This window comes from Vombatus ursinus, unplaced genomic scaffold (genome assembly GCF_900497805.2).
Source record: "Vombatus ursinus unplaced genomic scaffold, bare-nosed wombat genome assembly UNPS02009205.1, whole genome shotgun sequence".
Classification (NCBI taxonomy): domain Eukaryota; kingdom Metazoa; phylum Chordata; class Mammalia; order Diprotodontia; family Vombatidae; genus Vombatus; species Vombatus ursinus.
In genome coordinates this window covers 20,940,829-21,008,591 of record NW_020948983.1, presented here as the reverse complement: position 1 = coordinate 21,008,591, position 67,763 = coordinate 20,940,829, and the positions used below count along the sequence as shown (strand labels likewise).

General features: G+C 41.6%; 1 protein-coding gene across 3 annotated transcripts; it reads right to left on the bottom strand.

Moving 5' to 3' along the window:
* Positions 1-8,974: 8,974 nt before the first annotated feature.
* SLC28A1 (solute carrier family 28 member 1) lies at positions 8,975-50,826 on the bottom strand. 3 transcript variants are annotated; one of them, XM_027851521.1, is made up of 18 exons: positions 50,749-50,826; positions 47,119-47,221; positions 42,665-42,753; positions 41,470-41,564; positions 39,914-40,097; positions 38,350-38,491; positions 36,867-36,980; positions 35,158-35,235; positions 28,072-28,152; positions 23,406-23,486; positions 19,828-19,953; positions 17,565-17,695; positions 16,183-16,351; positions 14,923-15,120; positions 11,458-11,539; positions 10,152-10,250; positions 9,799-9,910; positions 8,975-9,362 (listed from the first exon to the last, which is right to left on the bottom strand). In XM_027851521.1, exons 2-18 carry the CDS (start codon positions 47,203-47,205, stop codon positions 9,251-9,253), a joined length of 1,980 nt encoding a protein of 659 aa, XP_027707322.1. In that variant the 5' UTR covers positions 47,206-47,221; positions 50,749-50,826; the 3' UTR covers positions 8,975-9,250. The 3 variants fall into 3 exon arrangements, with proteins under 3 accessions (XP_027707322.1, XP_027707321.1, XP_027707323.1); XM_027851520.1 differs by lacking the exon at positions 50,749-50,826 and adding an exon at positions 50,158-50,286; XM_027851522.1 differs by lacking the exon at positions 50,749-50,826 and adding an exon at positions 50,013-50,100.
* Positions 50,827-67,763: the final 16,937 nt, after the last annotated feature.

Genomic DNA, 67,763 nt, shown 5'->3' with positions numbered 1-67,763 from the left:
TGTGTGTGTGTGTGTGTGTGTGTGTGTGTGTGTGTGTGTATGTTAACATTGGGTGGATAGAGATAGCTATAAGGTATGACAAATTGTGCTCCCTGTGGGCCCTATGCTCTTGCAGGAAATTAGTGACTGGAACATCATGGTAACTCAAGGTGGCAGCAGTGGGTGGAGGAGAAGGAGGTGCCTTACTTCCTGGATGGTGATAATAAAAAGCTGAGAGCCCACCACTCCTGCTTATAAACAATTAGCATTACCTCCTTCCTCTGTCACCAAGGCAACAGAGTAAGGCTGGAGCAGGCTGCCTGGCAATAACACCCCCTCCCCTGCCTCACAATCTCCCACCTCCATCTCTCTCCTCCTCCAGTGGCACTACATGTCTCTGCTCATCCAGTTCCCACAAATCTCTTGCCTCCATTATAATGCTCCTGGTTGCTTCAGGTGGAGGCGGGGAGGAGGGGGGTGCTTTCCACCCACCAGATTGTACTGTCACTGCTGAATACCACTTACCCACTGGGAACAGGGAACCAACAGCAACCCAATGACGTGGCAGAGAGCACTTTATAATACAACCCACATGATGAAGCTGTTCTTTTCAGTACAGTGTTTTTCTATATCGATCCTACTTAAATACTTGTATAATCCCAAGCAGGCTCAAGAAAATTTGAAATGTGCTGCAAAATGTTATGTTGGTGAGTTGGGAGGGCTATATATTAATTATTGGTGGTTTTTTTTTTTTTATAAAGATGCTTCTTGGAGAAGCTGGAGGACTGTGGACTACAATGGAGTTTCTAGCATGGTACAATGAAGAGTGCTAGATTTGGAGTTAGAAGGTGCAGGGTTCAAATCCTAACCCTGTCACTTATGAAGTAGCTGCCTCAATGGATAGAACACTGGCTGTAGAGCCAAGAAGACCTGAATTCAAATCTCATCTCAAACTCTTACTAGCCGTGTAACCCTAGGTGAGTCACTTAACCACACCGGGCAACAGTTTATTTGTCTGTAAAGTGAAGAGTTTAGACAAGACAACCTCTAAAAGTTTGTTCTAACTCTAAATCTGTTTCCTTCAGACCATGACCCCAGGCCTCCATATTAATGGAATGGCAACTTCATACTGTTGGTATTAGATATTAGACATTTGGAGGGTATTTGAAAGGTGGAGCAGGACAATTCTAAATAAACTGCCTCTAACTCTGTGAATCCTGGAAAATCTGGACCGCTATGGGTGACCAATAGGAGAAAAGGAAATAGCCACACTTGCCTAACCTTTTGCTAATGAGTTGGGCATTTTTGATCCTATAACATGCTCCTTTTTCAGCCCCCAGTGAAAGCTCATGTTTGACAAAGGTAGAAAAGGCCTGGTGATGGGGAGGGAAAAACTCTTGGAGAAGATATCAAGGTAGCTGGATTCTATCCTGACTCTGCCACTTGCTACCTGCAAGATTTGGGGCAAGTTGGTTAACCTTTCTGTGTCTCAGTTTCCTCATCTATACAATAGAGATGAAAATACCTGCTTTGTCTACCCCTGGATGTTGGGTGGATCGAACAATATGATACATGTAAAAGTCTGTGGAAAACTATACAGTTCTATACGTGTGAAAGATATCATTGTGATTAGGAAAGTAGAGATGGGGTATGAGAACCAGAATTCCATCCTCCCTTCTGCATGAAACTGAGTGTAAAGGAGGTAAGAAAAAAGAAAACAAGACCCATACTCTTACCGCCATCACATGAACAAACCCATAGCACCAAAGTCGTTTCTGAATCCTGATGGAAAGACACAAACAGAAAAAAGAGGTGAAATATAGAAAAACAAGAAGTACAACAAAGAAAAAGATAAATTGTTTTATTTAAACTGTGTGTGGTTTTATTTAGCTCTTTAAGGCATGGCAGTTTCAATGACATGACTAAAAGCAGAACTTTGGGAAGATTGATATGGCCCTTGTGTACAAGACGGAGGTAAATGGCAGGAAAACCATTAGAAGGCTATTGTTATATAACCTCTGGGCCAAGGTTTCCCCCCCCAAAACTCTGGACTTACACAGGCCTGAAGGTGGAAGGGGTCTCCTCCACAAAAGTACTTTTCTCTCTGGTTCATTGCCCCACCCAGGGTGGAAAATCTCCAAATACAGCTCATAGCTAGGGTTTCCACATATGTGGATAACAGGTTAACCAGCTGCCATGTAATCACTCAAGGTAACAAATGCATAATGGCCAGCTTTTTATTTAACCCAGAGAAGATGCAGAAGATAAAAAATACTCACAGGAGTCCATAAATACAGAAAATACAGAAGGTACTTCTAGGAACACTTGGGCTCCCCATCATAAGGAACTAAACTTGGGGTTGCCATTAGGGTTTGACATTCCAGGGAAATTCCTTAGAGTTCTACATGGTCCCTCCTAGTTTACTGGGTCACTCTGTGTACATTAGACTCCCTGGTAAGGCTAATATACTTTGAGGATACTGAACAAGCCAGATCTTTTTCCAAGCTGATTTGTACTGTCCGACTAATTCACTGTAAGAGCTGAGAATGGCTAAATCTCTTGTGTCTTGTCCTCCCAAGCTGCAGCTCTAAGAACAGGAGTCACATGAGTGATCCTCTTCTTTCTCCAAGAGGTAATGCTGCTCCAAAATCTCCCTTCTGTCTCTAGAACAGGCATTCTTAACTCTGTGTGTGTGTGTGTGTGTGTGTGTGTGTGTGTGTGAGAGAGAGAGAGAGAGAGAGAGAGAGAGAGAGAGAGAGAGAGAGATACCCCTTTGGCAATCTGGTGAAGCCTATAGACTTCTTTTCAAAAAAAAAAAGTTTTTAAATGCATAAAACACATAGGATTGCAAAGGGAAGGGTGAATAGGGAAAAAGTATTTATTAAGTGCCTACTGTATGCCTGGCACTGTGGTAGGTGCTTTACAATTATCTCATTTGATCTTCACAACAATCCTGAAAGGGAGGTCCTGCTATTATCCCCATTTTACAGCAGAGGAAACTGAGGCAAACAGAGATTAAGTGACTTGCCCAGGGTTACACAGCTAGTAAGTGTCTGAGGCCAGATTTGAACTCAGGTCTTCCTAATTCTGGGCCCAGTGTTCTATCCACTATGCTACCTAGATGCTAATTATGTTGAAATGCAGTTATCAAAATACATTTTTAAAAGTTTAAGATCTCTGCTCTAAAAGGCATTGTCAATGAACCACCCTTCTCTGATTGGGTGAGCTAACACACGTCTACTTTGGTCATGTGACTCTATAGGAACTCTTATCATTGCCCCGGCTGGTGCCATCTCTTGGGCTTGGAAGGGCCACTCTCAGGAGCTTTCCCCTCAGGCCATGTGGGCAAGCATATAACTGCCATGTGTTTTTATATCCATTTTCCATTAACTACTGGAGGTGCGATGGGGGAGAATGAGGAGAAAAGGCACAAAAATGAAAAAGACAAAAGGGCTGAGGGCAGCTTGTCACTCTTTCACAAGTCAGAACAGAAAGGCAGTTCCACTGACCAGAGACTGCCTCCTGAGTATTGGTCATCTTTGAATTAGACCCAGTCACTGAAAAAAAAAAAAAGATCAAGAGCTGTCTGTAGCTTCTCAATAAGCACAATGGAAATACCCACACCCTCCAGGGGCTTTCCTAACCCCAGAGAAACTCTCACCTCCTGTAAGCTCATTGATTTTTCAGGCAGATCATCGAATTGGTCTAATGAACTTCCCTTACAATGACAATCCAGGAAGGAAATGATGGGCATGGACTAGATAGTGTTGGCCTCCAAAGAGAGGGTGAGACCAAGGAAGATGCTGAATAATCACTACGACTTGATGAAAATTCGTTGTGGAGAATCATGCAAAGACCCTAAGATTTTGCACCTAGGCGAATGGGGAAAAGGTGATGTTATGGAATAAGATGAGCTGAAAAAGAGATATAATTTTGTGAGAAAGACAATGAACATAGTTTTGGATACGTTGTGTTTACGGTAATATCCATATGAATTGCCTAAGATGGAACTGGAAATTCAGGACTATAGCTGGGGTAAGACATCCAGGTTTGAGAGGCACACGTGGAAATTATTTGCATAGATGGCATAGTTGAAACTTTAGGAGAGGCAGAAGTATCATTGTTGTGACCTCCAATCCCTTCACCTTTCCCTATTCTCCCAGTCCATCAATCCTACTCTGACCTCACTTTTCTCTACAGTATTGACCCTATAGCTAACTAGTTCAACTATACACTATTAAGTACTCTTAAGTCCTTTGCTCCCTTGCCCTATCATTTGAATCTATTACCACCTTGCCAGATTCCAGCCCTGGATTACCCTTGCTATCCTCCTTCTCCATTCGTATTCACAAAAACTGAATTCTCCAGAAAAAAAAAATCATGCAACCATACTGACTAGGTTCACTCCACATTTATGTTCTCTAATCTCATCCCTCATTGTTGCACAGAAATCTTTTTCTTCTTTCCTTATTGACAATCATACTCTACACAGTGACCATCCCAAACTTTCTCTTCATACTTCCTATACCAACTTCCGCCACCTTCCCTCTCACCAAAGGACCTTGCTTCCTACTTTACTGAGAAAATAGAGATCTTCCATCCTGAGTTCCCTCTTCTTTTTCTTTCTATACCTCAACTTAGTGTAGAAGTGACCATACTTGATCTACCAGTCCAGTAACCTTGTAAAAAAAAAATCAGGTTAATCTAGAATGACTCGTTCTTGATGAAGCCATGTTGACTTTTTGTGTTCCCATGCAAAAGCAGCCTTAGAAGGTGACAGAGTAGGGAAATGTTGCCCAGTGGGTAAAGGAGTTGGTATAGTTGTGTTGAAGGCAAACTTCTCAATACTGTGGGCAGAGTGAGAAGCAACCCATCTTCCAAGCCTTTGATTGGTTATCCCAAATAACCATGGTTATGGCACAGCTTCAGGGACTATGTGGGCCCTGCTTTGTACACAACCGGTCTAGATGGCATTTAGTAAATAGAATGTTACAATTGTTAGGAATCCTCTAATTCAAAACCTTTATTTTATTTTATTGATACTTTTTAAAAATCATGGTCATAATTTCTACCTCTTGCTTGAAGAAGCAGTACGTTAACCAAAAGAGGCTGACACATTTACCACATTAACCAATATTTACCTTTTCTTGTATCTGTGGACCACTACCCGTCTATTGAGACAAGAGAGAGAGATGTTTCATCATCAATCATCTGGAGTCAGGAGTGATCATTACCTTCATCTAAATTTGGAATGTTTAGTACTGTTTTTCTTGACATTATTGTGTATATTTTTTGATTATGCTTATTTTTCTCTGTATCCATTTGGAATAGTCTTTCCGAGTTTCTTCAAATTCTTCATATTTGTCCTTTGTTGTGGCACAATAATATTCTATTAATTCATATATCTGTTCAACCATTACCCAGTTTGTTTCCAGCTTTTTTGCTACCACAAAAGGTTCTACTATAAATAATTTTTAATATATGGGATCTTTCTGTCTTTGATCTTGGTGAAGTATATTCCATTCATAATCAATTCAGCTCTGCATCTGGACCCTGTTCTACTGGATGCTGCCATTCTGTTATAAAGTACTATTGCTGATAGCATCCAGGGAGAGAGCCTCAAGAAACACAAGAGAAAAGATGATGAGTAAACTTTGCCTTAGAGCTTGCTGCTTTCTCTCCTAAACCTGAAGCTTGATTTTTCTGCTTTTTAAATTTTATGTTATTCTCAACTTTCCAAATACCAAGAAACCTGAATATTTCCATAATCAAAGAACAAAAAAGGAGTATTGTATGTGAAAACATGAACATCACTATTTAGAGATAGATCTTTGTTTTTCTAAAGTAAATGTTAAATTCAACATGTTAGTTCCAAAAGCTGTCTTGTTGGTATTTCCCTCCAAACCCTTCCTTCTGTTGTCTTCTGTGCATTTTTAAATCATTTACACTATTTTTTAAACTCCCCTTGTAATAAGTTAATATAATCACACAAAATAGATCCCCATGTTCGCCATGTCCAAATATATGCCTCATTCTACATCTCTAGCTCATCACCTTTCTGTCAAGAGGTAGATAGCATGGTTAATCCTTGATCCTCTAGAATTGTGTTTTGGTCATTTCATTGATCAGAATCTGAAAGTCTTTTAGAGTTGTTTTTCTTTACTTTGTTGTTATCTTTATATAAACTTGTTTCCCCAGTTCTGTTCAATTCATCTACATCAGTTCAAAGAAGTGTTCTAGGTTTCTCTAAATCTATCCCTTTTATCATTTCTTATAGAACAGTAGTATTCTATTATATTCGTATGCCATAATTTCTTCAGATTTTCCTCAACTGATGGACACTGCCTTATTTTCTAGTTCTTTCCTCCAACAAAAAGTGCTGCTGTGAATATTTTTGTACATAGAAGTTTTTTCCCTCTTTCTTTTATCCCTTTGGAGTACACGCATACTAGTGGAATTACTAGGTCAAAAGGTGTGCAGTTGCTTTCCATAGTGGCTGTATCAATTCACTGCTCCACCAGCAGTGTATTAGTGGCCCTATATCAGTACATTCCCTCAATACAGAAGTCATTTTCCATTTTTGTCATCTTTGCCAATCTGATAGTTATGAGATGGAAACACAGAGTTATTTTAACTAATATTTATCTCATTATTAGTGATTTAGAGTTTTTTTATATGCTTATTAGCTTGCATTTCTTCTTCTCTGAACTGACTTCATATCTTTGACCATTTTCTACATGGCAATGGATCTTATTGTTGTATCTTTGAATCAGTCCCTTATATATCTTGGATATCAGATTTTTTATCAAAGAAACTTGCTTCAAAGGTGTTTCCCCCCCCTCTTCTAACTTACCCTTCTGATTTTAGATAAATGGATTTTGTTTATGCAAAAGTTTTCAATTTTATACAATCAAAACTGTCCATTTTATCTCTATTATTCTCTCTATTCCTTTTTAAATAAAGAACTCTTCCGCCATACATACTTATGGATGGTATATTCTTTCACATCACCCATTTTACTCCTCTTTCATCCCTTATTTTTTTATGTCATTCTCTCAAATACACCTTATACCCATACCTTATGTTTATGTTTTTTTTCTTCTATCTGTACTGTTAGTGGTACAATTTTTAAGAGTTACGAGTATCATCTTCCTCTGTAGGGATGTAAATAGTTTAGCTCTATTGAATCCCTTCTGTTTTCTTGTAGCTGCCAAGTCCTGTGTGATCCTGATTGTGACTCCTCAATATTTGAATTGTTTCTTTCCGGCCACTTGCAGTATTTTTTCCTGGACCTGGTAGTAGTGAAATTTGACTATAATGTTTCTTGGGGTTTTTATTTTGAGATCTCTTTTCTGAGGTGGTCAGTGGATTCTTACAATGCCTATTTTGCCCTCTAGTCCCAGGACAGCAGGTCAGTTTTCCTTGATAATTTCTTGAGAGATGCTGTCTAGGTCTTCCTTTTCATTATGACTTTAAGGGAGTCCAATGATTCTGATATTGTCTCTCCTGGATCTACTTTCCAGATCAGTTGTTTTTCCCACGAGGTATTTTACGTTTTCTTCCATTTTTTCATTCTTTTGAATTTGTTTGATTGATTCATCATTTCTCATAGAGTCATTATCTTCCACTTGTCCAATTCTAACTTTTGAAGTGCTGTTTTCCTCAATTAGTTTTTGTGCTTTCTTTTCCATTTGGCCAATAGTACTCTTTAAGGAGTGGTTTTTTTCAGGGGATTTTTGTATCTCCTTTTCCATTTGGCCAATTCCACTTTTTAAGCAGTTTTCCAAGCTGTTGAATCTTTTTTCATAATTCTCTTGCATTACTCTCTTTTCTTTTCCCTATTTTTCTTTTACCTCTCTTATATGACTTTTAAGCTCCTTTTTGAGCTCTTCCATGAGTTCTTTCTGGGCTTGAGCTGAGTTCCCGTTTTTCTCTGGGGTTTTACCCACAGGTATTTTGACATTGTTGTCCTCTTCTGAGTTTGTGTCTTGGTCTTCCCTGTGACCATAATAACTTTCTATGGTCAGATTCTTTTTTTTGTTATTTTCTGCTCATCCTCTCTCCTCCCCCCACCTTTTTTTTTTTTTTACCTTTTTTCCTTTCTTTTAAATTTGAGCTCTACTCCCAAGTGGAAGGGACACTGTCTCTGGCTTCTTGTGCTGCAGGCCCTGGCTATTTACCTGGTGCTGTACTGATGTTGCCCCCAGGGGGACCTTCATGTCTGGTGCTGTGCTGCAGGGGTGGAGTGGGGGTTGGCTGGTGCTGCTGGAGGCCACAGGGGTCTGGCAGCTTACCTGGTGCTGAATTGGGGTCCTAGTGGTGGTGTGTGGTGTGTGCTATTTTATGTTTATTTGGTTGTTTGGAAGTGAGTATAAGTGAGCTACAGTGATGTACTGCTTACTCCACCATCTTGGCTCCCAGAAATTCAGCATACAAGGAAACATTTCTTTATTCCTGTGCTTTTTAATGTTTTCTTTTGTCAAAAGCTTTCTGAAGTTATTAATGTAGTCATGTGATTTTTATTTTTGTTTTAATAATGGCCTTTTTTATATTTTCCTATAATTGAATCAATTTAGCATTCCTGACATGTTGCTATCATATGTTTGCTAATATTTTCTTCAATACTTTTGTGTCATTATTCATTAGAGATATTGACCTAGAGTTTTCCTTCTCCGCTCTGTCTCTTCTTGGTTTGGCTATCAAGATCAAAAGATTATAATTGTATCATAGAAGGAATTTGGTAGTAGTCCCTCAATTTCTACTTTCACAAAAAGATTATTTAATATTAGAATTTGTTGTTCTTTGCACGTTTGATAGAATTCATTTGTGAAGTCATCTGGTCCTGATCATTTTTTCTTTGAGAGTTATTTATGACTTGTTTGATTCTTTTTTCTGAGATTGGGTTATTTAAATTATCTCTTGTTCTGCTAAGCTTAGTATTTCAAGTCCCTTATTTTACAGAGGAGGGACCTGAGGTTCAGAGATTTTAAGTGACTTGATGTCCAACTAACACAATCAGTTTTATTATATAATTGGGCCTAGAGTCAACTCCCAGGCCAACATTTTTCCAGTTATGCCATGGGACATTTTAAGTGTGCAGTGAAATGTTAACCCACTGAAGCCAACTGGAGGCTAAGCGGAAACTCCAGAAAAAATTAAGAAGTGGAATTAAACACTTAATCCCAATTGCCTCATTAAAAAAAATGTGGTTGAAGGGAAGGAAGTTTTCCTCTCCAGAAGAACAGCCATGGAAAGATAATTGACACCCATGCTATACACAGGCAGTATGGTTGTAAAGTGTGCAGCAATTGTTCAACATTTCTCTGGTAAACTCCATCCTGGAGCCAGTGAAGGAGGGGGAGCTGGTACCCACAAGTTCCATGCTGAAAAAGGAAAGTCAGGAGTTATTTAGTCTGATGCTCAGAAGCCATCAGGCAAGAAGCTGAAGTCCATACCCTGCTGACAAGTAGCATGACTGTGTCTACCCCCTTTCTTCTTCACTCTGGTCCTACAGTGAGAACTTTCCCCTTGTCTGACTCCCACCAGTCAATACCATGATTCTCCAAATCCACCACCTCCTTTCCCTGCGCATCCTGCAGCAAACATAGAGACTGCTGAGGAAAGGGAAAGAAGACAAAGAATAAATTTACTAGATTATGTGTTAGCCATGCCTTTATACCTTTCTAATTCTCACCACTATACCTGTTCCTAGTGCCTTTACTTTTTATCATTCATACTGACCTATGCTCCCAGTGGCATCACTTCCTTCCCCTTAAATCTCAACCCAAAGTGGCCATTTAAAGGCCCCAGGAACCTTACCTCTGGAAGACCTGCTTACAACACACATAGGTGTCATAGCTGCTGTTGTTGAAACTTGTGTTGAGGAAGGAGAAGCAGTTGACTTCTGCCTCTCTGGGCACATAAAGAATTCCTGGGTAAAGGAGTTGAAGAAGAAGCTGCTAAGGTATATCTCTTGGGACCAGGATCCCTGGATCTTTGGAATCAAAACTCTACCACTGTGCCCTAGGAAAATTAAGCTGACCCCTCCAGGTAAGGAGTAGGTGGATTGGGGCAGTATTCCAGGGTAAAGTCCTCCCAGTAGGAACAGGAAAGGATTCTGCTCTGATCATTCTATTTCCATTGAGACAGGAGTCTGTGGAGAGGTATCTTACCTGCCACACAGGCATTGACCAGGGATACACAGGCACCAGTAAGTAGAGCACTCATGATAATCTTGGAGATCTCACTCTTCCGGTGGGGAACCATTGAGGCTACAAATAACAAGAAGAGATCAGGGGCAAAAATTGAGTCCCCCTCCCTCCCAGGAACCCAATAACCCAGGATTGGCACATACTTCCAATCACTTTAGTTATTATACCTGCTGACCCCTCACTCCAGAAACAAAGTGTGCTTCTAGTTCTGAAAAACTGGAAGGGAATAAATGTTGTCTATATTGATTTAGCTTTAACCTCTAGTCTAGACCATAAGTTCCATGAGGGCAGGGACTATGTTTTACCTAAACTCTGTATCTTTCCCCAGTGCCCTGTACACAATGGTTCTTTAGAATTCTTTTTGAATGAATGGGCTCACTACACTACCAGGGCTATCACTCCCCTAAAACCCCATCTCACAGGCTTTACTGAAACTGGCATATGAACCTAAAATATAAGTGAAGGCTCAAAAAACAAACAAACAAACAAGAGAAGGGTCAGAAGGGAACAAATCTCAGAGACTGGCCTCATTGAGACCACCCCTGGCCCCCTAATATGCTGATCCAGGGACCTGTAGTAACTTCTAGTTTCCATTGTCAACCCCTATCTCCTCTCCCCTAGCCAACCCCTAATGTCCAGGGAGAATTTTAGAGAATTCAGTCCAAGCACATTCAAGAAATAATCCATATGGCAGTACCCCCATCCCTCCTGAGTTAATGGGTATGAGTTACCCTAGATTCTTTCAGATGGTCATTATATTCCACCCCAGCTGATATGTGACAATACCACCCCATACAAAGTTTATACAAAGCCCACTCTCCTTAAGTCCTTCCTGGCCTTCCCTCCCAATCTTATCCAAAGCAAGTATTATGCTGGTAAACACAGCCTCTCCAAAACTAGATGTGGAGAGCCTGGCATCTTATGGTCCCAGAGATACACTACAGTACCATCCTTGCCCCTCCATGGCAGAGGCTTCAGCCTGGAGAGCCAAGATGCCAGCCCCCTTGGGAGTCAATCCCAAACTTCAGTTGCATAAACCAATCCTAGAATCTTAGAAACTAAGATTCATAGAATATCAGAACTGGAAAGGACCTTAGAGATCATCTCTAATCTCATTTTATAGACATGAAAACTGAGACCCGGAAAGGTTAAGGGACAGGCCCAAAGTCACAAAGCTAGTTAGTAGCAGAGCTGGGAATGGAACTCAAGTCTTCTGTGCCTGATTCACTTGCTAATGCTGATTTGGAGTATACTAATAGGGACTCACCTAGACCTCCCAGCATGATACCAATGGAGCTGAAATTGGCAAATCCACAGAGAGCAAATGTTGAGATAATTTCTGCTCGGACCTGAAAAACAAATGAAACCCACAGGGGTTAGAGGCGACCTCATCCCTACACTGTCCAGACACTGGCTTCCCTTCTACTAGTTGGAGTACTATAGGCCACAGTCCCAAGGAGTTTCAGCCATGGTCCCTCTGGGACCCCATAAGTGATACTTTCCTGTGGCTACCCACCATCTTGGTATAGCCTATAGAGTAACTACTAGTAGACTTCTCACTATGGCCTTCAAAGTTCTCCACCAACTAGCCCCTCCCCCCAGTCCACGTATTCTATGCTTCCTTTGCTTCCACCTTCAGTCTCCTATCTCTTTTAGCCAAAGTTGTACCATCTAAACGAACCAATTTCATTTTTTTTGCCCTGCCACATCACTGGCCTCCACTATCCTCCTTGAATTCAGTTCTAAGGCCCACAACTTCTAAAACACCTTCCTAGATTGATTCAGCCTTTTTGCCAGCCCAGTTCAAGAGACCTGCCTCTGAATTTTTTGTCCTGCCACTTAGTAACCTTGTGACTCTTGGTCATTTTACCACCCTGAGTCTCAAGGTTTAAAAATACTTGAACTATCTTCTTTATAGGATTATTGTGAAGATTGAGTGAAATGATGCTTGTGAAAATCCTTTGCAACCATAAAATATTAAGTAAATGAAAGGAATTATTGTCATTAGATTAGATACTTATTAGGTTATTACATAGATTATATGCTCTTAAACGGACTTATGTCTTTGTTATTTCTACACAGTAGTCAACGTTCAACTATTGGCTGTTGACCGAGTCTTTCCCCTTAATACATTTTTGCAATTTTATATTGATGTATTTCTGTTAACAATCAGTCTGATCACGTACACTTTGTTATTCAGTCATTTCAGTTATGTCTGACTCTTTGTGACCCTACTTGGGGTTTTCTTGGCAAAGATACTGGATTCATTTACCATTTCCTTCTCCAGCTCATTTTACAGATGAAAAATTGAGGCAAACAGGATTAAGTAGCTTGCCCAGGGTAACACAGTACAGAGGCTGGATTTGAACTCAGATCTTCCTGACTCCAGGCCTGGTACTCTATCTACCATGCCACCTAGATGCCCAATTATGTACTCTATTTGATGATAAATTCCTTGAAAGCAAAGACTGCATCTGGTCTTTTATGTGTATACCAAGCAACTGGCCTCCAACTTTACACTGTGCTGGTAAATGTTTAAGTAACGGGGAGAAATGTATGCACATACACACTTTTAAGTTTAATCTGCATTATTAAAACTTTCTTAAGTCACTCTAGATCAGTGTTGTCAAACTCAAATAGAAAAGGATGCGTCTAAAACATATTTAAGGATCCCTACAGCCTGCATATTGAATTAGAAGATGACTTATTAATCTACCTGTGTTTTAGTGCACTTTTGATTGTTTTGTTAAATATTTCCCAATTATATTTTAATCTGGTTTGAGTTGCACTTCAGAGTGTTTTGGGTCAAGTGTGGATAATCAACAAACAACACCTCAAGCCCTGATTTATGGCAATTTCTGAGATGTAAATGCTCACACTGAAAATTGAACAATTTGCTCTTGTGAGCCAGTTAGAGCTGACTCCAGCACACCTCTGGGTTTGTTTGTTTATTTCCTGGGAGAACCAAGATCTGACTGAGCAATTAAAGACTGTGAGCCAAAGGCCCAGGCAGAAAGGCATTAGCATCCTCAGCTGCCTCAGTTACCCCTCCCCAAACCCACTCAGGTTTTCTCTCCTCTACCGTCACCACCATGCCTGGCCTCTTCAAGTCACTTGGATCCCTCTATCCTGGCAGTTTTGTAAACAATCCCTCTTATCCTTAATTAAATGAGGAAGCAAGGAAAAGGAGCCCAGGTTGGGTGAAGGGCAGTGAAGGCTGGTGGAATGGTGGAATGGTGGCAGATTTAGGAGCTCAAGGTCCCAGGGTCTGAGATCCTACTCTGCTCCTTAACCAGGTATATGTAATCTTGGGCAAGTCATTATATTCCTCTGGGTCTCAGTTTCCTCATCTGTAAAATCAGGGAGTTAGACTTGGTGGCCTCTAGAATCTCTTCCAGTTCTCAATCCTCTAACTGATTCATGTGCTTGGATTTAAGTTAAGGTCAGAAACCTATGTTTCCTGGGCTTTTGTATTTGTTTTTTTCTTCCTTTTCTTGCTCAGTAAAACTTTCCTTTGGAGACATCTCTCCTTACCTCTCACTCCTTTGCAAAGGAGGGGGTAAGGGGGTCCACAAGTATGGAACATTGTTTATATAACCAAAGATTTTTCAATGTGTTGTTGGATTTTGCTGGCTTTTTAAATCTTCTTTCCCTTTTTACTTTTTTAAATTCTTTGTTATAAGGGATGACTTTCTGGGAGGGGGAAAAGAAGGGATATGGGGGGAAATTTAGATGATTTAAAAACAAATTATCAGTTAAAATTTTAAAAAAACTTCCTTTTGAAAGATTCTAATTGTCTCAGCTAAGATAAGGGGAGAAAAATGTTTCCATTCCTTATTTACTCAGAAGACCCAGAAAGATGAAGAGTACCCAGAAAGACTAAGTATGGAGGAGTTTGTAGCTTGGAGCTGGCCCTGTGTTAGTGGAACTAAGAAATAAAGAAAGGGGAAAATTCATTTGGGTAAGTGAGGCCCTCAATCCCTTCCTACCTGAGATCTTCCCCTCACATAGACCAGGACCTAGACTTTCAGAGGCAGAGGAACATGAAAACACATACCTGGTCTCTTTGTCAAAACTTCAGCTAGGACCTTAAAGGCATAATGAGTGCAAGGGCCAAGCTAGAAGGCAAATATATTTGAGAATAGAGAAAGTAGCAACGTTTCCCTGGGGAAGCTTGGCCTTGAGGTCAAACAAGGAGATGACCTCTTAACTAGGAGCCTGAGGGACCTCAGTAGTGATACAGAAGCAGAAAAACACAGAGAGCTGGGTCTTCACTTAAGGTCAGGAGTGAAAGAGGAGAACCTGAGGCTTGCCAAACACTAGTTAAATGCCTTGGGCAGAAACAGCTCCAGTTGTCCAGTACTAGCAGCGAGACAAAGACAAGTAGGCATTGGCACCATAACAATAATACAGAAAATAATAATAATACGGAAATCATAACACACAACATTTTCTGATTTGCAAAATACTCTAGCATGAATTAATAACAATGATAGCTATAATTACATAGCACCTCCAACTCCTCATTTGATCCTTATAACAACCCTGTAAGAAAGGTGCTATTATTTTCCCCACTTTACAGATAAGGAAACTGAGGCTCATAGAAGGAAGGCATTGTGCCTAAGGTCACCCAATGAGTTAATAGGTCAGTTGCCTTTATTCCTAGTCCTTCGACTTTGCTATCTGCGCCATTGCCTAAGTACCACTGTCACAGCCTGCCCGTATCACTTACAGAAATCCATTGCTTCTTGCCCCCAATCCACTCTTCGACTCCTTCTAGACGCCTGTTCTTGTACTTGGACAGCTCTTGATAAGCCACAAATTCATTCAGAAACAGCTTGATGCCCAGCATTTCGGCCACTATTGGACAATCTGCCCATTCCACTCCCAGCATGAACGCCACAGGACGCAAGATGTAAGAGCAGATGAGCTAGTAGGCAGATCCATGAAAGGAAGGGTTAATGGCAAGGGCTAGCAGTCTGCCCACCCTAGCATGCTGCTCCTTCAAGAGGTGACCTAGCCTAAGAAGTAGGAATAAGAGAGACACAGGGCCTCATCCTGGGTCCTGTTGGGGCCCATCAGCCACCTTAGACTGTGGGGATCACAATTCCCATTAATGCATCACTATAGGACTTAGCAAGTGCCTTCCCCAAACAGCCCTGTGAAATACAGTAGGCAGTGTAAATCACAGAATTGTAGAATTGTGTGGGACCTCAGAACCTATCTAGCTCAATCCATACCTGAAAAAATAAACCTACTATATATACCCCAAGAGTGGTCATTCAGCCTCAGCTAGAGGTCTCCGATGAAGGGGAATCCAGTATCTCCTGGGTCACCCCACTTTATTTTTAGAGAGTGCTAATTATTATTAATAATAATATCAATAATAGCTAACACTATGTGCCAGGCACTTGCCTAAACACTTAACAAATATTATCTCATTTGTTTGTCACAACAACCCCGTGATGGAGGTGCTATTATTATCCCCATTTTACAGATGAGGAAACTGAGGCAAACAGGTAAAGTGATTTGCCCAAGGGCACACAACTAGTAAGTGTCTGAGGCTGAATTTGAACTCAGGTCTTCCTGACTCTAAACCTAGCAATCTATTCACTTCTCCGCCTAGGTGCCCCATTTGTTTTAAGCTTTTCCTCACATAAGGCCTAAAATTGCCTCTGCCTAAATCTACTCACTGCCCTGGTTCTTCTCTCTAGGGTCAAACAGAACAAATTTAAATCCCTCTTCCATATATTATTATTGCCATTTAATGGATGGGGTAACAGGGTCAGAGGAGTAAGTGGCTTACTTGTGGTTACACAGGGCCAGTTGTCCTATCCCCAAGTCCTCCCTCATTGATACTACCCAGACTGAGGTCTTCAGCACTGCACTCAGGTACTGGCAGGGACTTGGGGCCCCTGCCTAGTTCTGATCAACCCTTAGCCACATGCCAGGAAAACCAGCCCTTCCCATTGAAGGCTAGGGATGTTGTTACCTGGAAACTGAGTTCTTGGATGTCCACCATCTCCCCCAGCCAGGAGAGAGCAGCATTGATGAAGGCTAACACAGCCAAGAAGGCAATCAGGTTGGCGGCAATGTTTGCTATGAGCCCCACGGAGATGGCGGCTCCGCTCATGGTAGCTTCCAAAAGGTTCTGAGCCTCTCTGAGTTCGTGTCAAGATTTATCATTAATAATTATTCTCCAACAATTAGCTTCTGACCCATGTACTCAAGCTGTAACTCAAATTCAAGAGTCAGAAAACAACTTAAATAGGAGGGGATGGGGACGCCATATCAGGGGAACAGGTATTATGAACCCTGCCTGTCTTAAAGCTTCAGACACTCAAGAAAGAAATAGGGTAAAGAGGTTGGAGAGAGGAAAGCTGAGATATCCCCCAGTGTAAGGAGTTCCTTAGAGAAGGTCCAGAGGTAAAAATTAGAAAGAAGAGAATAGAGATGGAGCGAAGATAAGAATGGATACTGTGAGAATACGTGTCAGAGAATAGTAAAGCCAAGAGAGGAACTTTAGAATCTATCCGGTCCAATCTCTACATTTTACAGAGGAATGAGCTAGAGCCCATAAAGTGCAAATGACTTGCCCAAGGTCATATAGCTGGAAAAGGTAAAATTGGACTAGAACACAGATCTCCTGACTCACATCTCCAGTGAACTTTCCACTACATCATACTGACTCTCGTGAGTAAGAAACAGATGTAGGATAGTGGATCTCGAGTCCAAGAGATATGAGTTCAAATCCTGCCTTGGTCACTCACTAAATATATGACCACGGCCAAATCATTTAATCTTTAGATGCTTATGTAAAATGTGAATAACAAATAACCTGCCTTATGGAGTCATTGTGAGACTCAGATGAGATCGTGAGACACTTCCTAAACTGTAGGAGGGGCTTCATGACCTCAGGACTACAGACCTTGATCTGGAAGTGACTTTAAGGGGCTACCTGGCCCAACCCCCTCATCTTACTGATAAGGAAAATGAGGCACAGGGAGATTAAGTGATTCACTCAAAGTCACACAGGCACTAAGTCACAGAGCCAGGATCCAAACACAGATCCCATGACCTCAAGCTCAGGGCGCTTTCCATTGACCCCTGCTGCCCTCTAGGTGCCTGGACAGTGAGAATAAGAAATTAAACACATAGAAGAAACAACCTGAAAATCAGAGAAAAAGAGAAAGATTTTGAAAGAGGAGCTTTGGCTCTCAGGAGAGAATAAGCATTCCTGGAGTTAACGAGAGACGGCGGCTAGATGAGGAACAGTGGGACAACATGTAGACCACTGAATCGTGATTGTTACTGCTTTCTCACTTCCTGCTCCCCCTCCAAAAACAGACATGCGGAATCTCTCATAGGACTTACCCACAGGACAGTTTCACACCTTCTTCACTCTTAAACTTGGATTTTTCCACTTCTGGGTAGACCAGTTTGGACAGGGCCAGAGCACAGGGGGCAGCCATCACAGAGGCAGCAATCAGAGAGGAAGGGTCAATCTGCAAGGCCCAGGGTTTGATATTAGAAATGACAGCAAACCCCAAAGGGGAGGAGAGTGGCTGCTACAGGCAAGTCAAGGCATTCTGACTCCTGTTTTCAAGCTAGGGGTGACATTGGGAGGAACAGTAGAGTTTGTGAAGATTTCATATTTAACCCAAATGCCACATTTTCTCTGTGCAATGGTCTGCTTGCTTCCTGTCCCGATACCCTCAGGGGTGGGGAACCTGCGGCCTTAACCTGCAGTGGGGAACATGGCCTTCTAGGTCCTCAAGTACGACCTTTTGACTGAATCCAATTCTAAAGGCTACACTTAAGGACCTAGAAGGCCACATGTGGCCTTAAGGCCAAAGGTTCCCCACTCCTGCTCTAAACTTTGTAGCTGGAATCACCTAATCTCCACCAAAAAACTCAACCCAATCTCAGATGAGGACCAAGCCTGTCCTTAGCCAGAAAAACCATTAGGAGCCTTAGGACCAATCCTGTCCTAGACAGAGAGAACATTGGGAGCTCCCAGTCAATAATCACCGTTCTATTAACTTTGATGTTGGCCTTCTCTCACCTTGTGCTCTAGACCAAAACCTGGGCTCTTATCATCTCCTCTGTTACCAGACTCCCACCTTGGACCTCAGCTGCAACAAATAAGTCCCAGTCTTGTCTCCTTGACACATGTCTGACTTCCTGTCCTCCACCCATTTCTGCAGCCCTAGGCATCTAACCTTTCCACCCAAGTTCTTCTAGGTCCTAGAGTGGTGACCTGAACCCCAGAGCTCCTCTACTAACAGCTGGGAACCTGCTGCTTGGTGTCAGGCCTCTTCTGTCTCCCTGCCTTGAGCCTCTCCCCACTCTGGTCCATTCTATGCATGGCTGCCAAATTGATGCCAAATTGTGACTCTCCAACTCAATCAACCCCAGTGGCTCCCTGCCGGCTCTAGGATAAGACGGGAATTCCTCACTTCAGCTCTTAAAGGCCTTCACAATCTGGACTCACCCTATCTTTCCAGGATGTTTGGGCATTAGGGAAGGAATTTCACATTTATGTAACACTTATTATTTGTCAGGCAATGTGCTAAGCATTTTTTACAAATTTTCCTCATTTGATCCTTACAACAACTCTTAGAGAGAGGGACTATTATTATTCCCATTTAACAGTTGAGGAAACTGAGGCAAATAGTGGTTAATAGTGGACTTGCCCAGGGTCACACAGCTAATAAATATCTGAGGCTAAATTTGAACTCAAGTCTTCCTGAGTTAAGGCCCATTCCTCTATCCACTGAACCACCAGCTACATTACTCTCCCTCCTGTGATCCAGCCAAATTTTTCTCTGTTGCTCACACCCTAATCTCTCATCTTTATTATATCTTTGTACTGGCTGTTTTCCATCCCTTGAATGTACTGTCTCTCCTTATCTCTGTGGCCTGGAGCCTAATGCCAGAACCTGTGTTGCCTGACTGCACCTCCCCCCTCCACCCCCCTCACCTCCCCCCACCGGGAGATGGGGGATGGAGGTGGGAGGGGACTCTGTCTGATTTTTAAGGCCTCACTGTGCTCAGTCTGGCCCAACCTACTTGCAGTTGAGCTCAGGTTATGGCTTCCTAGAGCTGGCTTCCATTTGCACATGTAAACATGGTTTCTTACACAGCTGGTAAGCTCAGCTGTTCTCAAACCTTACTGGGCTGTTTGAACTTTTAGGAAAAAAGAATTGGCTTTACCAAGTTAATATGGGTTTGGATAAATAAATAAAGGTACTGGAAACTACTTGGTGGTTGAAAAAAAAATATTAAGACAGAGACTAAGAATAATATTAAAATTGAGGGGAAAACTTGCCTAGATAAAAATGGATTTAAGAGAGTTTGAGACTGCTCCAGCAAAGCTGCTGGCTAGACACCAAAATTTAATCATGACAACTTGTCAGAGGGCTCGAGACATCAGGTGCTGTGTGTTGCATACAAAATGTGCAGAGTCATTGAATGGGCCCCTTGAGAAGGCCTAGCTTGCTAGGACCTGCTGTAGTTTGTTCTGTACTGACTGACAGAGCCTCTGAGAATCCAGGGTCACCTTTCCACTGTGAAGAGGCATCAGAACAGGACTTTATTGGAAAGGCATAGTCAGGGCTGAGCAGGCTGAACTTACCCCAAAGGAAATGTAGGCTCCCAATAAGCTGCCTGCAATGGTGGCATAGCCTCCTGTTATAACAACGTGAATTTCAGAGAGCGTCATATCTTCGAGGTAGGGGAGGATCAGCAGTGGAGCTTCTGTCTACAAACCAAGCAAAGACATTTAACCTCCTCCAAGAACTAGAATGAACCACACTGAAGGGCACCGACCAGGAATCTTGTGGCAAAGTAGGGAATCCTCATCCTGAAGAGGAAAATGAGGCCTGCCTACTTGGGCATTAGGTACATTCAACGGGGCTTGAAGCAAAGAGCCTCCCTGAGGAAGAAGGGAAAATCCAAATGTGATGAGAGAATAAACAGAGTCCAGTGCTTTGCTCCCAGACTCATGGCACCCAAAAGCAGATGAATGTTGGTGTGGTTTACTTTTTTTTATGTCATGGACCCCTTTGACAATCTGGTGAAGCCTATGGATCCCTTCTCAAAGTAATATTTTTAAATGACGGAAGGAAATACTAAGCTTCAGTTACAGATTACTAAAAATAAAAATATAATTTTTCCCATTCAAATTTCTGGGTTCTCCTGAAATCTCTCCACTAATCAGTCCTTTAGGGCTCTTTGGAACCCAGCTTCAGAACTCCTGCCCATAAAGGCACTGAGGTATCTGGACAGTGAGTTGTCGAGGCCATCACAGCACAAGGAGAGTATCAGAGGATTGAGATGCTGCAGAGCTAGAAGGAAAAAAAAGTATCCATTACTGTTTACATTGTATGATGGCCTCCATGACTCTTTTGATGGAGAGAGCAGTCCTGGCAGAAGGACAGAGAAAGTGACTGTCATTCCTTGGGACATGTTATAGGGCATTTGAGAAGATTTCTGGTTGATGGTGAAGAGAAGTGGGTATGAAGCCAACTTGGGTGCAAGAACACCAAAATATGACAGGAGAGCCAGTGGTTGTGGTGAGTTGCACATCTCAACAGAAGAGTAATGAGTAAGTAGAGAAAGTGAGAGGCACCTGGGAAAAAAACACTTTCCTTGTTTGACCGCTGTGGCGTTCCACAGAGTCCTCCTGGCTGTTTATCTCAGCCAGGGATGTTGCTGGTACTCTCACGTAGTGTATCAATGCAGAGAGAGCAAGATGAGGGCTGCAAGGTCAGATGCTGCATAAAAGAGCTTATATAGGACTTGTGGTACATAGCCAGGCTTACCCCTAGCTCCCATTTCCGAAGAAGACTGTCTGAGGTCCGGTTGATCTTCAGAGAACTTTCTTTCAGACAAAGGATCCTAATTTAGTTGGCTCATCTTTTCATAAGGAAATCAACCCTCACCTAATTCTTCTGTAATGGGAGACTGGCTAATGAGGGCTCAGTCCTGGGAGCCTTCGCAGGGGACTCATGTGGATGTCTGGTGAGCCTGCTTCTGGAAACTGGAGGTGTTGTGGGATGGAGTGGTTTGGCTTGACACTTCAGGTCCTATGAAGGTGTTTATTCTCTTACTGTTTTCTGTCTGTTTCCTTCCTCGCAAAGAAAAGTCCTTTTGGTTGTCTGTTGAGCCAACCAAACTCTCAGAACTGAGAATGTATACAAAAGGCACCAGTGGAGAAACTTACCCTCTCTCCTTTTGGCTGCCTGCAAGGTATAAGCTTTGAGCTCTAGAGGGCTGCTGGGTGAGAGGGGAGGGAGGGAGAAGAGCAGACGCGTCTTTTGACAAATTCTGCAAGCTGTAAAGAGCGTTATATTTCTGCAAAGCCATTTTTATGGAGGGGATGATAAGGTATTTGGTGTGCCAAGCAGTTTATGATTATTTATTACTGAGGCAACCTGACTGAGGATTACTGAGGATGTGAAGTCTGAGGTCTCTTTCCAGCAGCTTTCTCTCTCTCTAAACTTTTGTGGGATGGCATAATCCCTTCCCCCTGAGTTATACCTCCCTTCCCTCACTTCTATCTTCTGGCTCTTCTGAGGCAATACTGGAAGCTTCTGAGAAGAGAAGAGCTGGATTTATGACTCTGGTAGGCCCAGAATGTCTACCTAAGGAAGGCAGGAACCTGAGGATAAGGGCACGGGAGGATCTCATCTTTTCATCAGGAAATCACACCTCATCCAACTTGTTTTCTGCCAAATACTACAGTGTACAAATGGCATTCTATTTCTACAGACCCATTTTTATGGAATGGGGATGATAGAGTACTTGGGAGTGCCAAGTACTTTGTGACTATTTATTACTGAGGTAACTAGGTTTTCTCTGGCAGTCACTTGGGTGATGTCTGACTTTGCTGCCAACATTTTCTCAGTTGCCTCTGTCTCTAGTAGCACTGGTGATGGAGGTGTAGGACATTTAGAAGCCTCTGCTTTCCTAAGCCAGACATTGCCCTATGGGCTGAAAAAACAAAACTCCCAAATAACGAATGGAGATTCTACCCAGGTTCCCTACTTGAATGCCTCCTGTGAAGGTAAGGCAGAGTGGGCTCTAGCCAGCATCTAATTATGACAGATCCCAGAGTAGGACTCAGCTCACAAACATGAAGGGCCCTGGGACAATACCTAAAAGACTCTAAATTAGGGGTTCTTCACCTTTTTCATGTGTCACGACCCCCTGTGGCAGTCTGGTGAAATCTTATGTACACTTCATGATGATTTTTTGAATGTATTAAATAAAGTACTAGGATTGCAGAGGATAATGAAATACAGTATCAAAATATGTCAAACAAATTTCATGGACCCCAGGTTAAGAACTCTTGCGAAATGGAGAGTGTTCTCAGAACCTCCCACTTACTTCAGAAAATTGTCTGGGTGTCATACCAGTCCAGTCCTTTAGGGCACCCTGACAAGTCTCTGTCCATAGTAGATCTCCCAGGAAAGAACACAGAAGTCCACAAGTCAGATTTCAGATATACCATACAGGACACAATATAACTTTATGATTTTTAATCTGTAGCAAGCAGTCGATTTGATGCACACAAACCCCTGGAGCATGTGTGCAGCTGAGCTCAGATCCCAGACCAATTTTGACGACACCTATATCCTGTATAGAGCATTTCCCATAGAGAAGAGTACATGTGCCCTGGACCCTTCCAGTGGACGTGGCCCTCTTCATAACGTGTGTGGGCAATCAAAGGCTACCAGTTGGTCCTATGTGCCCCACCCCCACCCACAGCCCTGGGTTGTGTCAAAGATGTCTGGAGACTGTACAGAAAGAGCTGCCCACTTGGTAGACTTAAAAGAAGAGACAACTTCTGCTATCTCTCTTCATGTCTCTGGGCCTGTTTGTTTGTTTTCCACCCATAAAATGAAGAAGTTGGCAGGCCCTTGTACCTGTAACATTTTAAATCTATAAACTAACAAGAACCTGAGTCTTGAGGGTGACCTGGGGAAAAAAGAAGCCATTAGATGGTGAGGATTGTATAGCAGACAGTGTTCAGAGCTCTCCCATACCAGGAAGACAGAGACAAACACCAAGGAACATAAGCTTCCTGGAAGAAAAGTCTGAAGGATTCTTCGAATATAGAGCTTTCAAGATCAAGAGCCTAGTGAATTTCTGAGAGTGAGTCTGGAGCTCCTTGTCAGGAGAGAGACAAATAAATTAGACAGCACCTACTTGGCCCACAAAGATATTTCCTGCCACACTTAGGGTCTCTGTGGCTGTGGTTCCCATGGTGACCTGCATCAACCAGGAGATCTAGAAAGAGACAAGGTAATACATTGGATCTCGGCACATAAAACAACTTACTCTAATTTGTTTTCTCATCTGAGACACAGGAATACAACCTTGACAATCCTCTTTCTCTCAAAACCATAACAACAAAAATGATCTCTTTCTTTCTTCCTTTCCTTCTTTCTTTCTCTCCCTCTTTTCCTTTCTTCTTTCCTCCCTCCATCCAGACCCCCCCATATCTCTCTCTCTCTCTGTCTCTGTCTCCCTCTTTCTTTCTGTCTCTCTTTCTCTCTGTCTCTCTCTTTCTTCCTAAGCTGGGTCCCTCTATCTCACCCAGGCCAGAAGGGCAGAGACTTCTCAAGGGCCCAATACCACCATTAATTGGCACAGGAGCTTTGTGTTGTTCTATTTCAGACATGGGCCAATTCATTCCTCCTTAGTCAGCCTGGTGGCCCCCAATACTAGGTGCTCACCATATTGATACTGGACTTAAACCTCATCAGCTTCACCTACTGAAGCTCAGAACTCCACCAGCATCACTCACCCCATTAGCAGGGATTATAAATGTGTGCCACCACACTTTGCAACATGGTCATGTTCTGTGCTATTACTCACTACCTGTAATGACCTTAAATAAGTCACTTTTGCCTTCTAGATCACATATCTTCATCTATAAAATTAGAAGGTTGAACCAGACCATCTCCATCTCCATTTTCATATATGTTAGCTACAATCCGTGGCTCTGTAGCTCCTTAGTCAGTGTGGCCTTTGTATTAGTGATTAATAGCCTGAAGTCTCCAAGCTAAGGGGGATGGCTTTCTCTACCCACAGACAATGCAGGGACAATTCAAAAGGGGACAGTTTGGTATACTGGAAGGAGTGCTGAATTTGAAGGCAAAGGACCTGGGAACCTCAGACATGGAAGGTGCCTCAGAGCCCATCTAGTCCAACCCCTTTCTGAACAAGAATCCTGTCTGCAGCACCCCCGACAAGTGGGGATCCAGCCTTCACTTTGTGGCAGGAGAGAGCCCTTTTTTGAATCTCTACTTTGCTTCTTACTATCTGGAAAACTTGAACAAGTCATTGATCCTCTCTTAGCCTCAGTTTCTTCATCCATAAAATGGGTGGACTGGACTGGATATTCTCTGAAGTCCCCTCCAGATCTAAATGTAATAAATTCTGAGCTGTTCCTCAGTGAAATATACTGGAAAGGGTCCTGGACAGGTGGTCAAAAGAACTGAGTTCTAATCCCGATTTTGCCACTAATTCATTGTATGATTGGGGTAAATAATCTGACATCTCTGAGCCTCAGTTTCCTTACCTGCCTAATGAAGAAGTTGGACTTAATTAAATTAAATATGGCACATGCTGTGTCCATTAGGTGCAGTACGCCCCATAGTAAAACATTGGATTTGGATGCAGGAGAAACTTGCATACAAATCCCACATCTCCCACTAGTTGTTTGAGTTTAGACAAGTCAATTAACCTGTCCATCTCCATTTCTATCAGCAAAATGGCATTGATAATACTTGCAATGGTCATCTTGCAAGGTTGTCATGAGGATGAAATGAGGTCATGTGCTTACAATGGTTTGCAAACCTTAAACCTCTGTCCAAATATTAACTCATGCCAATGGCACCGCCTTAAGATGATTTCTGGTTTCAAAATTCCACAATTCATGTTTCTAGTATCCCTTTGCCAGGCCTAGCAAGCCGTCCAAGGACTCTGCCTAGACCTGGTCATGCTGAGATGGCTATTCCAGGATCAATAATAGATGATGTTCTTTTTTTCCTGGCCAAAAAATGTTCTCCTTTCTCTCTCCTAAGAAAATCTCCTCTTTGCAGGGCGGAGGCAAGGGATGTTAATGCAGAGGGGTGTCTGATCCTGAACGTCTTTTTTTTTTCCCAGTGGAGGGAAGGCATTGGAAAAGGGGTCTGGGGTACCTTCAGGGGACTTCAGAATAGCATCAAAACTCACATTTCTATAGTGCTTTTACAAGCAATCATTAATAAGCATTTATTAAACATTTAATATGTAATGGTGTTGTCCTAGGTGCTTGGGGGTACAAATACAGAAATGAAATGTCCCTGCCCTCAAGGAATTTGCATTCTATCAAGGTAGATGACATATAGATGTGTGTGTATATATATATACATATATACACACACATACACATATACATACATATACATATACATGTATGTATATGTGTATACGTATTTACAAAATCTATACCTTAATACAAAATGTTTGAAGAAGGGACTAGTAACTCGGAGGATCAAGAAAGGCTTCATGTAGAAGGTGCTGACTGAGCTGAGTTTTAAAAGAAAAGAGAAATTCTAAGAGGTGAAGGTGAGGAGGGAGTGCAGTCCGGACATGACAGATGGCCAATACACAGATTTGGAGACAGGAGATGGGCTGTCACGGGTAAGGAACAGGAAGATCAGTTTTCCTGGACCACAGAGTACTTGAAAGAGAATTGTTTATAATAAAGCTAGAAAACTAGCATGGGACCAAGTCTGAAGGGTTTTAAATGCCGAACATAGGAATTTTGATCCTTGGGGCAAAAAGTTGCCATAAATGGTTATTGAATAGGGAAGGGGAAAGTTTAGATCTGTGCCTTAAGAAAATCACTTTAACAACTGTTCTATTTTGCTACTACAAAGCACTCTGCTTACATTTTCCTATCCTTTGGCCTTTGCCACAGCCCTGGGAGGCAGGTAGTATGAGTATTATCACCGGCACTTTACAGATGAAGGAAGCTGTGGCTTAGAGGGACTAAGTGACTTTGCCCAACTTCACACAGCTAGTAAATGGCAGAACCAGGACTCCAACCCAGGTCTTTCGACTCCAAGAGTAGTCCCCAATCCAAAAGTGTAGCCAAAACTAGTAGAAGAGAAGTGGCATTGAGCAGAGTGTATAACAGAGAGTGACGTCTTGTGGCGGGTCCCCCAGTTAAACTGATAAGTATACAAGATGGGAAGCCTCTGTTTGGAATTTTGTTTGTATATCCCTATAAAAAGTACGGATACGCTTCTTGGGAGAATGGGTTTCATTAATGAAGGCTGACCATATGATGATTTAGTTGGTTGTGGGATAGACTATTTTGGGAGAATCTAGACCTTTGCATTAGCTTAGGAAAGGAAACCTGTAGATCTTTTTTTTCTCTCTTCCCTTTTCACATTCCTTCCAGAAATATCCTGGGAGTGCACCAGAACTAAGAGAGACCTAAGTTCTGGGAGGAGGGGGCAGGTCTCCCTAAGCAGGTTTCCCCTTCCCTCAGGAGCTTTCAATAGAGGCACTAGGGCAACACACATGGGAGCTGCATATGCTCACCCGGAAGTCTGAAAGGAGAGATCCTGGAAAATGGTTACGTCTTGGCTCCCATTTCAGAGAGGCAGTAATGTAACTTCTTGACCTACTGGGCACCCATGGAGAGGGGAGTCCTATGGCCAGGTCGTGAAAGTTCCTGAGAATTGCCTTTCTAGTTGCCTTGAGTTCAAGCATCCTAGAGTTCGGCTAAAGAAGGGAGGATTTCCTAGGTGGAGCCAGCCTCAGGGTTTGCCTCATGGGTAATTCTAAGTTTGAAAAATCTGGAATCTGGCCTTCTATTGAGAGTAGGGGGATTTCTTGAGCAGCTCAATTTTTGGTCAGGGAAGAAGATAATGAATGTGACCAAGCCCACCCCAACTCTATGAGGAACAACAACAAGGAACTAAAGCCACAATATGGGGGAACAAGGGACCTAGATTTTTTGACTCTACTATTACTATAAGCTACTTGGATGACAAAGGGATAATGGGGAAGGGGAGTCTTCTGTTTATCAGCCCTAATTGTGTCATTCTTATGAAGGAAGGAGACACTCACCTCTCTAAGGCTCAGTGTTCCTATTCATAAAAAGAAGGAATTTTACTTGATTCTACAATCCCTTCCGGGTGTAAATCTATGATCCTTTGACTCTAGGACCCTGTGAAAAGTGGGAGCCACCAGAGTAGGAGGAAAATTATGTTGTTTAAATTACTATGAATAGTTTATGTATTTTCTCCAGTGTTAATGGGCTCAGTCAAGTCCTTTGCATTTTCTGCATTTGCTACAGAGTGGCATAAAGTCTGTCTGCTATTCATCACCTTGAATGTTTCTACAAGGCCAAGGGGACTCACATTACCAACATCTGGAGAGACCTAGATGCAATTGATGTTCAGATATTTTCCCAGAATATACTCTGGGTGTCATAATGGGCCGAAAAGAGAGTAATGGTTTAATGGTAAGATCAGATGTAGTCCATGTGAGCCCAGAGCTTGGAGCACTGGACCATAGGTTATATGCAAGTACTTGAATGATGCTCTGCTAAGTTCAAAACGCTGGGAGCTAGCCAACCAGTGCTGGTAATTAGTAATTCAGCAAATGCAAAATCAAAGGTGCATCTGCTCTCCAGATTAGAAATACTCCTCAGCACCTATATTCATAGTCCTAGACCTCAATAGGTCTCAACTGCTTTCCCCTGGATACTTTAAGAAGCCTAACACTAACACCAGAAAATACTGTCCTCATTTCTATGAATTCTCTTGAGAATTAATCAGACTCTGAGCCCTGATTAAGAAGAACTCACCTTCAGGATCAGCCACTGCATGAGACCCAGATAGTAGAGAATAGACATCACACAGCTGAAAAAGACGATAATGGGTAACACCTGCAGAAAAAAACCCCAAGAGTGAGTGCCCACTGCAAAGCTGAGGAGCCCCAGGCAAAAGAGGCAGTTCAAGGATTGACATTTCACAGGATCTCACTTTAAACATATTTATGGAGGGAGTTTTATTGGTAATACATAGGTTGACACTAGATGCAAAGAGAATTTTTTCTGAACTACATGAACATTTTCCATTTTCATCACTGACTCCCAGCATCTTCCCACTCAACTAGATTCAAAACCTTGAAGACATCTTTGGTTCTGTCTTTCTTCTTCTCTAACCAATCAGTCACCAAGTCCTATAAATTCTAGTCATCTCAGTCCTTAGTCTTTGGTGCTTCTGTGCCTGTTCTCTTAATCCCCAAGAACTCATTCACTTCCATAGCTTCAACTATCTACTAAGTGGATGACTCCTAGATTGACCTCTCTCTCCCATAATCCAGTCCTGTATCATTTTACAGAACGTCTCTGTCCATCTTTGACTCTTCCTTCTCATTTACTCCTCATCTGCCAATGCAGCACTGTGAATTCTGCCTTCCTGTCCCCTCCTTTCCATTCCTAGTGATGCTAACAAAGTCCAGGCATTTGGCACTCCATGCTTGAATTGGTCTCCTAACTAATCTGTGTCCCCTAATCCATTCAATATATATTCAATTATTGAATATTCAATATCTATTGAATGGATTAGGGGACACAGATTAGTTACATATATATAATTCAATATATGTGTATATATATATATATATATAATTCAATATATATTCAGTAAAATCCAATCAATATATCACTTTGAGACTACTTCCATACTCTGACACTTCAAGAATCTGTAATTTCATCAATGTTAGTACTCCGTTATCACAGATTGCAGCCCTTCTCTAACTTAGTAGATGTTGCTGTTGCCAAAAAATATATCACCCTCAGTCAACTTGGTGATGAGCCTTTCCAAACTTAGCTAGGCTGGGCCTTAGACAGCAGGCATATAGTCCATCACCAGGCCCATATGTAAGGTCTTTCCAGCATGAAAGGAATGCCAGAGATTGTACTCTGCTGGCAAAGCCTTCCAAAACCCAAGGTCACCTCCAAACAACAATGAGGCATCGGAGTAAGACTTTGTGAGGGCCTACCAGATTAACCTTCTTAAATACCTATTTAGTTAGGTTACTTCCCAGTTCTAAAACATACAATAGACAATCTCCAACTCTCTAACCCCACACACACATCCACACATACACAGGATAAAGTTGAAACTACTTGGACAGGCCTTCAAGGCCCTTCATAATCTGACATCATCTTATTTATCCAACTTTTTCTTGAATTCCCAACTCAAACCCTCTGTTCCAGCAAAGCTCCTTTCAGCATCTCTCCAATAATATAAATTCATTTCCCACTCCCAGACTTTGCTCATGCTGTTTCCCCAACCTGGAATGTCCTCCTTTCTGTCTTCTGCACATCCTAATTCAACCCATCCTTCATGGCCCAGCCTGAGTCCTATGTCTTCTAAGAAACTTCCATGATTTCTCCAGTCCACATTAATTCTGTTAAGTCCCATGACACGTCTTTCCTTATGCATTTATTAAGCACCTACTACATGTGAAGTACTGTGCTAACCACTTTATAAATATTATTTCATTTGATCGTTACAGCAGCCTTGGAAGGTGCATTATTATCCTCACTTTACAGTTGAGGAAACTGAAGCAGACAGAATTATCGACTTGCCCAGGGTCATCCATATAGTTAAGTGTCTGAGGCTAAGCTCTGCACCACCTAGTTGTCTCTGAATGTCTCTACCATTCAATTTTCCATTTACAAATGCTGGTGAAGAGATGTATGGGTTTGACCTAAGCTGAGGGCTCATGTTGGAATGTAGTGAGCAATAAAGGATAGATAAATGGGGTGGGGCCACATGGTAAAAGTGCTTGGTCTGAAGAATGTAGACCTTTCTCTAGAGGCAATTAAGAGCAATTATGTGTTAGGGGGAAGGGATTTGACCTGAGAAAATAAAGGTCTAGGAAGAAGTGAGAACTGACTAGATAGGAGGACTGAGGCAAGGGGAAGAGGCAAAGGTAATGATAGGTCCAACATTGGCAAAATGGCAGTCTCAGCATTAAAGAAAGAGAGGCCTGGCTGACTATTTCACACCAGGCTTCAAAATACATAAATAGTACTTAAACCTTGCCCTATATAACAATGTAAACAAAAAGGGTAAGGAGGCAGCGCTAGAAGAGCCCTGGCCTAGGATTTAGGAATACAAAGGTTGAGCCTAGTTCTGAATGGAACTACATCTGTGTGACCCCAGGTAAATCATTTAAGAGTTGGACTAGAGGCAATGCTGTCAAACTCAAATAAAAACAGATCTCTGTGGACCATGTATGGACTTAAAAAGCCACAAAATAACATAATCTAAGTTGTATAGTATTTTTATTTATTTTGATCAACACTTACCAATTGCATTTTAATCTGGTTCAAGTGGCACTAGGAGCTTGCAAGCTGTGAGTCTGACTCCTCTGAGATCTATTCCAGTGCTAAGATTCTTTAAGTCTGTGGATCCCTGCTTGCCCAGTCCCTGAAGGGGATGGCACAGACCCTTATCGTATCAGTGATTAGGAGTCTGAGACCATCTCAAAGCTAAGTGTTGCAACTTGGAAGAAGAGAAAAGATCTTTTCTACATGGAGATAAATCAACTCTTCATGGGAAGGCAATGTGGTAGAATGAGAAGAGCACTGGATTTGGAGTTAGGACACCTGGGTTTGAATCCAAGTTGCACCACTTACTATCTATGTGACTTTGGGCAAATCACTTAACCTCTCTGGGCCTCAGTTTCCCCATCAGTAAAATGAGGGAGCTGGACCATTCTGGTCTACTTATACCTATACTTCCCTCCTCCTTTCGTAATCTGGGATCCAGTGACACTGGCCTTCTTGCTGTTCCTCAAACAAGACACTCCATCTCCAGACTCTGGGCATTTTCACTGACTGACTGCTACCCGGAATGCTTTCCCTCCTAATTTTCGTCTCTGGACTTCCCTGACTTCCTTCAAGTCCCAGCTAAAATCCCATCCACGAGAAGTCTTTCCTGATCCCCTTTAATGCTATTGCCTTCCCTCTATTGACTATGCCTAATTTATCTTGTATATATCTTGTTTGTACATAGTTGTCTCCATGTTGTCTCCTCCATTAGACTATGAACTCCTTGAGAGCAAGAGCTATCTTTTGCCTTTTTTGTATCCCCAGCACTTGGCGCAGTGCCTAGCACACAGTAGGTGCTTAATAAATGCTTATTGACTGTCTGGACTTCCAGATTCAAATCTATGATCCACATTGTTCTCACTCTGCTGTTTCCTCCCTGTGTGATCTCAGTCAAGTCACTGAAATTCATTGAATTCATTTGTAAAAATCAGGGAGTTGGATTAGATCAGGTGGTCTTAGCCTGGGGTCCATGAGCTTGTTTTTAAAAATATTCTGATCATTGTATTTCAACATAATTGGCTTCCTTTGTAAACCTATGTACTTTTCATGCATTTAAAAAATAATTCTGGGGGCAGCTAGGTGGCGCAGTGGATAGAGCACCGGCCCTGAAGTCAGGAGGACCTGAGCTCAAATCTGGCCTCAGACTAAACACTTGACACTTACTAGCTGTGTGACCCTGGGCAAGTCACTTAACCCCAACTGCCTAAGCAAAAAAAAAAAAAAAAAAAAAGAGGAAAAAAAATTATTCTGAGAAAGGGTCTATAGCAGAGGTGGGGAACCTTCAGCCTCAAGGCCACATGCGGCCCTCTAGGTCCTCAAGTGTGGCCCTTTGAATCCATACTTCACAGAACCAGTCCCCTTAATAAAAGGATTTGTTTTGTAAAACTTGGACTCAGTCAAAAAGCCACACTTGAGGACCTAGAAGGCCACATGTGGCCTTGAGGCCACAGGCTTCACCACACTGCCAAAGGGATCTATGACATTAAAAAAAAAAAAAGTTAAGAACTCCTAGACTAAATAATCTCTTTGAGCTTTAAATCTTCTGGTTTTAAAAGCAGCCACTTTTTTCACTGTGATTTAGGAAGATGTAGAGAAGACCAAAAAAAAAAAAAATCCAAGTCCCCTTTTTTTTTTCCCCAGAAGTTTAGAGAGGTTTAGTTATATTAGCAGGTCTCTCTATACCACACCCTCTAAGAAAATCCAACTATAATCTATAATCTAAACCACAGGAAGTAGACTTTGAATGCAGAATTGAAATAACCCTGCAGAGTGACACTTCTAGGTTCCCTCCCTTCCTAGAGGGAATTCAGCCAAGACTCTACACTGTGTTCCTTAGGTCTTCCTCCTTCCTGAGCACAGAACAATACAGATTCTTCCTTCTGAGATGTTGCCTCTAAAGTTATCAGAGGGGAACCTTAATCCCCACACTCTAGCAAGGATGTGCAGAAAAGTACAGGTGGAAGAGAAAACCCATGCCACTGAAGGAGGGCAACCAGGAGTCCAAGACCCGGGAGCCTTGGAAGGGGCCTCATGAGCTAGGAAAGGTTCCCTTCCTCACCTCTGCCCCTGGGAAAGCCCAGCACCCTCTAACCTAAAGTTCAGCTCCAGCTCCACCCCAGCCCCTTCCTGATTTCTCCAGTTGCTAATGCCTCAATCCCAAATAACTGCTTTGAATTTATTTAATAGTGTACATTTTATTTTCCCTCCAATAGAATGCAGGCCCTATTTAGAGCAAAGATTCTCAACCTCATGTGTGTCCTTGACCCCTTCAGCTATCTGATGAAACCTACAGATGCTTTCTTAGAGAATGATGTTTTTAAATGCACAAATAAACTCCATGGGATTACAAAGAAAAGTGATTATATCAAAATATAGTAATCAAAACATTTTTAAAAGGATTTCCAGACCCCCTAAAATGTGTTCATGAGCTCCAGGTTAAGAGCTCCCATTCTAGCAGAACACGAGCTCTCTTTTTGTTGTTGTTCAGTCGTATCCAACTCTTCATGACCCCATTTGAGGTTTTCCTGGCAAAGATACTGGAGTGGTTTGCCAATTCCTTCTCCAGTTCATTTTACAGACGAAGAAACTGGGGCTAATGGGGTTAAGTGACTTGCCCAGGGTCACATAGTTAGTATCAGAGGCCAGATTTGAATTCAGGCCTTCCAGACTCAAGGCCCAATGCTCTATCCACTGCACCACCTAGCTGCTCACTTAGAGGGAATGCTTTGTTTTAATCTTTGAATTCTCAGCAGTGAGTTCAGTGTGTGGCATACAGGAAGTGCTTAATAATTGCTGGTTCCTAGAGTATCATTGGTCTAGAGATGGAAAGGATCTCAGGCCAGCTAGTCCAGCCCCCTCAGATAAGGAAACTGAGATTACATGACTTGCCTACTCACACAGCATCTGAAGTGGAATTTGAACCCAGACCCTAAGACTCCAAAGCCTCTCACTCTTTCCAGGCTACAACACCTTCAAATTAAATAGATCTTAGAGTCCAGGTCTCAAAACCCTACTCCTGTGCTCTTTCTACTATGCCATGTTGCCTCTTGCACTTATATACAATCACAGGATGTTAAAGCCAAAAGAAACCCTAGAGCTAGGTATAATCCAAGCCATTCATTTTTCCATGGAGGTCCAGAGAGTCGGAATGACCTGTGCTGAGGTGCACAGTGAATTAGCAGCAGCTACTTCTCCAGTAGAAGGCTCTCAAGGAACCCAAGCCCCTTTTCATTCGAGGTGATGAATGGGTTTCCTTGGTTCCCTTTATTTATGTACAACATTCTTGCTGGAATCACCCTGTGTTATATGAGCTCCCAGAACCACTTTCCCCATATGACTATACCTCCTTAGGCATTGACGCCTCGTCAGCTATGTCACCCCCTGAGCCCATCAACACAGCGATTGTCACCAGCAACAACCATTTTTAGCAACCTTCCACCACATTCTGAACCAGCCACAAGGGAGAATTGGCAAGTAGGTGTCCACAAGGATCAGTTCTGGGCCCAGAGTCCTTGGAGATCCTCACAAAGGGAGTGTCTGGGAGAAGAGACAAGGTCCTCCCAGAGACCATCTACTGAGTGACTGACCAGTGAATGCCGGAGAAATGCCATGGAGTTTGGTTAATGGCAAATCAACATCACTTATTACTTCCTCCTTGATTAAATGTCAAGTCTCAAAGTCCATTGCCACCAATTAGTAAGTTGTTTCGTGGGTTTTTTTTTTCTTGGTGCTACTGAAAGGCTGTTAATGTGGAGTACAGAGTACTAGACTTGGAATCAGGAAGAGCAATCCTGTCTTAAGACTCTAGTAGTAAGACCCTGGGCAAGTCACTTAACCTCTATATGCTTCAATTTCCTCATCTGGGATAATCAAGTGCCTACTTGATTCAAGGTTATCATGAGGTTCAAAAGTGACAATGTACATAGATAAGCTTTGCAAACTTTCAAGTGATATTTAAATGGAAGCTACATCCATTTTGAGGCTGGAAAAAAATTGTCATTGTTCTATTTGTTGTAATTGATAAAGAATCAGAGTAAGAGTCGAGACCCCACAGACTTTTCACAGGTTGGGCATGTTATAAAATTCTTTATTTACCTATACAACTAACTCCAAGCTCAGAACAAATCCTTGCCCATGCTAACCACCTCCTGACGGAGGTGGGTGATGGCTCAAGATGTAGAATAAATACATTTTTGGACATGGCCAGTTGGGGAATTTGTTTTGCTTAACTAGGCATATTTGTCATAGGGGTGGTTTGGAGGTTTTATTTGTTTGTTTGTTTTTCCATTTTGGATGAAATGGAGGTAGGAGGGAGAGAAAGTAAATGCTTGTCAATTGAAAAAATAGTTTTTAAGAATCCTTGCCCACATTTTAAAAGCCACTTTGCCCAGGGCTAGCTCCCCATCAGCAGGAGACCCTCAGCCCCCGGTCATTCCCATTCTGGCCTCAGCTTGGCAGATCACTAAACCAGGCTCTCCACCGGCTTAATGTCTGGCAGGCAACTGCTCCATGATGTCTCCTATCTATAAATGCAGACCTGACCTGAAAGGCAAAGATGTTCTTCACCAGCATATCCCCGAAGACAAAACTGGAGCCAGCTACAGTGTAGTCCAGGAAAATCTGAGGAAGGAACAAAAAAAATACAGCATGAAAGGAGGAAGGAAAGACAGGCAGGAAGAGAAACCAGTTTTCCTGCCTCCAGAGTTCCCCTCCCACTGCCCAGGCTGGCCACCAGTTAACAGTGTGAGGCCTGGGACCCTCTTAGTGACTGCCTCTGTCTCACTAACGTGCTCAGCAGAGATGATGAGTCTTGGTCAGGAAATGGGGCCCTGGTTTGTCCTGTGGGCCAAGGCCTACAGATTGAATTCTCCAATTCATAGAATCTAAGATCTGTAAAGGATCCTGAGATCACATGCTCATAAATCTAAAGCTGGAAGGGTTGCCTGAGACCATCTGGTCTTGTTTTATAGCTAAGGAAATGAAGGCACAGGGAAGATGTGCCCCAGGTCATCTAGGTAGTAAGCATCAGAAACAGAATCTGAACCTAAGTCCTCTGACTCCAAAGCCAGTGCTTCTTTATCTAGGCTAACCCATTCCCTTTACAGATGAGGAAATGGAGGCCAAGAGAAGGGAAATGACTTGACCAAGATCGCACAGAGAGTCACAGTGTCTTCTGCAATATCATACCATCATGCAGCTGAGGGCTGAAAGATTTGAACCTGCCCCTCTAGAAAAAAAGGTCTCTTGGAGGTTTCTCATTCTCTAGCAAGCTCATAGAAAACCCAAGTCCAAGATCCATACACATTAATGAAGATATCTGAATGGACAGAATATACACTCAATGCTGCAGGAGAGATGAATTTTAATGTGCTGTCCGTGCATTTCATACTCCACTAACGTCCTGCTGGTTTCTTGTGATGCTGCTGATTTGGGGAAAGTCGAGGTCTGTAAAAGGCAAGGGGATGAGGGGACCCAACAGCTGGAGGCTGGGGACCAGTGGGTGTATGTGGTGGGGAAGCTGAGAGAACAGCTGTAGACAGAGAAAACTGAGCCACTGACTCTCTTTGAGACTTCTCTTTGAGACGCTACTGCTTCTCTCAAGTCACCATTTTGCATCTATACTGAATGATCCCCCATCTCTGGGTCTGAGAGAGCTCAGGGGTTGGAAAGGCTTTAACACCCTTGGAAGGATGTCCCACTCCACTATTCCAGAGGTGTCACTGTGGGCACCAGCTACTGTTTCCACATCTGAGATAAATTAGTATGATAATCACCATTCTTTGAGAGAGAGAGAGAGAGAGAGAGAGATGGGACCAGATGATCTTTCAGGTTCCCTTCACCCTCCAGCTCTATGCTTCTACAGTTTCTACAACCTGATTCCATATTTCAAGTGAGACAGTAGGTAGGAAAGTGCTTTGAAAAGGATGAAGCATTACACCAAACCAAAGAATGATGATTATTTCAAAACTGAATGCCTCAAAATCAGAATGGCCAAGTTTCGTACCAAAAAAGAGCTATTAGAAGATACTTCTCCCCACTTTTTTTCTGCAGAGGTGAGGGACCACAGGTGTGAAATGCTGCATATAACATCAGACATTCAATAGTGGTTCATTTTGCTGAACTTTTTTTCCTTTTTAAAAAATTACTATAAGATATGAATCTCTAAGGGAGGGGAGACAGCAGTGATATATCCTACCTGGTACCCAGGGCACTAAGTCACAAATAGAGCCCCAGGGCCTAGCCTACCATACCTTGATCTGTTCACCCAGCCACCGGAATGCCACAAATCCAGGTTCAGTTCTGATAATAAAGATGCCAAGAACAAACTGCAAACCAAGGCCCCATAATACAGCCCTCCAGGACACCTGAAATACAAAAGAAAATGAGGCCCATGTTTTCCAGGCCTCTGCTACAAAGGTATGGCCTCTAGGTAGCAATTCACCACCTAGGAGCTCAGGGAAGAATATGAGATAAGGTGGGGAGCAAGCCAGGACACTGACTATGAAAAGGCATTTTCCTCTAGTCTACTGGATTCAGTCATGGTTAGGTGTGATAGATTGAATAGAGAGGGTTGAGACACTGAATCCCTCTGTGACCTAGATACCTTACCCCAATGAACTGTGGTGAGAAACTCTAAGATCCCCAGAACAAAGCCATTCTCTCCAAGACTGGGGGATTTCTTAGTGCTACTTTCAAGAGAAATGTATTTGTGACTTGAACCCAAAGAAATGAACTGAATTTGACAGTTTTGAGGAGTTATTTTCAGGTCCCTGCACTGATGCCTCCTGGGAAAAGTAAGCAGAGGGACCCTGACCCCAGACATGAATATAGAATGAGAGAATCTATTTCAAGAACTGAGGCGCCATCCCTGGCACAGCATCCAATACCTCCACAACCTGGAGAAGCCTCCAAATCCAGAAGGCCAAACAGATGAAAAACAAAGATGAAATGGTCTCTTCCTGTCAATGCACAGGAGGTTACTGCCAGCAGAGACTCAGGGAGGCTAAAGCCCAGGTCCACAAGCACATCAGAGCAAGAGACCATAAGCATGACTACAGTGAGCCTGAGTCTGGTGAGAAGACCCCCACTCCACCTTATAGTCACACAGACTGCAGCCAGAGCCAGAATAACATCTTTGTACATCCAAACTTGTCCAATCTCTTCCCTTCTCACTGTCCCCATCCCCTTCTTACTTGAAGGTGAAATAAATCATTCTGCTCTTTACTTGGCTGTATATGTGACCTTGGGCAAGTTTCTTACTTTTTCTGGTTGTTTTCTTTGTGAGGAAAATGAGGGGATTAGACTAAATGACCCCTAAAGTCCTTTCCAACTTTAAATCTCTGGTCTTACGACTAGGAGTACACTAAGTCCCCTTCCTGTACAATGCAGCTGGACTAGGAGTACCTTCCCCTCCAGTTCACCATCCACCCTCCTCAGGTGCCATGCTCCAGACATAGCCAATAGTCCTCCTCCATAACTGTTTCATAACCACTTATCTATACCCTTAGGCACAGCCTCATTCCTCAGCAATCTCCACTGCTCTGTGGCTATATGGGGTGGGGTGGGGTGGGGTGTGGTTGGGTGGGGAGAAATTTGCTAGTCTAGTCATAGGATAGCAGGCTTCTCCTGACCAAAGAGAGCCCTGGGGAGTTCATGGGAAACCACTGGGGAAGAAAGAAGATATTACATCCCTCCCTACCAATCCCAAGTAGGCAGCCCAGCCTGTAGACTCACTGCGAAGTGATGTTTAGAGCAGGCAAAGAGGAAGATGATGAACATGCAGACGCCTGCAAAGGACACCAGTTGCTCTGGCCGTTGGGAAGTATCCAGAGCCAGCCACAATACCAGGCCCACCAAAGCAGCTGCCCCTAGGCACCTGCAGATGAAGTACCAGGGACCATGTTACTCACTACCCATGGGTAAGCCCACCAAAAACTGCAACTGGGGCATTGTCCTAGGGTACCCATATCCAAGAGGATCATGCTTCCATTATGTTAGTCTAGAACAAGGAGAAAGTCCTACCATATGCCTCCCTAGGTCTCTGGACTGGATTCAGAATTGGATTTAGGATTTTTCCAAAGGCTGTACAGACATTCAGACCTAGCCCAGGTCTCATTCTTTTGTGCAAATATTAACTGTCTAGTGTGTACAAAAGAAACATGGTATGGTAGGTAGATTGCTAACCTTGGAATCAGGAAGGCCTGGGTTCAAATCCAACCGCTTACACTGACTAGCTGTGTGACCATAGGCAAGTCATTTAATCTCTGTGCTTTGATTTCTGAAGCAACTTTCTAAGACTATGTCAGTGGAGGAAGTTCTCAGGCCTGTGAAATCACAGAACCTTAGTTGCTACTTATGCTGAGTACTGAGATAAGCTTGGAGGAAGACACCAAATTTAAGATAAGATAGGTCCTCTGCCTTCAAAGAGTTTATTCCTAGTTGTGGCAAAGCAGGGCCAGCCCAAGGACCTAGGTACAGAGGGCACTTGGGCACTTTCAGATGAGTTCAGATTCACAGTGGCCCAAGAATGTTGCCAGTGTGAAGAGTCAGGTGAGAAGGCCAGTCAACAGCTGGCCAGTCTCCATCCTATGTCATGAGCTTCTTACATCACTCTCAAACCTTGAAAGTCTACATTCCAGAGCAGTAAACTCCAAAGGGGGTGAGGAAAGGTGGATGTCCTCACTGAGCATGTCCTTTCAACAGCAGGAGGTTTAAGCAGAATATTTGTAGAGGACAGAGTGAGGAATCTTGTTTGTTGGGTGTTTCTCCCTTTCAATGGTTGTACATTCTCCAAGTAAGAGAGTTCTTAATAATATGCTCAGGGCTAGGGCCCCAGCACCCAAGCCTGCAGATGCTAATCCAAGCTGGCCGATGGCCCAGGACACTGAGACCCAGGGACCACAGAAATACTGCTGTGGGAATCCAAAGCCTGAGGCTGAGCAGAGACTTACTACAGCTCCCTCAAAGCTCAGGGCGGGAACCAGGTGTGGCAGGAAGCATACAAATTAGACTAAAATGAAACCACCTAGATCTTACTGAGTCAGTGACTCAGTAAGGGTAACCAGAGAAACCAAGCACGATTTGGTCAGATCCCCCATAGTGTGTGAAGACCCTTCAGGGGAAGAAAAGCTCAGCAGTGAGTGGAATAAACTGGGGTCCACAAAACTCAAACAAATGGGCTTATCTCCCCAAGGTAGTAGTGGGAGGGGAGGGAGTATGGTATTGTGACAGACTAACCCAGCTCAGAATGATCTGCTAAGAGATGACATGGAGACGTAAGGGGCCTTCTCTTACTCACCGTTTTAGCCAGAGGTTCACTCTAGGATTACTGAGGGGCTTCAGATATCTTAACAGTTTCTTTCCCCAAAGTTTTTTGACCAGGCTGTAGGCCAGAAAGAAAAGGACTACACATGTGAGGATGAACAAAGCCAGAGCCCTTTGGAAATTCAGGAGACAGGCTGTCAGCACAAAGGCAGCATAAGCTAGAAGAGATGAAAGGGTACAGGAAGAACTTCAGGTCACGACTTCACCAGAATAAATACAACCCCTACCCTCAGGTAGCTTCACCTTTCTCTACCCCTTACAGAGGCTCCAGGGGCAATAATGGTATGGAGTGAGTGACTCAATTGGTCTCACTGTCCAGGCCTGGGAAATAAAAAATCCAATCCCACAAGAGCGGGATCATAGAATAAGATCATCAATATGGAAGTAAAAGGAACTTTAGAGGCCATCTGGTCCAATTCCTTGTTTTACAGATGAGGAAACTGAAGCCTGAGGAAACTAAGTGACTTGCTGAAGGCCACACAGAGAGTTAAGCCTCAGAGGCAGGTTAGAAAGCCAGGACCTCTGACACAGAGAATCACAGAACTTGAGAGTTGGAAGGGACCTGAGTGGCCTTCTGACTGCAGAGTCAATGCCTTTTCCACTATATTGTGATGCTAAGAACAAAGATAGATTGTTAGAGCTGGAAGAGACCTTGGAGGCCATTTAATCCAACCCTTCCATTTTATAGCTGAGAAAACTGAAGGCAAGGGCATTAAATAATTTACCCAGAATCACCCACCTAATTAATATCAAAGTAAAAGCTAAAACCCAGGTCTACAGGTTCAGGACAGTATTCTTTCTGCCATGTAGTGCTGTCCCTCAACTACCAAATATATAACTGGTCAATTAACAAATATGCAAGGGGCAGCTAGGTGGCACAGTGGATAGAGCACCCGTCCTGGAGTCAGGAGGACCTGAGTTCAAATCCAGCCTCAGACATATAACACTCACTAGCTGTGTGACCTTGAGCAAGTCACTTAACCCCATTACCTAGCCAAAAAAACAAACAAAAAAAATAAATGAATAAACCAAACCAACTGGACAGTAGGTGGTGCAGTGGATAGAGCACCGGCCCTTGAGTTGAGAGGACCTGAGTTCAAATCCGGCCTCAGACACATAACACTCACTAGCTGTGTGACTCTGGGTAAGTCACTTAACTCCAATTGCGTCACCAAAAAAAACAAAAACAAAAACAGATATATATATATATATGCATTGACTGCCTACTATGGACAAGGCACAGGGGAGGGATACCGAGAGGAGCAAGGCATAGACCTTGCTTTCAATGAAGTTTGAAGTGACTGCTTCTGGGTTCGTCAGAGGGCAAAGGACAGCACGTATCAGGAACTTTGGGAAGATATACTGGAAGGGCGGGGTCTTTGGGAAATGTTGAAAAGGGGGAAGCCAACGTTTAGAGAGCAAATTTGTGGAAATTCCAGAATTGACTCCTCCCTGGGGACCAGAGCTGGAAGGAGTCTTTTGTGAACTTTGGACCAGGTGTCCCCAGAAAGAACAGATTTGGTGTCTCACCTGTACACATCAGGCCCAAGAAGATCCATCGAAACAACTTAGCATGGCCTCTCCAAAACGCTCTCACTTTCAGAGAAACCGGCTGCAATCTTCTCCTACCAGAGCCAACAATTAGTGCCTGTTTTTGCCCCACTCTCATCTGCTCCAGCTAACTCCCACACCACCGGCGGTCCTGGGCACCTTCAGGTTAAATCTGTCTAGTCCTGCAAAAAGCTAAACGGCCGCCGTGTCATCCCAGCAGACGGACCAATGTAAGTGGGCAGCAAGTCAGCGCAAATCTTACTCTAGGCTGACCTGGATTGAACATCATCTCAGGTGACTTACAGTCCTCAGGAAACGGAACTTAAAGCTGCCAGCCTCAGGAATACTATCCTTGCACTCATATGTTCATATGTGTGCATACATATACATATACATATATAGTATGTATATATATTCACATATATGCCTATATATACACATATGCCTATATATAAACATATACTGTACATGTACACATATAATATGTATGTATATATAGAGAGGGGGTGAATATACATACATATATACATGTTTACATATACACTGACTACTATGGTACTGAGTACCATGGCTCTGTGTGTATGTGTATAATATATACTTATATCATATATGTATGTTATATATACATAGGTAATACATATTATATAACTACATATGTGCACATATTTTATACATATCATCTATGTACGATATAGACACACACAGAGGGCCATGCTACTATTCAGTTCCCATGCTCTGATGGGTGATATTATCCTAACATTTCCATCCCCAGAATGGAGTCTTCTGCATCCCCTCCCCCCATCCCACATGTCCTTCCTCTCTGCAGAAAACCAAGTGGATATTTCTGTGTAGGAACCCCCTTCCCACAACCCACAGCCTAGTAAAGCTTCTTGGAATCTCCTGAATCTAAAGGTCTGGCCTGTGAGGAGGTGATGGAGGTGATATGCACCATTGGAGTAGGCCCCTCATCTCTATTTCTTGACAATTTCTTCTGGCCCACTTTAGGGTTTTCACAGTAGCTAGAATCAGAAGACAATGGCATAGGGTTGGGGGTTGGAGGAAGAAAGGAATAGAGAAAGAGGAGCCTCTGGACAGAATCTTCCTCCCTCCCACTACCTCCTGCTCCCGTCTTTAGCTCTTGTCACCACACAAACAGAAGTTCTAAGCCTCATACCTCCAGAATGATGAGGGCCTCGTCCTAGCATCCAAACCAATCCCCTGCTCTTCATCACACACAGGTCCATCAGTGTTCTGGTCTTCCTTCTACATACAAAGACAAGGACCAGACAATGAAAGAGGAAAGTTAGCAAATATTCACTAAGAGCTCACAACATGCTAGGTTCCAGAGGAAAGGGAAATGCAAGTACCACCAAGGCAGCTGAAGACACAGTGGACAAAGCACTGGGACTAGAACCAGAAAGATCTGAGTTCAAATTCAGCTTCAGACACTAGCTAGGCACTTAACTGCTGTTTGCCTCAGTTTCTTTAAATATAATATGGGGAAAATAATAACACCTACTTCTCAGGGTTGTTGTGGGGATCAAATGAAATAATATTTGTGCAAAAAAAAAAGTGCTTAGTGCAGTGCCTAACACACAGTAGGTGCTATATAAATGCTTATTCCCTTCCCCATTGTGCATGGCACAATGGGAAGAACACTGAACTTCAAGAATTCAGTTCACATCCCAGCTCTGACACTTGTCAACCATATAACTGTGGGCAAGTCATTGAACCCCTTCAAGCCTCAGTTACCTCATTTTGGAAAAAATATGATAATAACAATTCATACTCATATAAAATACCATATGACTCACCTCTTAATGACTCTATGAGGAAAGTGGCATATTATCTACATAATACACAGTTCCTACCCTTGGAGCTCACAAGCTGGTGAGTGGATCTAACACAAGCACAGGCATATTACCCTGATTTTATGGGTAAGGAAGCTGAGGTCTAGAGAGACTAAGTGACTTTCCTAGGGCTACATAGCTAGTAAGTAGCAGAGTCAGGCCTCAAACCTAAGTTTTCTCTCTCCATATCCACTATGCCATTACTATCTATTACGCATGACTGTGGTAAGGAAAATGTTTCGTAAATTTAAACTGTTAAGTCACACACAGTGAGTTGCTTCATTTGCCAAGAAAAAAGCTAAGCTTTAAAAATCAAAATTGATGAGGACACAGTTCTGAAACATTCATATTTGCCACGTTTGGGGAGCCGTGAACAACTTTACACTTGTCTTGCCATTTTGAAGACCCAAATGGGTTCCAATAGTAATGTTTGTACTGGTTTGTGATTCATCTTGAAATATATGCTTTGCTCTCTTTGTGGTGGCAAAGGATTAGAAACGGAGGGGGCAGCCATCATTTGGGGAATGGCTGAACAAGTCATGGTATGTTAATGTGGTGGAACACTCTTGTGCACTGAGAAATGATGAAGGGGATGGTTTCAGAGAAACCCAAGAAGAATTGTATGAGCTGATGCCAAATGAGATGAGCAGAACCAAGGGAACAGTTTATGTAATAACAACATTAAAAAGACAAACTACTTCGAAAGAATTAAGAACTGTGAGCAATGCAATGACCAACCGTGATTCTAGAGGATTTCCTTTAAAACTAGCCTCAGATATTGCTATTGGTCAAGGTCTCTCCTGATTTCCCCAGTTATTAGCACTCCCCCCATCTTGAAATCACTTCATACATATTTCATATTTCCTTATTTGTATATTATGTATGTATTCCCTCTCAATAGAATGTAAGCTCCTTGAGGGCAGGAACTGTTTCACTTTTGTTTTGGTATTCCCATCACCTTGTACTTAAGAGGCCCCTAATGAATGTGTGCTGAATTGAAAACATTGTGTGGAAGTCTATTGTCATTCTAGTGAAGTATTAGAGTAAAACTAGGTAAAGTGAAAGGTTCTTTGGTAAAGATTTTTAACTATAAAATTTATATTAAAACATATGTATATAATAATATAATAAATATGTATTTTAACTATAGATATATTATGTCTACAAGTATGCCACAGTCTCTGCCTTTAGAAGCTTGCAGTCATACAGGGAAGATAAGACAGACACATTAGAAACAATTAGAGAACAAAGTAGGAGAAGGGGATACAATTTAGTTATATCAGGCAATATGCTATGATCAAGAAGAGGTGATATCAATGCTGACTAGAGTTATCGGGGGAGGCTTCACAGAAATAAGACCTGCTTTGGGCTTGGGAGGATGGATACTAACTTGCATGCTCCTTAGATTATAAAACTTCAGAAAAAGAAGGGATGCTTAGAAATGATTTATCCAACCCCTACCTATAACATTTGGAGCATGGGAGAGTGGGACAAATTCAGTCAGAGAATATGGGTTCAAATCCTGTCTCTGATACTTATTACCTGTACTACCCACATAGAGTTATCTAACCCTCTCTAGGTTTCAGTTTCCTCAACTGCACAATGAGAGCATTGAATTAAATGACCCCTCTATGTTGGTCTTTTTATAATATACCTGATGACCCCTATTTGTGTCATATCCACTCACCATCCCATGAACTTCGTGAAGGTAGGGATAGTGTAGACATATGATGTTGATGTATGATTATATAGATATTGTATCTCCCCCAGAACCTAGAACCATGCTAGATGTTTAACAAATGTTTGTTGGGTTGAATGGAATTATTTGAAAAGCACTAGTCACAGGGAACTCACAAAGAAGCCCATTCTTTTTTTGAAAATTTCTAATTGCTAAGAAGTTATTCCCTTTATTTAGTCATTCTGTTTCCCTATAACTTAAATGACTGATATTAATTCAATTCAATTCAAGGAAAATTTATTAAGCTGTGGGATACAAAGACAAAATGAAACAGTCTCTTCCCTCATGAAGCTTGCATTCTACTAGAGCGATATGTATATAAGCAATAAAGTACAAAGCACATACAAAGTAACTTCAAGAGGGAGCCTAGGCTACTATCTGGGGGAATCTGAAAAAGGCTCATGTAGGACATAAATACAACACCCAAGTTGTATTTTAAACCCAGCTAGGAGTTTTACAAAGATGATGTAAGGGAAGAGTGCATTCTGGCCACAGAGGACCACTTCTACAGAATCACGGAGGCAAGAAATGGAAAATTGTGAATGGGCAATAGGTATCAGGCCAGTTTGACAGGAATGGAGAGTTGATGAAAAGAAAAAATATGAGATAAAAACAGAAGGAACCAGGATGAAGAAGGCTTTAAATGTCAAGCTGAGTATTCCCCAATTAATAAATAGCCAAAGGATAGGAAGAGGTAGTTTTCAGAAGAAAAAATTCAAGCTAGCAATAATCATAATAAAGAACACTCCAAATCACCAATAACTAGAGAAGTGCAAATTAAAATGACTCTGAAATTCCAGCTCATGCCTAGATCAGATTGGCAAAGTTAGCAAAAGAGGAAAACGACAAATGTTGACGGGGCTAAGGAAAAAAAGGAATATTAATATACTGTTGGTGGTATTGGTCCAGCAATTCTGGAAAGCAGTAAAACCACAAGGCCTATACCCCAAAAAAAATTAAAGAAAGAAGAAAAAGGTACATTTGTACAAAAATATTTATAGCAACAAAGAGCTAGAAATTAATAATTCAGAATAATTCAGAAATGGTTGAATAAGTTATGGTATATGAATGTAATGGAATACTATTGTGTCAAAAGAAATTATGAAAGAGATGGTTTCAGAGAAATCTAAAAAGACTTTTAGGTGCAGAATAAAGTGAGTAGAGCCAGGAGAACAATTTATAAAATAATCACAACATTGCAAAGACAAACAAATAAGAATATTCATCAGTGGAGTGACCAATCACCATTCCAGAGGATAAACAATGAGGCATGCTACTCACTTCCTGGCAGGAGAAGTGATGAACTCAAGATGTACAATGAGACATATATTTTTGGACATAGTCAACGGGGGAATTTGTTTTGCTTGACTATGCATATTCGTTAAAATGGGTTTTTTTTTCCCATTTGGGGGTGGTGATAATTTTAGAGACAAAAATGCTCGTTAATTGAAAAAAAAGTAAAATAAAATAAAGGCTTTTTAAAATATGCGTCTGAGGAGTTTTATCCTACAGGCAATAGGGAAGATTTTTTATTAGAGGGGTGACATGGTCAGATCTAAGTTTGAGAACCATCATTTTGGAGCTATGTGGAAAATAGAGTAGAAACTGGAGGCAGGCTGTCCTCTCTGAGGAGAGACTGAGCAGAGATGAGATATGAAGGATCCTTAACCCCTGTCCTAGGGTGTCTCAGTCAGGCCTTTCTTCTCCTTATTTTATTAACCTGGAATTTTCTCATCAGGGGAAGAGGAAAGAAGGGCCTGGACAGAGTCCAGCAAGGGACACCATCAGAATATATCTAATCCCTTTCTCATGACAAACTTTCAGATCTGTTCATGTGTGAGATATCTTTGTTTTCCTCACAATGAACACATAGAAGGTACTTGATAAATATTTGAATGAATGAATGAAGAGATAGAAGTCACACTAACTTGAGCAAAGATAATTTCAAATTTATGGTACTGGGAGTGGGGAGCAGGAAATTTAAGGCTAGAAGGGGCTGCTGATAGTGAAAGCACCAGGATACAGAAGACAAAAGATTACCAGGAACTCCATTCCCAGGTTCTCTTCACCATTCTCCAGAGTAGCAAGAGAAATGGACTCTTTTCTTCCTTGTTTTTCTTCCTCCATTTCCTGGTTATTTCAGCTGAAAAATAAGCCCAAGGGAAAAAGGTTAAAAAGATCTTTGCCCAGGGAGAGGTCCGAGTAAGAGCTGATACCTAGCTTGGGGATAGCACAGAGTGGAAGGGGTAGGCAGTGTGTTCATGGCCTGTATTAGGGGAGGGATATAAGGAAAGCTCATTCTTGCCCCTGAAGTCTAGATTTCAGAGAACCCTTTCTATTCTCAGAGCCTCAGGCAATCCATCAGTACAAATCACTTCTGGACTTCTTATACTTTCCTTAATGCAGACACTTGTCTCATGAATTTTAGGAGAATGGGTAAAAGCATGATGTGGATGATAGAGTGGTAGAATAGGAAGGTCCCCTAGAAATCATCTAGTCCATACCTCTCCTGCACCACATTTTACAAGTGGGGCAACAAAGACTCAGGAGAAGTTAAGGGACCAGCCCAAGGTTATGTAGTTATATAGAAGCACAGTTTGGGCTAGAGCCCAGGGCTCCCATGTCCCAACACTTCTTCTATTCCCTTTCTTTTATAAATGGGGAAAGTGGAGACTAGCAAGGCATAGGAGCTTTTAGCAAAGACACATGTCCAGTAACTAAGCAGAAATGACATGGGAGGGGTCCTTAACCCCTGTCCTAGGGTATCTCATTCAAGCCTTTCTTCTCCTTATTTTATTAACTTAGAACTTTCTCATCAGGGGAAGGGGAAAGAAAGCCCTGGAGAGAGTCCAGCAAGGGGCTGAATCTGCTCAGAAAGATTCTCAGCTATCTTCCTGGGACCTGGTACTACAGACAGCCAACTGAAGACTGGAATGTCTTGGCACTTCCATCTTGTCATCCTGAGGAGGCAGGGCCTGTGCAGGGGCCTTGCATAGGGTTGGCTTCAAAACTTATCAAATCCATCAGAGGCAACCATCATGGTACCTCTAAAGCACTAGACTTGGAGTCGATAAAGTGTGAGTTCAAATCCTTGCCTATGACATCTACTTGTTGTGTGATCCTGGGCAAGTCACTTAAACTCCCTGGGTCTTAGTTTCTTCATCTGCATCTAACAAGGAGGTTGGACTTGATGACCTTCAGCTCCTAATCTATGATCACTGCAATTTCCTTGCTTTTATGTTGTCCAAGGGAAGAACCAATAGAATTACTTTAGATAAAGATCACCCATTGAAGAAATCTGAAAGATGGAGCACAGCCTTCTCTCGTACTCCTTTCACCTTTCATCATCTTACTCTTTCTTTCCTTAAATAATACTCCTCATTATGACTTGTATAAGAACAATAATACAAAGTATCCTGTTCCAAAAAAAAGAGGAAAATATATGGAGCCATAATGCCAGGACACCTAAAGTTAACACAGCTCCCCAGAAAGCAATAGTTTCAGCAGTGAAGCATCCTGAGAATATAGTTTCATGTTACTTAATCTCCTTCCTCTCACCATTCATCTCTTCCCCAAGAGGTAGAGAGGGCGGTAACCACATGGTAGGAGAAGCCTCATCTCCCACCCAAAGAATTTTAATCTCTTTTGGCCTTGTAGAAATGCCCTGTCAAGCCTCTACTACTGCAGAGTTCCCTCCAACTGAGAAAGTTGTGGGCAACAATGGAGAGGAGGAGGGAATGGGAGCATTAACAACCATAATCTCCATTCAGAATTACAAATGGAGAAATCAATCAAAAAACCTTTTTTCCTTTTTCCCTCTTCAATGCTTGCTATCACTTATTAGATTTGGATTTGCAAAGTCAGCACATGTGAAGTTGGAGGGTTTTTGTGGTTTTTTTTTCTTTTTCTCTCTGGGTATTACATCTTCAATCTAGGTTCCTTGACATCAGGCAGGTGGTAGTGCCTGTACTATGGCTCAAGATCCAAATGAATGGGCTTTCCATAGAGAAGACAGAATATAACACATTCTTTCCACTCAAATATGATTTTTTCCATAAAATAAAACTATTAAAACCATAAAGTATAACAATTTGTCATCTTTATGCACTCATGCCTTTAACTGAAAAACAGTACTTTTACTTTCAACCTGTGGTGCCCACTGTGTTTATCTATGGTTGCCTCAGTCTTTCACTTCACCTAGGATGAGCTCCAGCCACACCACTCCATAATTATTTAATCTAATCACCAGCCACTATACTACAAGTGTAACCTCTTGCCTCCTTTTCTCCCTTTCCAATCCTGGAACCAAAATCAAATCAACCCTGCCATTCCCTCTGGAAAGAATGTGTCAGTCTGTTCCCCTCTGACTTTACCCATAACTTTCCAAACCAAAATATCCCTCCCTGGTCACTGCATCCCCATCTGTGTCTCCCACTATTAGAATATAAACTCCATGAGGGCAATAATTGTTGCTTTGGCATTTGTATCCCCAGCACGTAGCATATGCTTGACACTTAGTAAGTGCTTAATAAATGCCTTTCCATTGATTTATTTATCTCTTGAGGCAAAATTATTTTCTTGGACCAAAAGCACAGCTGCAAGAAAGAGTAAGATGTTGAGAAGACAATACCCAGGCAAGAGAAGTAAGAGCAGCCAAATCAACCCTCATTATTTGCGAAATGACTGGTAGCTAAGTTAAAATGCCTTCAGACCTGAATTACTTAAAACAAAATTCACAGTTTAGTACAAGATTTAAAGAAATAATCATATAGAAACTATTTGCTACCTTTCTCACTAACTTTCAAATGTAAACAACTCCAGTGCTCTCTCTAAACTGAGGTAGACTAGTTCCATTGATTGTGCCAACGCCTCTTACCGTCAGTCAGCACTCAGCATTCTTATTTCTTAGTTACCCATCCCTCCCTGACTCTTACCAAGTGAGAGAGACTTGTTTTCTGCTCTGTGAAGATTAGCAATGTGAATTCCTTTCCACTCAAAAGGTAGTATTGGCCCTCTCAAAGAAGACAGTCTCCCCCTTGTCATCACTATTTGACTACGAGGTGTTCACTGATCAATTACCTGTATCTGCATACAACTCTTCTCTTTAGTAGTATACTCTTCAGCTGGATCCCTGAAGTTAGTAATGTCTGGAGTTTTGTTTTTTCAGCTTGGCTTCCACCAAAAATGACTCAGCGGAAGAATTTATGCTTTGCTTCCCAGAACAACATTTCAAAACACTTGAATCAACTGTTCAAAACATTTGAACAAATAGGGATATGAAAGTAATTTGTCCACATCTTCCAAAAGTGTGAAAGACCTTAGAAATGAAACCACAGACCAAGATGAAGACAAAGCAAAAGAAACAACTCTTGGCACCTCTTGTCTTTTGCTTTTTTCCCTTTCTTATCTTCACCTGCCTCCTCCACATTCTCCTTGGAGGCCTCTATAATTTCTTTCCCCTGTAAAGAAGTCCTAAGTTGCCTGAATTTGGAACATGCATGCAAGATCCAGAATCAAACTCACAAAGACAGACACGTGGTATGCATAAAGAGACATAGTACCACGCTCACGCCCACACACACACACACACACACACACACACACACACACACACACACACAGAGGAAAGTTAACATGTACATCCACAAGCAGAAACAGTTTTTTACTTACATTTTTATGGGCAACTAGGTCACATTGCTCAGTGATAGAATTAAAGTTGTACTACTTTCAAGGAAGAATGAATCTAAATGTGATTGTGCTTTGCCCCTGTCCTCTTATCTCATCAGGAAAGTCTGGTCAAAGTTCAATAATGGGCTGGATCCTCCCACAAAAATTCTCAGCAATATCATTAGTGCCTGATGTTACGAATAGCCATCTGCTCATCATCCTACCAACCCACGAAGATCCAGGGCCTCCTCTGGAGCGGGTTTTAGAGTAGCGTGGCATAGTAGATAAAGCTCTAGACTTATAATCAGGAAAGCCTAGGTTCAAATCCCACCTATGACATTTTCTAACTGTATGACCCTAGGCAAGCTAACCTCCCTGGGCCTCAGTTTCTTCATCTGTTAATTGAAGAGGTTAGACTTCAAGACCTCTAGTGACCCTTCCAACTCGAAATCTAACTCCCATGACTTTAATTACACTGTTTCCTTTCCTGCCTATTCAACTTGTTCATGGGCCCTCTAGGGAAATCAGATTCCATGGAAAATCCTGTAACTGACTGATCTCTTGGAAAGCGCCCCATTGGACAATGGCTCATTGTACTTCAAAGCTCAGCTCAAGTCTCATTTCTTTCAGGAAACCTGCCCCAACTGCTCTCATCAACCAGGACCCAGACTGAGAGCGAAAAAGGGACCTCAGAGGCCATCTTTTTCAGTCTCCTCCTTTGACAAGTGAGGAAACTGAGACCCAGGAAGTTTAAGTGATTTGTCTGAGGTAGCACAGCTAGTGGGCAAAATAGGTAGGATTTGAACCAAGACCCTCTAACTACAGAAAGTGTTTTTTTCATTGTACTTCTCTATCTCAACTGAGTCACTGCATTGACAGTTAATCATGTATTCCTTTGGGGTATGTGTGTGTGTGTGTGTGTGTGTGTGTGTGCGTGTGTGTGTGTGTGTGTGTGTGTGTGTGTGTGTGTGTGTGATGAGCTCACCAAGGGCAGAACCTTATCCTTGGCATCCCACTTAGTATCTAGCATAGCACCGTGAGAATAATAACTACTTTAATGAATGAATTTTATTATGTTTTCAGAGACTATAATTTTCTCCCAAGTCCTTGCCTGAACCATGTCCTCTCCTAGCCACCAAAACCACTCTTCCTTTCGTTTCTAAGCTTCATCAGTTTCCTCTGGACTTTAATCACTCTCCGCATCCTAGGTCCTTTCACTCCTTGGGTGATTATGCTGTCTTGACAACCCTCATAGCTGTGGTCTTGTTTACATTCTCGTATGCACTGAAGAGAAAGGGGTGGAAATGAGGTATGAGGCATGAGATTGTCTTCCAAATCATATCCCTGAGAGGAGGAATCTCTCCCTGTCCCATTCTCCTTGTTCTGTCTGCCCCTATCCGAGGCAATGTTTGAACTTCTGTTTCCAAAATGCCCCAGAAAACTGCAATGTGATGGATTTGCTGGCGCTTAATTAATTAATTAGTTAATTACTTAACCAAAATCTGCCTGGCTCCTCCTTAGAGTTTTTCCAGGAACAGAAAACTAGGATTTTCCACTTGGATCTTTCAGGGCAATGGTCCCCAAAGTGGGGAGGGGGGCTAAGGGATTCTTTTGAAACCATGGTTTGATCCCAAAGGATGTAGGGTGAACCAAATGAGAGTGCATCCCATGCTCCTCTTGCTAGCCAATAATGAGGCTTATAACTAATATACCCTACCCTTTCCCGGGAAGAACTCAACACTCCTCCACTCCATCATTGTTATACAATCTCCCAGACTTCTCCCTTCTGAGAAAGGCATGTGCCCTTCAAGACTAGTTACAATTTAATCTTGACCTTGGGCACTGGCAGCAGTAGTTGCCAAGTGTGACTGGAAAATTCCTCCCCTAGACACACACACACACACACACACACTTTAAAAAAGAGAGAGAGACCATCACTCCAGGAAAATCAAATCCACCAAAAATTCCTGAACCAACAGACCAGTTGGAAATGACCCACTCTCCAGTAGTTAAGTACCCTTTCACTTGACAGAAAATGAATTCCCAAAACTGAGTTTCAATGCTCTGGGTTTTTCCTTTGTATAACTCTTGTTTCTCTGAAATTATTTTTGACTTCTCCCACAAACAAGATTTTTGTCAAATTTACCTTTGGCTAAATTCTTCTTTTACAAATAAATCTTTATTGATTTAATTTAATTTTACATCACTTAAATTTTCCATATATCTCTTCCCTCTCTGCTTTCCCAAAGAACCATCCCTAATAACAAAGAATTTTTAAAGGAAAGAAGAAAAAGAGAAAGAAGAGGAAAAAAGTCAGCAAAACTAATCAATAAATCTAAAAAAAATCTGACAATAGATACAATATTCCATAACTGTGAAATACACACACATACACCCATATCTCTGCAAAGGAATGAGGAGAGGTAGCTTCTCATTTTTAGTTGTTTTATGTTGTTCTTTTAATTTAAATTGTTGTAGTCATTGTGTGTATTTTTTTTTCTTGGCTCTGGTTATTTTGCTTTGCATCAGTTCATGTAAATTTTTCCATAATTCTCTGCCTTGATCATATTTGTTCTTCCTTACAGCACAATGTTCCATTACATTCATGTACTGCCATTAATTGAGCCATCTCCCAATCAATGATTCCAATTCTTTGTTACCTTTGTTAAGCATTTTATTTTAAAAATGCTCTTTAAATATTTTGGTCTATATGGTACCTTTCTTTCTATCATTGACTCCTTTGGGTTATATATGTAGCAATGGAATCTCTGTCAAAGGGTATGAATATTTTAGCCACTTTATTTGACTAATTCCAAATTGTTTTCCAAAGTAGTCCTGCTAATTGACAGCTCTATCAACAATGCATTAATATGCTCATCTTTCCATTGACTAATTTTTGAAATTTTTGACAATTTACTAGGTGTGAAATGAAATCTTAAAGCTGTTTTAATTAACCTCTCTCTCTGTCTCTCTCTGTCTTTCTTTCCCCTCATCCCCATATATCTCTATCTTGTCCAAGCTAAAGTTCACAGCTTCTCTTGGGCCCAACCCCACTGCTAATTGACATGGAAGATTTTACCTGTTGTGCTTTTTATTTGGAACAGCTTGCCCCTTCCTAGGCAGTATGGTAGCCCCATAACCCCAGAAGGTCACCATACTAATAGCAGACAACACGGAAACCAGATGGGTTTTAGCCCTAAGACAGGCAAGAATTCCCAAACTCAAGAATCCACCAGCCTCAGCCTTTCCAGTAACAGAAGTAACAGGCATGGGCCACCTTACCTGATGCATTTTTTTTTATTCTTAGTGATTTAGAACATTTTTCTATATGGTTTCTAATGGTCTGCAATTCTCCTTTTGAGAACTATTTGTTTATATCCTTTGACCAATTAGTTCTTGGGAAAAGGCTTTCAATCTTTTATATTTCTATTAGTTGTCTATAAATCCTAGATACCAATCTTTAACCAAGAAATTTGGTAAACATTTTTCCCATTTGACCATTTCCCTTCTTTATCTTAGTTGGATTAATTTTGTTTATTCAGAAGTTTTCAATTTCCCATAATCAAATTACCTGTTGTCTTTTGTAATTGCCTCTATGTCTAGTTTGGTTGCCTTTGACCAACTTCTACCAAAACTATGAAACTCTTCTTCCAAGACCTATTTCCGATACTGTTGCTATATAGATGCACTTGAAGTTTCTTCCTTGTTTCTCTGCAGAATGGAACGGCCAAAACTATGAGTCCCCTGAAGGCTAAATATTCAGCTCAATTCATATTTTGGGTCCTTGTTAAGTGTATGAAAAGCAGCAAGGGAGAGATGGTTTTGGGGCTCCCAGTAGGAAGAAATCTAAAGTGGGAGACTGAGCGCTCATCCTAATTCTGCCACTAACTTCATGGCATGATCTTAAGTGAGTCATTTCCTTCCCTAGGCTTTGGTGTACTCCTCTACAAAATAAGGAAGTTGAGCAAGAGAATTTTTAAGTTCTCCTCCAGCATTGATGTTCTGTGATTCTGTAGAGAAGATGGCTAGTCCTCTCCCCTGCCCCTTACCTGGGCAGAGGGGCACCTGGGAAAGTGGCAGGAGGCAAGAAGGGGTGAACTTTACAAGGGAAAAATGGGATGGAGAGAAAATGGCCATGGACATGGAACAGGCTTGTTTTCCTTTGGTAAATCTGCAAAAAAAGGAGGCCACACCCTTGGATTATGAGCAAGCTTGGGGGAAGGATGGAACAGTGAGGAAATTCAGAAGGGAAAAGTAGGATATGTGGCCAGAACAAAGCAGGGAACTAGGACACAGCAGAAAGGCAGTGGCAACAGGAGAATCCTAAGACTTCCAGCATCCTAAGCCCCAGTAAGTAGCTAACACCTCTTCTGCCTTACAGCTGTGGAAGCTGGAGATTTGAGCACCTAAACTATATCCCTTCAAACTCCTGGTTTGGGGCTTACCTGGAGACCAAGTGAGATAGTGGTTTGGTCTAGGAAAAAGCTAGCCTACACTGGCTGCTTACTATAGTTTTATTCTTTTTCAAAAATGTTGACTGCATACAGTATGATTTTTTGCGAATAATCTCAATGGAAACCCAGCAGGAATGAGAGAAAGCAGGAGTCCCCTGAAGGAGGAATGGGGACTGAGCCATGAGATGTATGTCTACACTCGCTAAACCATTAGATTACCTACCTAGACAAGTACCGCCACTTACAAAGAGACAGAGCTAGCTGGAAAGAGATCCTGGGAGAGTTTAGCGGTTTCCTCAGAGAATTCTCTGGAGGTACATAGAGAGCCAAACTGCTGGCAATGAGAGCTTAACTGATAGCATTTGGTCCTTATTACTGGACTGAATCAAGCAACAAGTGAGCAGCCTTCCTGGTGGAAAACCCCATTCTGAGGTTTTTGGGGCCTGTCAGGCCATGAGGCTACATCATTTCTGCACTGACCACAACCGGGCTACAGGACCCTACATGTCAGGGGAAAGCAAAGCGAAGTTGTCTTTAGGCCTCAGCTTTGAGATGGTTTCCAGGTAGCCTGATGCTTGGGCAGAGAAGACTGGAAGTCTAATTAAAAGGCTATTTAATTCCCACTTTAACCAGGCACCTTTGTGGAGATAGAGAGAGGCAAATAAAGCTAGAAATCTTCCTAATATGAATCATTTTTTCCCCTGGGAAAAAAACCCACCCTTTTGTAAGTGGCAGCACTAGTCTACTTAATCTAAGGGTTTAGTGAATATGGATTTATCTAATCCACAGCTACTGAGGCACTAAGTGGTCCAGAGGGTAGTAGCTAGGCCTGGAGTCAGGACTATCTGAGTTCAAATCCAACCTCAGACACTTAGTAGCTTTATGTGCTGGGGCAAGTCACCTAACCTTTATTTACCTCAGTTTCCTCATCTGTAAAATGGGGATAATAATAGTACCTACCTCCCAGGGTTGTTGTGAGGATCAAAGAGATTGTATTTGTAAAGTGCTTAGTGCAGTGCCTGCCACATAATAGGCACTATATAAATGCTAGCTATTATTATTGTAATCAAATTTTTTACGACTCAGCCTTCATTCCTACTTCACGAAGAACCTGCCTTCTCCCACTAGGTCCCCATTAAGGTTATTCATAAAACGCATACTGTATAGAATTTTAATCCTAATTTTTTTAAAAGAATGAAACTAAATATGTTAAACAGGCCTAGGATCCTTCCTAGACAAGGCACCAGCCCTCTCTCCTCCCTCCCCACCCCCACCCCTTCTCCCTTGGTCTATGGATAAGCCCAAATCCAGGAGTTCAAAGGAATACAGATCGGGTGCTCAGATTCCCTGCAGTTCATATAACACTTTGTAGATGTGGGGACTGAAAACATAAAAAACAAAATAACTCTTAATTTTAAAAATAATAAACCAACTCCCCAGTCTTTTGTCCCTTTCAAATCTAAACACTACACTCATCCTTTCTCCCAACTCTCTGCTCATCTCAATTATAATGACTATCATTTATATAGTGCTTTAAGGTTTACAAAGCACTTTAATATATTCTTACAACTCCATGAAATAGTTGTATTATTATCCTCATTATAGAAGAGGAAACTGAGAAAAATAGAGATTAAGTGGCTTTGTCAGGGTCACATGGCTAGTAAGTATCTAAGGCCAGTTTCCTGACTTGAGGCCTAGCATTCTGATGCTTGCACCACCTAACTGCTTAATGTCATGGCATCTTCCTGACTTGTCCCACACTGTCCTGGGGAGAGGACATGAAATGGCTGGCCTTCCTCCTCTATTATTAATGTATGGCCCATAGTACAACATCATTGAGCAAAAACGCTTTCTTAAAAAAAGATGAAGTGAATTGCTAAGGTATATTTGTGATATCTTTATCACTCATGGAATAGGTGACATTGTGCTAAGCTTTCTTTATTAAAAACAGATTTGGTTTCCTTCAAATAAACCAGCCCTATTCGCTTTGTTCTGAAATTAAATGAGCTGGCATGGAACAGAAGGCGTTATGTGGGGAACAAAAAGAAATGTCAAAGATTCCCCTCCATCACCCCCAAACCCAGCTGTTTCTCACATCACTTTCACTGCTCAGACTCCTGTGCATGCTCTGACCCTCCCACATCTCGACTTTAGATTTTCTGTTTCCCTACCATTAAACAGTCTGCCATCCATGATCCCAAATGTTGCCATTTTAAATGTATTTTCTAGAGCATCTCTGTCTGAATTGCTATATGCAATATTTGACAAAGCTGCATGCCCTGATGAAATTAAGTTGTTTTTTTTACCTGCCTAGTTTGGGCAGGAACTTCAACCTGTTTCTTCTGCCTGGCACAGAGAGGCATGAGTCTGAAAGATCAGCTTTCCTCTCATATAAACAATTCCTAGAGAGCAGGCACACTCAGTAACACCCCCTTCCAATAGTGGCCCTCATCTATTCAAAGGATCTAAGAATCACCCCTCAAATAGAAGGTAGAGTAGTCTTTATATCTTCATTGAGGGAGACCTCTCCCTTTCAGGTAGTTGATCTACCTCTATCCTCTGGAATCTATTGATGGTGAATTGCTAATTAGCTAAGCTGCCACAGTTTGACCCAACTCCTGGTTTTCCATAATCCACTCCCTGACTCTTGGTTCCCATGATCTAGGCAACTAATAATTGCAAATAGCTGTGGGGCTCCAGGACCTGGTTAGCCCAGTTGATACAATTAATTTCAATATACTGATCCCTCATGTACTACTATGACTCTTTATTACAGTTCAAAATACAAGTCCAATACATTCAGTTGATGACTAGAATGGAAATGATCACTGAGAGAATTGACCAAGATTCTTCTGGTGGAAAATCTATTTATAAAATATCCTTTTGAGGGGCAGCTAGGTGGTACAGTGGATAGAGCACCAGTCCTGGAGTCAGGAGGACCTGAGTTCAAATCCAGCCTCAGACACATGATACTCACTAGCTGTGTGACTCTGGGCAAGTCACTTAACCCCCCAAAAAATAAATAAAATGTCCTTTTGCTTGTGACCAGTCCCAGGGAACCGGTTGGTATTTAGGGTTCCCCCTCAAGGGATGAAATAATGAAAGAAAAAGCATTTATTAATCATTTACTACGTGCCAAGTATTGGGGGCACTATGTTTCCCACCTCATGGGCTGGCTCCCGAAGTTCTATCCTCTGAGGGCCTTTGACCCAAACTTAACATCTCAGTGTACTCTCTGCCTCCTTCTTATCTCCCATGGCTTGAGACAAGGGTAGAGCCCTATAGAGGACAAGCAACTGAGCTATCCTTTTCCCTGTTTCCCACTTGTTTTTTTCCTAACCAAATTAAATGGCAGTAATACTAGGAGTAATCCATGACTTTATCTACTATCACTATCCACTTTTAAGACTCTATTGGATCAAGACTAGATCTATCCAAACCAAGAAAGTTGGAGGTAGTAGCATGCTAGTAAATATTTAACAATGGGTTCTCTGAAAAAATGACAGTTTTTTCAGTTTAATCGGCATTATTAACATTCTATCACTTTCTTAAGTCTAGACAAGCAACAAAACAATATGTCAAGACTTGATTTTTAGCACTTGTTCCAAGGTCTAAATGCTTACACTGAAAATTTGACAATCACTCCTAAACTAGTATGAGTTAGCTCCAACATGCCTCTGGTTGTAGCTAAAGTTAACCCTAAGATTCAGTGGGACTTTATAAGTGTTCCCCAAAAGTATTACTCTTGGGTTGGATGGCATCAAACATCCCAATCTGACCAGGAATGAAGATTGGGTTAGACCATGAGGTATAATCTGAATTGAGGGTCCATCTTCCAACCCCTCATTCCTGGGACCCTACTGAGAAATTTTAAAAGGGAAAAAGTTCTACTGGAAACCAGTCTTTTCCCAGGAACTGATTTGAGTTCCCAGGGTGATTGTCCTTCTGATTGCTTCCAGTTATATTGAGGGTGGGGGCCCCCAGGAAAATTATATTTTTTATTTAACCTCTTCTCTTCCCTATCCTTTCTTATTACTATCTCTTGCCCTTCCATAAAACTTCCCTTTCCCTAATAAGGTGTGACTTAGAAGTGAACAAATCTGAGGGTTATTAGCCCCTGCTTTATGGTCATACTTTTCCTTTTAGTCTTTAAGTACTGACACACTAGCAAATCATAAGGCATTCATTTTGTAGATGCAGAGAAGGAGTTGAGGGCGGGGAGTGGCATCTGGGAACTTTCATAAAGACAGTTTTGCAATGCCCATTCAAACAAGACTGAAGTCCCCATCTAGGGGTTAGTTGTATGGTTTAACTTAATTTCTGGGGGACAGTCTCCTTTTGGAGAGCCACTGCATTTAGAACAACCCATCTATCCATTTAAATAGGAGAGGTTCCCTTTGTTGGGACTCTAGTAATTTTCGACCTCAACAAAGGGTTGATTTATTAGTACAACCAGGCATTGCCAAATGAGCCAAAGAAGAAAACTCTCCCCAGGCCAATGTTGAAAATTACTTTGCAACAGACCCGATTCCTTGGCAGCACATGGCACCACCTCTGATACTTGTTGTGGTACCCACACCACTCAGGGGCTGGTCTAGGGCAAGGGAGCAGATTCCTGCAATAAAGGAGGCTGCTGCCAGATGCCTCTTGGTTCCAGTGGTCCTTTGTTAATCAGGAATTGAAGGTGGTTTTTCCAGGTCTGCCATAGTATCATAAATTTGAAACTGGAAGGGACTTTAGAGGTTATCAAGTCCAACCCTCTAAGTGTACAGATTGAGTAACTGAGGTCCTAAGAGGTTAAGTGCCTTGCTCAGGGCCATTGAACCCACAAGTATCTAATGTGGAATTTAAACCCAGCTCTTCTTACCTCCAAGTCCAGTACTCTCTCCTTTACACCATGTTTGCCTCCTATTGACAAGCATCCTATATGCTTCTATCTCTTCAGGGAGTTGGACTGTTTGTCTCCCCATTTTTTTGTAGCACCATGAGCAGTAGCCAGTGGTATGATCTTCTTTCAGTACCCCCAATCCTCCCGATCCTCCTCCTTTCAGATCCATCCAACTATGTCATTAGGCTTGATGGAATATGCTTCATGTTCCCACTCATGGCATTTACTCCATAGAGTCCATAATCCTTAGATAACTGGACCTTAAGTGTCCATGTTGGGCCATCCCAAAATTCTTAAGGTTCTCTCTTAATCTCTGCCCCTCCAAAATCATGATACCATTGCTCCAGGGCCAATCTATTTGGAGTGGGAGCTACAATCCATTATTTTCTCTTGAACATTGAGGCATGAAAATATGTGACTTGATTAAGGACATCAATTTTACTCTTAGTCAAATGGTAGTTACATGCAGGATAAAGAACATAACTTTCCACAGCCTTCTTCCCTTTTCCTTCCCTCCTTTCCTTTGTGTTACAAAATCCACGTGAGCACGAGCGCACATGCGCACATACACACACACACACACACACACACACACACACACACACACACACACCTGCAAAGCAATAGTTTAAATTTACATATTGCTTTAAGGTTTGCAAAGTGGCTTATATACATTAATGCATTTTATCTTCCTTACAATCCTGGGACATAGGTGCTTTTATTGTCCCTGTTTTACAGATGAGGAAACTGAAGCCCAGATAGGTTATGTGACTTGCCCAGGATCACACAGCTAGTGTGTGAGGCATGATTTAAACTCAGGTCTTCCTGATTCCAAGTCCTGTGTGAACCACTAGACCACCTAACTGCCTATAGAAGACCTGAGAATATGAAATTATAATTTTAATTGCACTCCATCATGTGAATCAAATCAATTGTTGTCCTCCATTTTGTGCTAAATTTCTTTTAAACCATGTGCATTTTGGTAAACAATGTGGCACAAACCACAGAGCTCCCTATTCCTGGAATGTTCCAGTCTCAAAGTTCTTTGTTCCAACCATAATTTCCCTATGCCCAAATGTTCCAGACCACAACTTCTCTGTTCCAACACCAGTTTCCCTGTTCTGATCAGTAAGAAAGAAGCAACACTTATGTTGCCCAAGATGATGTATATTTGTTATCTTCCTCATAAAGATGCTCTGTTAGCCTTTAATGAATGTCCTTGACCACTGAGGAGACTTGGATCCCATTTGTTGGCAATTACTAAGTTTACTAATAAATTGATCATACCCAGAACTTTGTTGCTTCGGTTTATCTTTATCATAGATTTTGATTATGACAATTGATGAGCCAGCCAGGAATTGAATGAGGGACCTCAGCCCCTGAGATAGCTTCTTCAAGGAACTCCCCAGAGTACACACTGGTTGACTCATCACCAAGAGCCTTCTCCGTGGAGAAAGGTAAGACTCCCCCTCAGTCTCAATCTCAATTCTTCCAAGCCAAGGTAAGCCCTTGGAGTCCCTTCCATGGGGGAATCAGGCCTGTCTGTAGAGAATTTAGACTCTTCTACAAGGGAATCTGTCTTTTCTATAAGGGAATCTGTCCCATCTATGGGGGACCCATCCTTTCTTTAAGATGGGATCCAGCAGTAGCTTACCAAGAGGAATCCGCCAGAGAAATTTCTCATGTGTTGGAACAAGGGGGAAACTCCCAGTTCAACTGGGAATGACAAAAAGGAGCACTGTCAAATTATGTGAAATTTGGTCTAAGACTTCAGACATTCAGCTGTAACTTATTCCGGCCTAAATTTGGCACTTTTGATTATTGTTTATTAAGAAAGTTCTAACTGGCTATTGAACAACCTCATCCAAAACAAACGAACTATTGGTTTTGCTGGGCACCCTATCTCCGTCTGATAGTTCATACTTGCAGTGTCTTAAAGGGTCCTCCTCTCTTTACCCTGCTCTATCTTCTCCTTCGCTTCTCTAATTTATTTTCCTTCTACTATGGTAGAAGATTTGATTTTTTTTTTTAAAAATGAGCAACCAGTGGCTAGTGTCTTTCCTCTCTATGAAAGATTTATACATGATGTCACCTAGCCTAGAAATTTGGTACCTTTAAGACTCTATCAAGCTATTAGTCACTCTGATCTCTCTACATGGAAGACAGATACCCCTAAATTTGATGAAGACTTTGGGGCTGTTGTAACCTAATTTCAGGACATATTTAGAGGTTATAATTCTGTCTGGAGAGACGTAATTGATTTCATGGAAACCCTGTTCTCCTTGGGCGGAAAGGACTGCCATCATAGAAGCAGCAAATAGATAGGCCCCAGCCGGTTCTGCTCCTTCAGGGATGGGGACAGGGAGAGGGGATCCTTTCTAAATGGCCTTTACAAGACCCACATTGGAACCCTAATAATCCAGTTGACTATGCCAGGCTATTACAAGCTAGAAAATCCTTAATCAAGGGAATGGAAGCATGTACCATTCAACCTGAAAACTGGAGTAAATCTTAAGAAATCATTCAAGAAGAAAATGAAACTCCTCACTACTTTTATGACAAGTTCTTTAAAAGTGCTAAGTAGTATGCAAGGTTAGATCAAATTAATCAGAGGGATGCTAGAATCATTAACTCTATCTTTGTGGGCAGAAATGTGCAATTATTTCCATAAGAATTTCCCTGGAACATTATCTAGCTTAAGAGTAATGCTCAATATATTTTTGAAGAAAGGAAAGGAAAAAAGTAAAACACAAGCCAAAACCTCAAACGCTCTTGGCTTTTACTCAGAGGTCTATTGGTTCCCTTTTGAGCATCAGGAAATCAAGAGTCATAAGTATGTCTTTACTGTAACAAAGAGGGTCATCTAAGGAGGAAATGCTTTAAGAAAAGGTGAGATGCATGGAATAAAAAAATTGAAAGGACCCCAGAGTGACTCAAGGAAAACTCACAATTGAAAATTGTGGACACTGGCTTTTTTTGATTAAACCTAGACCTAGAAGGAAAAATTTTTCCAGCAAGTAAATCTATGTGTTTGTCTTATTGTATTGTCTGTGTTTTGTGCTAATTTCTTCCTATGGCCTGATTAGCTGAAGGAAGAAGAGTATTTTTTTTTAGAAACTTTTAAAACCTTTTGAAAAAGGAAAGTCTCCCTCTCTGCTTTTCTAACTCTGGCCAAGTTGGAAAGGTAGACAAGAAGGGAGTCTTTGTTTCCAATTTGTGACATTATGAATTAGAATTTATTACAAATTAGAAATTTGTAACATTATGAATTAGAAAATAAATCTGTGACAGAAATCTAAAGTCTCTACTGTAAATTTCCAAATTTTATAGATGCTGAATATGTTTTAAGAAAAAAAACTGTAAAAGTTTTAGTATGAGGGTAATTTCAATGATAAGTTCCCAAGTGAATGAGTTTTCAATTTTGTTTTAGAAGGAATCAAAAAGAGGAACTGAAAGTAGTATCGGTGAATTTCCAAAGTGAAAAGAGAGAAACATATTCAAATCAGGGAGAAACTTAAAAAGTAAATAAAATTTAATTTGGAATAATGTTTGTATCTGCCTAAGCAATTAATTAAGTACTGTGAGTGATTTAACTTTATTGGTAAACTAGAAACAAAGTCACCTAAAGAAACTGGAAAAAACTATGTATTTGTAAGCCTTTAAAAACCCAGAGAGGTGACAGTATTGCAATTAATTGGTTTTGTGTAATAAAAACTTGTACTAAATTGAAAACGAAAAATTCCATAAAAAAAAGAAGACAAATTCTGTAAGTAGTTTGAGATATGATCGGGAAATAAAGACTAGAGAAATTCTGGAATGGAATGAAAGTAAAAGAAAAAAAGGTAAAAGTAAGAGCCAATATCGTAGGGGCAGCTAGGTGGTGCAGTGGATAGAGCACTGGCCCTGAATTCAGGAGGGCCTGAGTTCAAATCTGACCTCAGACACATAACACTTACTATAGCTGTGTGACCCTAGGCAAGTCACTTAACCCCATTGCCTAGCCAAAAAAAAAAAAAAAGTTAAAATTGTAAAATGAAAGGTTAATTTCAAGAGAGATGGTTTAAAAAAGATTTATGAAACTTTCTAGACAAATATCTGTCAGAAATATTAAACAGTATTATAAAACTGTAACAAATGAGAACTCTTAGAAGTAAAAGTTTGCAGCACAAAATTAACTGGGTGAACTGAAGTCTTTCTGGGGTAAAAAATTAAAAAGAATAGATGTCCCAGGGAAAAAGATAAGACATATACTTTATCTCCCCTCTTAAAGTGTCAGAATAGACCAGATTAAGAAAACAAAAAGGAAATGATTTGGTTCATTGGACAATTTTGAGCTAAAAAAGTTGGCCCCCAAATTTGAAATGTTAACCATAAGTGGTCCTTGGGAAAATTGAAGTTCTAAATATTACTATTTGAGATTGTAAACCCTAGACTTGATTTAAGTGGTTTCATTTACAGTGAGATGTGTTCTCATATTAGGGAAATTATAATCAATCAGAATGTAATACAAATCACACTTGCTAATCCGTAAAGGAAATAATAATAATAGCACCCCCACTCTCTTCAATTCCCCTCTTCCCCCCCACGTCTCATGTTGTTGAGAGGACCATAAATTATTAAATTCTTAGCACAGTGCCTGGCTTGTGCAGAGGATGAACAATACAATATCCACACCTTAAAGGAATTAAATTGGACAAAATGTTTCTTTGGTATTGCTCTTCCACTTAAAGAGTGCTTTCTAAATTGGCATTGACTCCATTAATATTTAAGACTGGTATCTTCATAAAGGGAAAAACTTCAAACTTACTACTTAATTGCCCTATCATGTAAATTAGCAAACTGTTCTGCTGATTCATTTAAGAAATTCAAAATAACAACTGAGAAATTAAAATGTAAACATATTAAAGTACTACGGTAGGCAGAGCTCTGAAACTCTTTAAATTAAGCTTTAAAAACCACAAAAAGCCTAGCAAGTAGTAAGTACTATATAAATGTTAATGTAAGTGCTCTATATTGGTCTTAAATTCAAACAATATAAGATGCCAAAAGTAATAAATGATTTGCTATGTAAGATAACTTGGAAATGCATTTGATTGAATTAATGTCACCTAACGGGGAATAAGTTCTCAGATTTTAAATACATGACATCATGTATGTAAATTTTTTCTTTTATTGCGAAACACTGCTAGAAAAATAATTTCCCTTTTTAATGCAAATGCTTTCAGATTATATATCTGGCCGGTAAATGAATATGGTAGAAATTTCTGAAAACTGTTAAATATTTAATGGTGTGTATTTTGTGCTAAATTGGAAAAAATAATAATTTACATTTAGGAGACTAGAGTAGTAAAATCCTCTTAAGTTGTCCTTGTCTATAAGATTCCTTGGGACTTTTCACTAGGGCAGGATTGTAAGATCTTATCAGTCTGAACTGCCAACATGTTATGAAATTTTGTAGTGCTGCAGGTTGAGAAAGTTGGAACTCTCCCGCCCAGAGTGGTATGATTTACAAGTGTACTTAAACTAAGGAGTAAGTGAATGATCTAAGATCATTCTGTAGCTGGGTTGAAGACCTGTCTTCAGGGATCATTCACCTTTGCATCTCCCACCAGATTTAGCAGTGTGTTGGCATATACAAGATCTGCACTGTCAATAAGAGATAAGTTGAATCAAGTCAACAAGCATTTATTAAGTTCCTACTGTGTGCTGGGGATACAAGAAAAGGTAGTGGGGGGAAGAGTCTCTGCTCTCAAGGAGCCTCCAGTCTAATGGGAGAGACAACATGCAAATTACTAGGTATCAATAAAATATGTAAATAGGATAAATTGGAGATAATCTCTGAGGAAAGGTGCTAAATAAAGGAAGCCTGGGGAAAACTTCTTACAGAAGCTGAGACTTACAGGATGCCTGGACTACAGTGGTGGCAGTGTTAGAGGGGAGAAGAAGAAGAATAGCTAGCCCTTATATGCCATTTTAAGATTTGCAAAGCTTAAAAAGAGAAGCAGGGAATAGTAGTGGACTTCTTGTCAGGAAGACCTGAGTTCAAATCCTGCCTCAGACATTAGCTGTATTAAGTAGCTTGGCAAGTCACAACCTGTTTCCCTCAGTTTGCTCAAATTTCTAAGGTCCCTTCTGGCTCTAAATCTAAACTGATATGATTTAATCAGTGGAAATGGCATTAAAGAAGAGATATTACCATCTGATTTGCTGCTAAACTTTGTCCCTACAGTGGAAATACACCATCCCATCTGACTTGAAGTTGAAACCTTCTCTGTGTTGCCTCCCTCATTAGGATATAAGCTCTTTGAAGGATTATCTTCCTTTTATACTTGTATCCCCAGCATTTAGCACAGAGTTTTACATGTAGTAAGTGATTAATAAATTTGTTCATTCATAGGGGCAGCTAGGTGGTGAAGTGGATAGAGCACCAGCCCTGAAGTCAGGAGAACCTGAGTTCAAATTCGGCCTCAGACCAAACACTTGACACTTACTAGCTATGTGACCCTGGGCAAGTCACTTAACCCCAATTGCCCAAAAATTAAAAAAAAAAAGTTAAAAAAAAATTTGTTCATTCATCTTATGAGCATTTTACACATTAACCTCATTTGATTCTAACAATAATCCTGGGAATTAGATTATTTTATAAAGAAACTGAGGCAGAGAGAAATTAAATCACTTTTCCACTAAACATAATGCTTTGTGATTTGCATACAACAGGTGTATAATAAATATTGTTGAATGAGTTTTTTGATCTGAAGCTTACAGTGGAGACCTAGTAAGTGTCAGAGGTAGGATTCTGTACTCAAGTCTTCCTGACTTTAAAGCCACCATTCTATCCACTACACCATCTAGCTGCCCATCTATGAATGAGAGTCTGGTTGCCTGGCACTCAGAGATATTAGGTGACTTGCCCATGGTCACACAGTAAAGGTCAAAGGCAGGATCTGAACCCAGGTCTTCTTGGCTCCATGTTCTACACTCTATTCACCAAATAATGATGTTCCTTGGTTTTCATACAGCAGGTATTTAATAAATTTTCGTATCTGAAGCTTACTAGATCTTGGCTCAAACAAAGCCACCCAACTTCAGTTCTCCTACCCATAAACAAGATTAAGAATACTTGCATTGCGCCCTCCCCATTTCGGGGGTTGCTATGAGCAAAAGATTTTGTAAGACCTAAAGTGTTACACATGTGAGCTATTATCATCACTAATCAAAGAAATAACAAACTAGAGGGAAAGTGGAGAGCTTGATCAGAAAGAAACCTGGGAAGGGCAACATGGGGGAGGGGTGGGTGATCAGACTAGCCAGGTTTTAGGCTTAACGCTTTCTGAAAATGGCAGCAGGGGCAACAATCAGATAAATCCCACTCACTGAGGGAGGATGGGAGCTTTCTAAGATGCCCCTAGTTCTGCTTCTCCCCCGACTACCACAGGCTTTTTCTTGACCAGAGGTGAAAAGAACTAGGGAAGGGCTGATGATTACAAAATGAATGAAGCCAGCTTTTACTGTAACGGCCTCGTTGGGTTTGAAATGTGTAGTGTGCTTAGATGCTCAGGGAATCATAGGACTTGAGAAGCATGACTCAGAAAGAGGTATGAGGGGCAGCTAGGTGGCGCAGTGGATAGAGTGTTGACCCCAGAGTCAGGAAGACCTGAGTTCAAGTCTGGCCTCAG

What these genes read in the sequence shown, in the direction of transcription:
- SLC28A1 (XM_027851521.1), bottom strand. Translation starts at nt 47,205, where the DNA reads ATGGAGGAAGAAAAACAAGGAAGAAAAGAGTCCATTTCTCTTGCTACT. An exon ending in AGAACATCTTTGCCTTTCAG is followed by an intron (nt 28,153 to 35,157) that starts GTCAGGTCTGCA and finishes TTTTTTCTGCAG; the next exon opens with GTGTTACCCATTATCGTCTT. An exon ending in GGTCAATGCCTGTGTGGCAG is followed by an intron (nt 9,911 to 10,151) that starts GTAAGATACCTC and finishes TCCTTTACCCAG; the next exon opens with GAATTCTTTATGTGCCCAGA.